This window comes from Amblyomma maculatum, chromosome 3 (genome assembly GCF_055883805.1).
Source record: "Amblyomma maculatum isolate TAMU_Amacu chromosome 3, ASM5588380v1, whole genome shotgun sequence".
In the NCBI taxonomy this organism is placed as follows: domain Eukaryota; kingdom Metazoa; phylum Arthropoda; class Arachnida; order Ixodida; family Ixodidae; genus Amblyomma; species Amblyomma maculatum.
In genome coordinates this window covers 93,775,323-93,847,411 of record NC_139346.1, presented here as the reverse complement: position 1 = coordinate 93,847,411, position 72,089 = coordinate 93,775,323, and the positions used below count along the sequence as shown (strand labels likewise).

At 47.8% G+C, this 72,089-nt stretch overlaps 1 protein-coding gene across 1 annotated transcript; it reads right to left on the bottom strand.

Annotated features, from left to right (window-relative positions):
* Window positions 1-15,999: 15,999 nt before the first annotated feature.
* LOC146195340 (endothelin-converting enzyme-like 1) lies at window positions 16,000-49,017 on the bottom strand. The gene is made up of 11 exons (XM_084596215.1): window positions 48,913-49,017; window positions 45,794-45,847; window positions 42,369-42,472; window positions 41,474-41,529; window positions 40,141-40,192; window positions 31,050-31,117; window positions 25,727-25,842; window positions 24,688-24,753; window positions 20,636-20,740; window positions 18,535-18,611; window positions 16,000-16,324 (listed from the first exon to the last, which is right to left on the bottom strand). The coding sequence occupies exons 1-11, from the start codon at window positions 49,000-49,002 to the stop codon at window positions 16,225-16,227; spliced, it is 888 nt and encodes a 295-aa protein (XP_084452341.1). The 5' UTR covers window positions 49,003-49,017; the 3' UTR covers window positions 16,000-16,224.
* Window positions 49,018-72,089: the final 23,072 nt, after the last annotated feature.

Genomic DNA, 72,089 nt, shown 5'->3' with positions numbered 1-72,089 from the left:
AATTGGAAAGAGAAAGAGGAGCCCTATCGGAGGTGTCCAGAGTAATTTCGACCACCGGGGGATCTTTAAAGTGGCTGACCGAGGGGTGGCTGCTCATGGCCCTACCGGGCTGGGACTGGTAGGTCACTGCCGCTTGCGGCGGGGGCTAGCCTGCCGCCATATTTTGAAGCGAATAGCTTCACTACGCTAGTCAACACCGCGCTAAGAGCACTATATATAGAACACTATAACCACGCTTCGCGTGAGCCGGCGTATGTCGGAGAACGAGTGACGTCACGCACGGCGCAGGTGGCCACCGCTGACTCAGTCGCCAGACCTTTCGCCACTGTTGCACCTGACGTCACGCGCTATGCGTCATCGTTTGACGTTCGCCGCAAGCGCGTGTTTATCGCTTGGGAGAAGTGATACTATAGATACAGAAGCGCTACCACGGGAGCTGGCTGAAAAGGAGCGAAGAAATCAAAGGCTGAAAGCTCAACGAGCGTCTGAGACACCCGAACAACGAGAAGAACAACCAGCTAAACGACGCAGCGAAGCGGTCTGAAACGCCAGAAGTACGAGAGGCACGTCTCGCTAAACGGCGTGAATGGGAAACAGCGACGTTCGGCCGTGTCAGGTGGGAGTAGCAAAGATGTCGACAGCCGTTTAGCACCTCGCTAAACGACGACGACAGGATGCGCAAAAGCGGCTGCTAGCCGCCAGTACCAGCAGAATCACCGAAGCTTGGCGATTCGAGAGCTGAGCTCCAATCCATTTTTTTTTCATAGCAGCAATACCTAAATTCTTTTTTTGGTTGAAATGAGGCCCCACGTCCCGCTCAAACGGGCAGAGCCGACCAAAAATTAGCTTGTAAGGCTTATTTCAGATGCCCCTCCCCACGTCAAACTTCAGCGAAATACGAAAAATGATACATATAACGATGATATTATGACAAGCCGAAGATACATACGTGGGCCCGGGAGGAGGCCTGAGCCGCAACCTACCAGTGTACTGCCGAAGGATAACACCCAAAGCGACCCAGCAAGGAGATCAAGTGAAGAATCCTGTGGTGCGATAAATGTACCGCCGGAAGTATAGCGAATCAACAAGTAACTTCATTTTCTGATCGAAATATGTTTGCAACTACAGTCCTATTAAACAAAGTACGCAATAATTCAATTCTCAGCTTTATTTTTCGCATTTTTTTTTGCTCGAACAGCGCCTGCGAATACCCGTGGCCATAGCACAAGCGTAGTGGCGCGACCAGTGGCGGCCGTGGCGGCTGGCGCCAGCTTGGATGAAACGAGTTGACACTGACGGCCAGCAGGGATGCGCTGCGTCTTTTCCTAGTAATTATCTAGGTAGCAACTAGGCTGCCTGTGATGGTGAAGGGTGGCTGTTCCTGACCATACGGGACTCGGACGGTAGGTCAACGCCGCTTGCGGCGGGGACTAGCCAGCCACCGAAGTGGGGCGCCCGCCACCGCTTAAGTGGTGGACGACGGCTGCTGCGGCGCGCTCTTTCTCTCCTTCGTTTTCTTTTCTCTCTTTTTCTCTTCTGTCCGCACGAGGCAGCGGAGTGACGGCTGCGCCTCGCCGGGGTGGTACAGTGGAAGACGCCCGACTACTCTGCCGGAGTACCCGGGTTCGAACCCGACCTCAGCGGCTGCGTTTCGATGGAGGCGAAACGAAGAAGCGTCCGTGTGCTGTGCGATGTCAGCGCACGTTAAAGATCCCCAGGTGGTCGAAATTACTCCGAAGCCCTCCACTACAGCTTCTCTTTCTCTCCACTTTCACTCCCGCCTTCCCCTTCCTTTACGGCGCGGTTGCGGTGTCCACAAGTGAGACAGTTACTATGCCTTTCCCTTCCTATATATGAATCAGTGATGGCTGCTGCGGCGCGCTCTTTCTCTCCTTCTTCGTTTTCTTTCCTCTCTTTCTCTCCTGTCCGCACGAGGCAGCGGAGGTGGCTCATTGCGCCCCGCCGGGGTGGCACAGTGGTAAGACGTCCGACTACTGTGCCGGAGTACCCGGGTTCGAACCCGACCTCGGCGGCTGCGTTTCGATGGAGGCGAAAAGAAGAGGCGTCGCGTGCTGGGCGATGTCAGCGCACGTTAAAGATCCCCAGGTGGTCGAAATTACTCCGTAGCCCTCCACTACGGCTTCTCTTTCTCTCTTTCCACTTTCACTCCCATCTTCCTCCCTTCCCTTACGGCGCGGTTGCGGTGTCCACAGAAAAAACAAGTGAGACAGTTACCGCGCCTTTCCCTTCCTATAAATAAACCAGTAACCAGTGGCTCATTGCGCCCCGCCGGGGTGGTGCAGTGGTAAGACGCCCGACTACTGCGCCGGATCACCCGGGTTCGAACCCGACCTCGGCGGCTGCGTCTCGATGGAGGCGAAACGAAGAGGCGTCCGTGTGCTGTGCGATGTCAGCGCACGTTGAAGATCCCCAGGTGGTCGAAAACGGCTCCTCTTTCCACTTTCACTCCCACCTTCCTCCCTTCCCTTACGGCGCGGTTGCGGTGTCCACAGCAAACAAGTGAGACATTTACCGCGCCTTTCCCTTCCTATAAAGAAATCAGTCAGGTGGCTCATTGCACCCGCCACCGCTTCGGTGGTGGACGACGGCTGTTGCTGCGGCGCGCGTCTTTCTCTCCCTCTTCCTTTTCTTTATTCTCTATTTTCTCTTCTGTTTGCACGAGGCAGCGGAGGTGGCTCAGCTACAAAGCCAGTAGCAGGCCCGTGCATTTTCTTTTCCTTCTTCCTACAGCCACAACAGGTGGCTCAGCTATGGAGGCGAAACGAAGAGGCGTCCGTGTGCTGTGCGATGTTGTTGTTGTTGTGGCTGTAGGAAGAAGGAAAAGAAAATTTACGGGCCTGCTACTGGCTCTGTAGCTGAGCCACCTCAGCTGCCTCGTGCAGACAGAAGAGAAAATAGGGAAGAATGAAAAGGAAGAGGGAAGAAAGACGCGCGCCGCAGCAACAGCCGTCGTCCACCACCGAAGCGGTGGCGGGTGCAATGACGGCCTACAACAGATAAAAAGTCGGTGGCAGGCTAGCCACCACCGTGGTGGTGGTAACAACGTTTATTGCCACGAAATTAAAGGAATTATTTTGGGCTGGGGTGAGTCTAGGGTGGCCTCCAGTCGGGAGCGACCTCTTGAGCTCGCGTGACGGGGGCCAGTTGCGTAGTTTTTCTTGGGCTGGCCAACAGCTTGTCCCATTCCTCCGCTGAGGGAGCTGGCAAGAGTGTCTTTGGAGGGGGATTGCTGGCGCATTCCCACAGTATATCGTCTTGAGTGGCCTGCGTTCCGTCACCGCAGTGCCGGCATGCAGGGTTGAATTCTCCGTTTGTAATTAACGATAGTCGGTAGGGGCTAAGAATGGCCTTTGTTTGTAGGCGTCTGAGTGTCGTGGCTTGCGCCCGGTCGAGGTCGGGGTGAGGGGCAGGGTACGTGCATCTTAGCTCGCGATAAAAGTTTGTTACTTCCGCGTATGTGCGCGGTGCCTCGACAGGCGCGTCCGTTCCCGATAGATCTCCCGTCTCCCGGATGGTTAAGCCTCGGGCTAGACGGTCGACCCCTTCGTTTCCGGAGTTACCCGCGTGAGCCGGAACCCATACGAGATTGATGTTGTGATTGAGAGATCGGTTGCGCAGAATTCGCGTTGAGAGTGCGCTTACAGAATTTTTGGCGAAATTTTAAACGGCGCTTTTTGAGTCGCTTAGAATAGTTTTGGTGCGGGCATCCGCGATGGCCAGTGCGATAGCTACTTCCTCTGCCTCGCATATGGAGCTAGCATGAAATGTTACGGCGTTAATGAAGGCTGACTTTGGAGTGGCCATACATGCCACGTATGCTCCGTTTTTGATGTGTTGAGCTGCATCCACGTACACTGCTTGTGGATCGTCCTCGTACTGTTTCTCAAGGGTCTGTGCCCTTGTCTTCCTGCGGGCATCATGTCTACCTGGTAGCATGTTTTTGGCTATTGGTTTAACAACTAGTCTACTAGTTATGTCAGCCGATAAATGGGATGTTGCGCACACCTCCTCAGTGGGGTGTATGCGGAGCTTGTCGAGAATTACGCGTCCCGCAAGGCTGCGTGACAAGCGGGTCACTTGTGTTGTCTTATGGGCTTCAATTAGTTCATATAGTGTGAAAAATTCCTAACTGCAGTAGTCGATCTGAGTTAGCGCATACTGGTAAGCTAAGGGCCGCTTTGTATGCTGTTCTAATTATGCTATTAAGTGCATGTTCGTCCCTACGACGCAGATGATAGTACGGGCAAGCGTACATGATTCTGCTTATCATAAAGGCTTGAATGATCCAGCACAGGTCGGCTTCTCTCATACCCCTGAGACGTGTTGCAATGCGTCTCACCAGCCACCACCGCAAGCGGCGGTGACCTACCTGCCCAGTTGTGAACGACTGCGGCCGTGTACATTCAAGGCCAAATCTATAACACACGCTGGAGGTAGCCATTGCACTCGCCGCCTCAGACCACACTTCTAAATATATCATCACCGACTCACGAGGGGCTTGCCGGAACGTCGCCCAAGGGTGGACCACCCCCTTAGCCTAGAGAATATTTCAAAATTGCTGTCGGGACACGGACCCCGCGTGCCGATATCTCGTCTGGGCTCCTAGCCACCCGCGCGCTTTCTCTCCGGGCAGTTTCCTCGGGACTCGAATCGGCTGAGGACATCGATTCCAATCCGGCCTACACATTCAAAGATATTGTAATTTTTTATCAAAACTCGCATCGCAAATACCCTAACCCCTGCAAAGTGTTAGGAAAAGCGAACGATAGGCTGCTCCTGCGCCTCTTCACTAACACAATGCTGTGCCCGGCAGTACTTAAACATTTTGACTCCCAATTCACTGGACAGTGCCAGTACTGTGGGGCTGACACCTACCACATGGTATGGGCCTGCCAACAAAACCCATCCCTTCCCCCCATCCCTAACCCTTCCCGGGAGAACTGGGAGGCGACCCTGCTCGGCTGCTGCGACCTACAAGCCCAAAGGGCTTTAACGCGGCGTGCGCGGGCGGCGGAACCGCCAATGGGGTCCCTGACTAGGGTCTCCACCCAGTATTATAAGGCCGAAGCCCTTAAGGCTCCGCGTCAAACCTCCCAATATGAAATAATAAACGTTTTCACCACCACCCTACCTGCCCCAGCCCCATCAGCGATGTCAGCGCACGTTAAAGATCCCCAGGTGGTGAGGTGGTTGAAATTACTCCGAAGCCCTCCACTACGGCTCCTCTCTCTCTTTCCACTTTCACTCCCACCTTCCTCCCTTGTTTACGGCGCGGTTGAGGGGTCCTCAGAAAAGAGAGACAGTTACCACGCCTTTCCCTTCCTATAAATCAATCAGGTGGCTCAGCTACAGAGCCAGTAGCGGGCCTGTGCATTTTCTTTTCCTTCTTCCTACAGCCACAACAACAACAGCACATGGCAATGCGGTGTGTATTAGCTCGCTTTGCGCGCGCGCTGTCATGCAGTTAATTTCACTTTAGCGTTCGTACCTTGCTGGTAAATAGTGATAGCAGTGAGCAGGAATGAATGAATGAAAAACTTTATTTACACAAAGGGAATTCTCTCGGCGTTGGTGGGGCCCTCAGTCCAGGGCCCCAGTGGCCTTTGCCGTCTTGCGCGCTCTGTCAATCAGCTTGAGCTGGTCGTCAGGCGTCGAGCAGGACAGCGCAGCCTCCCCTGCTCCGGTGTTGGTGTGGTGTTTATTGGTGCTACCTGTGTTTCTTGACAGGCCCATGTAACATGGTAGAGTGTAGGGGGTTCTCCGCATAGTGGGCATTTATTTTCATAAGTAGTGGGGTGGATTTTACTGAGTAGACTCAGATTGGGGTATGTGTTAGTCTGTAGCTGTCTCCAGGCAACCGACTGCTCTCTATTGAGGTCTTCGTGGGGAGGTGGATAGATCCTCCTTAAGGCTCTTTGATGTTCAAGGATGGCTCCATAGCGTCTAGTGACTACGTCCAGTTCCCCGTCGTTGTGCGCCTCCTGGTTGGCGTATGCTCGGGCATTGGCGTCGGCACGTTGGTTACCTTTGACAGTCTCATGGCCTGGTGTCCACGTTATGAAGCATCTCGAAAAGCTGATTTTTCTTGCCTTGAGTATGCGGATGGCCACAGTGGATATGCGTGCGCTGCTATACCTTCTGCATGCTTCTTGCGAGTCCGTAATTATTTTTGTGGTAGCTTCCTCACCCTGGTGGGTGATAGCGAGAGCGATTGCCGCTTCATCAGCCTCGAGAATGTTGTTGCTCTTGATCGAGGCGCAGTTGACTTCTTTAAGTTGGTGATCAACCACACTGGCTACCGCTCCGCGTTGTTCTTTGTATGTGGTCGCGTCGACGTACAATAGGTTTTTTTTTCCCTGCGAGGCTTCTTTCGTGTGCCTCGGATCTTGCCTCTCTTCTGGCCTTGTGTATTTTCGGATGCATGTTTTTCGGAATCGGGTTGACCTTAATGATCTCTCTTATTTCTTTCGGTATGCTGCCCGTGCTGTTTATTTCTCTGCAAGCATCTCTCATGCCCAGTATATTTAGCGTGTTCCTTCCCGTTAGCGTCTGCATGAGTCTTATTTTCTGCGCGAGAAGGTGGGCCTCGATGTGCTCTTGCACTGTGTTGTTTATGCCCAGTTTATTGAATTTTTCGGTCGAGGTGTTGACCGGTAGTCCAAGAGCGCATTTGTAGGCTTTCCTCAGGATTGCCTCCAGTTGTTCTTTTTCCTGTTCTAGCGGAATTTGGTAGGGGACGCCATATACAGTTCGGCTTACAACGAGGGCCTGTACTAGCCTACATATGTTCTCCTCGGACATGCCTCGTCTTCTGTTGGAGATTCTTGCTATCATTCGCGTGATCTGCGCAGTGGCACTTGCTAGCTGCCTGATTGTTTGATCTAAACGGCAGTTGCTTTGTATCCGCATGCCTAGGATTTTTATTTGCGACACTTCCGGGATCTTCTTTTCCCCTATGTAGATGTCTATGGAGTTGTGCAGATCGTACCCTCTTCTGTGGACTCTGAGCACCTCAGATTTCTCCAGAGAACATTCAAGGCCGCAATGTCGAGCGTATGCGTTGACAGCGTCTGCTGCTCTCTGCAGACAGTCTTGCTTTTCTCCTAAGGATCCCCTGGTCTCCCAGATCGTGATGTCATCAGCATAGATAGCATGTCTGGCTCCTTCAATTTCTTCGAGTTTTTTTGCTAAGCCGATCATAACAATGTTAAAGAGCATAGGGGATATCACTGAGCCTTGCGGTGTTCCCTTTTTGAGGGTCGGGAAGGTGTCTGTCCTGATGCCGCCTATTCCAATGGTGGCGGTTCTGTTACTCAAGAAGGCTTTCACGTAGCTGTGTATTCTCTGCCCGCAATCTAAATTGCAGAGCCCGTCTAGCACTGCCCTGTGACTGACATTGTCGAATGCCGCTTTGAGGTCGAGCACAAGCAAGATGTTTTCTCCGTATTTCGGGACCGTGTTAAGCACCTCCTCCTTGATCTGCAGGAGGATGTCCTGTGTTGATAGATGTTTTCGGAATGCGAACATAGTGTGCGGCATGAGGTCATTGTCCCCCAGGTGGGTCTGCAACCTCTGAAGCACAATTCTTTCATGTACCTTTCCCAAACATGACGTCAATGAAATGGGTCGTAGATTTTCCAGGCTGGGAGTTTTTATGGATTTAGGAATCATTACTATTTCCGCATGAGACCAGTCTTTCGGGATGGTCCCCTGCTCCCAGTGTGTGTTGATGAATTCAGTAAATCTGTGGATTGAATTCTCGTCCAAGTTCCTAATCATGGCGTTGGTAATGCCATCCTTGCCTGGGGTGGTGTTTTTTGTGGCAGACATAACAGCGTGTCTGAGTTCTTCTATAGTAATGGGTTCTTCAAGAGTGGGATTTGCTTCTCCCGTGTATGGCGAGCTGTAGCCGGCGCCCGTTTCGTCACCGATGTATCGCTGCGTGATGTTCTCTAGCAGTTCCCGGTCTGTACCTTGGAATTGGTGCGCGATCCTTTGGATTGTCTTATGGTTTTCACATTTGGTCTTAGTTGGGTCTATGAGAGCCCTTAGCAATGCCCACGTCTTGGCCAAACCTAGAGTCCCCTGTAGATCGTTGCATATGCGTCCGCTGCTATACCTTCTGCATGCTTCTTGCGAGTCTGTAATTATTTTTGTGGTAGCCTCCTCACCCTGGTGGGTGATAGCGAGAGCGATTGCCGCTTTCTCAGCCTCGAGAATGTTGTTGCTCTTGATCGAGGCGCAGTTGACTTCTTTAAGCTGGTGATCAACCACACTGGCTACCGCTCCGCGTTGTTCTTTGTATGTGGTCGCGTCGACGTACAATAGGTTTTTTTTTCCCTGCGAGGCTTCTTTCGTGTGCCTCGGATCTTGCGTCTCTTCTGGCCTTGTGTATTTTCGGAATCGGGTTGACCTTAATGATCTCTCTTATTTCTTTCGGTATGCTGCCCGTGCTGTTTATTTCTCTGCAAGCATCTCTGCAAGCATAGAAATCTGGACTTACAGATGAAAATCTGTTATCAGCAGATTCAGCTTGATTAGTGGAAGCCGATGGAGTATCCCACTTTCTGTAGCGTTGATGTTTTCCGGGTAAAATACGGCGTCGAAGCAGGAGGTCATGTGGAGCGCGTCCGCTCCATCTGGCCCCCTAGCGGTGTCTCCTGAGCAAGAACTATGTAGCGCCGATGACAGAGAATTTAATTTAACGAAGCTGTGGCGAAAAGAAGAATTGATTTCCACTGTTTTGCGCCAAGCTGCCGCACCGGCTGTCTGGTCGCGGTTGTTTGCTGCACCATGAGACGACGAGTTGCGAGGGAAGTGGGAGCGAAACATACGAAGGGACGACACGAACCTCACGGAACTATCAGCAGTGTGTGAACACTATATTGAAGTCAGGACTGGGCGAGATACTTCAAAAAAGTATCTTCGATACGATACTCGATATCCTGAAAAATTGTATTTTCCATGCCGATACAAGATACAGAATCGAAATCGAGTTTCGATACAGATACTCGGTACTGTATCGTCAATACTTCGATACATCACTAAAATCCTAACGTAATAAAGGTGGTAATACGATTCGCGGCATTAGTAAATTTAACCGTGCTACTGGAATCTTTATAGTATTTCTATAGCGTAGTTTTTTTCAAAGGGCCTTAACGATCGAATACGCCAGCACGGAGTTATTGACGCTCCTCTATTGATTGACTGATTGATTTATAGGAAGGGAAAAGCGCAGTAACTGTCTCACTTATTTCCTGTGGACACCTCAACAGTGCCGTAGGGGGAAGGGAGGAAGGTGGGAGAGAAAGTGAAAAGAGAGAAAGAGGAGCCGTAGTGGAGGGCTACGGAGTAATTTCGACCAGCTGGGGATCTTTAACGTGCGCTGACATCGCACAGCACACGGACGCCTCTTCGTTTCGCCTCCAAAAAAAAAAAAAAAACGGAGAGGCGTCCGTATCTTCGATACTGCCCATGACTGATTGAAGCCCACCTCATGTTGCGCGACTACGGTTATGTAATCGACGGCATTGGCAGTGAGTATACCCAGAAGCAAGCCGTCGTTAGCTCCCGGTGCCCCACCGACGCTGCTGCCGGAGTGTCCAGCCTACTTCTATGTTAAAACCCCCTAAACAGAGGACCGAAAGGAAAAGTTCTGATATACAATTCCCCGACGAAGCAAGAAGCCGTGTCAGGACGTGAACAGCGCTGACAACGAACATCAAGAAGCCGGGAGAGCTGGCTGCTACAGAATCCTCGTCTTTCTCGTTTCAGGCGCTCCGTGGACTTGCGCCTTCGCCGAGCTGGTCGAGATGATGCCGCTTCGAGGACGAACGTTTCGGCTTAGTTTTTGCGATGTCTTCTTTGAAAATGGAAGCAAGGCTTGTGATTACGCATGAGCGGGCTGTAGTTTTCAAGCCTGTCGGATGCAAAGGTTCTGCTGACATTTAATACCAACGAGTGATGTGCACAGCAAAAACAGTTGCATTTGTTGGCGACGCTGCAGCTGTACTGCAGGATGCTGAAGCAGCTTGTGTTTGCAAGGAATCAATGGCGGATGATAAATATAGGCAAATGTTGCTGAACATTGTAACTGCACTAGACTAATTGTAGGCAATATAAATTAGCATTAATTACATCACTGCGAATAAAAATGGAACTTGCTACAGCATCGTCATATAGTGTTTAACAGCTCGTGCCAAGCATAAATTGCACTAGACAGATTGTGGGTTTTATTTATTTACATTTAATTAGAAATTGTGAATAAAACAATTATCTACTATACAATCAAGTCACATCATTGCATAGCGTATCAAAGTACGATTTCTCTACATTAATTTCAGGTTTAATTTAAATACATTTAATTGATTAATTACGATAGAATACTGAACTTTATGCACAACATCGTCATATATGTTGGATAGCTTGTGTTGAGTACCACTGCTTTGGGCAAATTATTTGTAATTGGATATTGAACTTAATGCTGCTGTTTCAAATCATATATTAATGGATATTGTTACGGACGAAGGAGGAAGAAGAGGGCAGGAGCGCGGCTAGGCCAACACCTCCTAGACGGAACAAGTCTAGGAGGTGTTGGGCTGGGACGGTAGGTCAACGCCGCTTGCGGCGGGGCTAGAGATACTGATTTTTAACTGTTGTAGGCCGTTATTGCACCCGCCACCACTTCGGTGGTGGTGGACGACGGTGCGGCGCGCGTCTTTCTCTCCCTCTTTTTTCTTTCTGCCCCGCCGGGGTGGTGCAGTGGTAAGACGCCCGACTACTGTGCCGGAGTACCCGGGTTCGAACCCGACCTCGGCGGCTGCGTTTCGATGAAGGCGAGGAGGAGGAGGAGGAGGAGGAAAAACTTTATTTAGCCCTATATTATTTGGCGGTTTTGGGACGTCTTCAGAGATGTCTGCTTGTTGAATCCAAAAGATGGAGGCGAAACGGAGTTCCGTGTGCTGTACGATGCCAGTGCACGTTAAAGAACCCCAGGTGGTCGAAATTTCTGTCTGGAGTCCTCCACTACGGCGTCTCCCATAGCCTTAGTCGCTTTGGGACATTAAACCCCACAAACCGAACCCGACCTCGGCGGCTGCGTTTCGATGGAGGCGAAACGAAGAGGCGTCCGTGTGCTGTGCGATGTCAGCGCACGTTAAAGATCCCCAGGTGGTCGAAATTACTCCGTAGCCCTCCACTACGGCTCCTCTTTCCCTCTTTCCTCTTTCACTCCCACCTTCTTCCCTTCCCTTACGGCGCGGTTGCGGTGTCCACAGCAAACAGGTGAGACAGTTACCTCGTCTTTCCCTTCCTATAGAGAAATCAGTAAATCAGTAAACCTCAAAAACCAACCATCTTTTTCTTGTCTGTTTTTCTCTTATGTACGCACGAGGCAGCGGAGGTGGCTCAGCTGCAGAGCTAGTACTGCCAGCTCACGGACAATCGCCCCACTGCTTCCCCGTCGGTATCATCTGCACATCTGCCTGAAGGGTGCATATTATATACCGATGCATCACATTCGGCAGAGCGAGGAGTTACTTCTGTGTATGTCCCTCTCATCCGCATCTGGACACTCACGTGACATATACCGCGGATACGTGCACCCTCTGGCACTTGAACTTCAAGCAATTTACAATGTCATACATTCCCTTCCACCAGTTCCTACATTCAATGCAGTTCATCTTTACACAGACTCTCTCACTGCCCTTAAATAGCTTAAGGCCGTTCGACGCACATTCCAAATAACACAGTCCATACATTTGCTCTGTTCAAAGTACCCATGTCCTGTGCGCATACACTGGATTCGCGGCCATGCTCGCGATCCACATAATATTCAAGGGGATGCTATGACGCATATAAACACATCAGGCGATCCACCACCTTCCCCTCTTCCCCTAGATCCGTTCCTGTCCCACGTTTCCGATTCGCAAGTTCTGCGCCAGCGAACACGCGCTCTCATTCCCCCGTGTTCGCATCCTCTCCCCCGTAGTCTTACTCGGCAGGAGGAGCTGACAGTGCGCCGGATCCGGGCAGGGGCAGCTCTGACCCCATCTGTACGTCACCGTTGGCGGGAAAAAGATTTACCAGTGACTGACAGGTGCCCTTACTGTGACACTCCACCTGACGACTGCGATGTGCGTCACTTGTTGTGGACGTGTCCATCAACGACTGACATTAGGCAACGGATAATCATGAAGGTGGGCCTGCGGTGGAATCGCGATAGTGATTATGAGAAATGGACAATGGACAATCGCTATACTGCCAACCTTCTCGAATACATAAGCGCAACTGGACTTCACTCCCTCTTTTAACTTTCTATCTCCTGCATCCCATTCCCCCTTTCTCAACTTATGCCTTGTGGCAAACTCTTCGAAAAAAAAATTCTTTTCTTCCTACAGCCACAGCAACAACCTCTTCGTTTCACCTCCATATGCAAGCCTCGTTTTCAGTGTGCGCGCTTGATCATGCTGCCTTTGGGGCGGGCGCCGTCCACTGCCACAAAATCATTGGAAGGCATGACGTATATACTCATATAATTGATTTACGGGAAAGTAAAGTCGCAGCATCTGTCACACTTGTTCCGTGGGCACCTGATTGAATGATTTAGATTGATTGATTTATATGAAGGGAAAGGCGCGGTAACTGTCTCACTAGTTTTCTGCGGACACCTCAACCGCGCCGTAAGGGAAGGGAGGAAGGTGGGATCTAAGCCGCTTCGTAAGGGAAGAGGGAAAGAGGAGCCGTAGTGGAGAGCTTCAAAGTAATTCCGACCACCTGGACAGAGATTGATTAACGTGCACTGACGCATATTTGGGTTTGCTCGGTACGGTGGCTCCGCAAGGGACAAAACGACAGAAGAGCCGAAGAAAGCGTGCTGTTCCGACTAGCATCTACCGCCCCCAGGAGCCGAGCAGCCTAGCGATTAGCGGCGCATGCTTTTTCAATGGGCGTCATGCTGGACGCGGCACTAGCTTGTGAAAGCCTCTACTACTACTACTATTGCTACTACTATTATTATTATTAATATTAGTAGTAGTAGTTGTTGTAGTAGCAGTAGTAGTAGTAGTAGTAGTAGTAGTATAGAGGAAGACTCGTTTCACGAGGTTGGCACTGAATTGTCTGTATGTAACGGGCGAATTAACTGGCTAAATATTATCATCACAGTTTTAAATTAATAATAATAATAGTAATTGATTCACAGGAAAGGAAAGGCGCAGTATCTGTCACACTTGGGTCGGTGGACACCTGAACCGCGCCGTAAGAGAAGGGATGAAAGTGGGAGTTAACGTGGAAAGAAAGAGGAGCCGTAGTGGAGGGCTTCGGAGTAGTTCAGGTGTCCACAGACACAAGTGTGACAGATACTGCGCTTTTCCCTTCCTGTGAACCAAATATTATTATTACTATTAATTAAAACTGTGAAGATATTTAGCCAGTTAATTCGGCCGACTACTACTACTACTACTACTACTAATAATAATAATAATCATTAGCAGAGAAATATTACTTTGTGTATTATTATTATTATTTAGTAGTAGTAGTAGTAGTAGTAATAGTAGTAGTAGTAGCAGCAGTAGTAGTAGTAGTAGTAGTAGTAGTAGTAGTATTATAGGCTCTCTCAAGCTAGTGCCGCGTCTAACATGACTCCCATTGAAAAAGCATGCGCCGCTAATCGCTAGGCTGCTCGGCTCCTGGGGGCGGTAGATGCTAGTCGGAACAGCCCGCTTTCTTCGTCTCTTCTGTCGTTTTGTCCCTTGCGGAGCCACCGTACCGAGCAAACCCAAATACGCTGCACTGACATCGCACAGCACACGGACACCACTTCGTTTCACCTCCATCTGCATGCCTCTTTTTTTCAGTTGTTGTGGCTGTAGGAAGAAGGAAAAGAAAATGCGCGGGGGTGCTACTGGCTCTGTAGCTGAGCCACCTCCGCTGCCTAGTGCAGGCAGAAGAGAACTGATTGGTTTATAGGAAGGGAAAGGCGCGATAACTGTCTCACTTGTTTTCTGTGGACACCTCAACAGCGCCGAAAGGAAAGGGAGGAAAGAGGAGCCGTAGTGGAGGGTACGGAGTGATTTCGACCACCTGGGGATATTTAACGTGCGCTGACATCGCACAGCACACGGACGCCTCTTCGTTTCGCCTCCATCGAAACGCAGCCGCCGAGGTTGGGTTCGAACCCGGGTGCTCCGGCACGGTAGTCGGGCGTCCTACCACTGCCCCAACCCGGCGGGGCAGAGAGAAGAGATTTATTGATTTATATTAAGGGAAAGGCGTGGTAACTGTCTCACTTGTTTTCTGCGGACACCTCCACCCAACACCACCTAGTTCGTCTAGGTGGTGTTGCTTCACCGCGCCGCAAGCGAAGGGAGGAAGGTGGGAGTGAAAGTGGAAAGAGAGAAAGAGGAGCCGTAGTGGAGGGCTACGGAGTAATTTAGACCACCTGGGGATCTTTAACGTGCGAAGAGAAAGAAGAGAAAGACGCAGGCCGCAACAGCCGTCGTCCACCACCGCGGTGGCAGGTGCAATGACGGCCTAGTAACAGATTAAAAAATTCGGTTGCAGGCTAGCCGCAGCCGCAAGCGGCGTTGATCTACCAGTCCCAGCCCCGTAGGGCCAGGAACAGCCACCTCTCCCCTCCCTGCATAAAATGTGCCCCGCTTTGCGTGTCCCACTTTGGCGGCGTTCTGATTGGCCGAGGCGGTATGACGTCATAGATGTATCGACCAATCACAGAGCCCCGCCACAGTATGCCCGAATGTGTGCCTTATATGGCCATGTGCAAAGAGGCGTCCGTGTGCTGTGCGATGCCAGCGTGTCAGCGCACGTTAAAGATCCCCAGGAGGGCGAAATTACTCCGTAGCCCTCCACTACGGCTCCTCTTTCTTTCCACTTTCATTCCCACCTTCATCCCTTCCCTTACGGCGCGGTTGCGGTGTCCACAGAAACAAGTGAGACAGTTACCGCGCCTTTCCCTTCCTATAAATAAATCAGTCTCTTCTTAATCAATAACTAATTAATGAATTCATAATATTGAATTATAAATTGATGACAAATTAAGAAATTCATCAATTAATAATTGCTTACCGTATTACTAATTAGTTAAGTATTTTGTTCATCGCTAATTAGTTCCAGTTGCGTAGCAGAATGCGGCATTCAGGCTTTCGCCTTTCACTACTTTAGTCGCTGAAGTCCCTCGTAATTTTATTATTGCAGCTGCACAAGGTACATCGGGCGCCCCTTGTCGAACACACCCAGCTTTCCGTTGAACGCATCGAAGTTCATCAGCGTTCTATAATTGGTTTATAGGAAAATAAATGTGCAGTATTTGTCACACTTGTTTCTGTAGACACTTGAAGTCCCTCGGATAGGTCAAAGGTCAAATCGGCTTCAGACATCGGGTTCTTGCTATAATGCCGGTGATAGTGCTACAGCACTAAAATATTGGAAGTAGATACTGCGCAGTATGATGAAGGTAAGTTCATCATACAGCGAACCGTACTGCGAAGCGGTTCGGAACGATTCCTCCGATTTGTTCCAGTTAGGGATCAGTTCTAAGATGGGGAGACAAATTCGGGTTCGGTTCCTGTTTTTGGTTCGGTTTCGGTTCGACAGCCTGCTTATTAGTGCCATTATCACCCTGCATGATATAATAAAAAGAATATAAAATTAAAATAAACATAAAAGCGGAACAACACCGTTTGTGAACATTTGCTGTCCCGTCATTCTCTTAACAGCGGAGCTTAAATGTGCCCTTAAATTTTCCGTTATGGGCTAATTGCTTGAACACTTCAGTAGATGCTGCATGTCCTTCCTAGTGGCCTAATATAGGGGGATGCTTGGCTAGGGTGTTCATTCATACACGATATTTGCTTTCCCCATCCTTTCTATGTAAACGTTGTCTTATTTCGCTCTGTTTCACCAACAAAGTTCCCTTCATCCACTTAAACAAGAAGTCAGTGTTACAGAGGTCCTCGGACAAAATGGGTACTGAAGACGTAAGCACTGTATATAAACGCAGATGAAAGCTTGCAGTTACACAAAGGAAACACCGCCAAGCTTCTCTTCATTACTCTTATTTACATTTAAATGCTGTATGAGTTTTCTGTTAGATGTATTTGCGGTTTTTCCATAGCGGTGAATATGGCAATAGCAAGACATGGCCCAACACCATATCGTTAATAAAATAACAAGCGCCGCTGTCGCTCATATGATGCTACACTTCTTGTCTTGATAAATGATGAGATTGTCATTGCAGGCGAAGTACTTCCCGAACTTGTCAAAGTGGGCGAGCGCAATTTCCACCCTGCAAAATGACAAGAGAAACGGTACGCAATTAGTGCTCGGAAGAAATAAATCATCTTTTTCAGCGGTCTTCGCAATACAACGAACTGGTTTCGTAATTTCATCCGCACATTACGGGAAGCTTGGGTAAAAATTTCAGCGTTCTCAGTTTCTTTACGCCGGACTCAATTTTGCTCTCTAACTGCTGTCGTTCTGGAAGTGGCGTTTCACCGCGGCAGCGCTAAAATCACCATTATCTGGAATATCTAGCATCGACATTGTGAGTGAAAAAGAATTAAGGGAAAATTTAACACACGGCCGCCGAGCAAGAAACCATCTAGGAGGTGAAACTCCCGTCAGCGCGAGCGAGCGCGGGCGACCAGATAAGGTCACAATTGTAGCGCCGACGTCACGGAGCATGAGGCGGCCGTATGCAGTGGCGGCGGCATGCGACGCATCGTATTTGGATTGGAAAACATTTATGTCGTCAAAATGCAGACGGTCCGCTATACATGGCCTTCAGTCTATGGCTGGCGGCGACCTTAGTGGCCCACTCGTGGCCAAGGCTTGAATAGCCCGGTTCGACCTGACCAGAACGGCCTCCCATCGCTCAAGAGAAGGAATTTGTACTAGATCTTCCGGTGGAGGTTCTTCTTTGTCGAAGCAGCAGTGGCTAAAAAGAAACCTGGACTGGTTGCCTTGGCAACCAAAACGGTGATAATTTCTACGCCGACAGGCACCGTTAGCATGGTAGTGGCGCCGCGGGCTTGTGACCTTTTCTGGTCGCCGCAAACAGTGTATTTCCACTTCTAAAGGTTTATTGCTCCGTGCACACGGCTAAACCTAAGTGGACAGAGCGAAAGCACGCCATTCCTGCGTGGATCGCTGCGAACCTCAAGTACACCACAGCCGGGTCTAGACAACGCGAAGGTGTCGAGGGTATTTTGAAGGGGGAGGTCCCAAGAAGCGTGCCAGATGGGCACATCTGGCGGAAAAGGGTACGCAGGGGACTAGAAGGCTGTGTGGTTTTGTTCAGGTAATGCATGTTTGTGGAGGTATACACCGGTGCGAATGAAGTTTTCTGACGTGTGAAGAGGCAGCAGCAGATGTGCGATGTGGAAGAAGCGAGCACCGCTGGCTCCGTGCGCCATACGTGCGAATAAGAAGCGGGCGGCGTGAAGGCCGCGCGCTACTATACAGGTTTCAGGCCATATGAAGCCCAAGAATTCATTGCGTGCTATGGTGCATATACAATTTCATAGCTTAACCAACTATTTCATCATTTTTGAAACATTTAATTGGCATATGCCGACCATGCTGTTCACGGGTACACATTTTAGGTTGACACTTTCGGCGGGAACTCCCTGTTTACACCATCTTATGAGCGAAGAAAAGCTTTCGCCTTAAAAGCGTGCCGTCTGCTCTACGCGAGGAGGAAGCCACAGGCGCGGAGTAGATACTCTAAGAAACTCATGACGACAGAGGCATCTGTCGTAATGACAGAAGAGCTCTGTTGCGATGCCAGCAGCATACAAAGTCGTCCGTTATGATTGGACGACAGAAAAGTTCTGTCGTAGTCTAATTATATCCGGTTTTGCTACAATTCCTACCTTGAAGATGAACGTACGCAATGTGCCAAATGGTGAAACGATTAAAAATGATGTAGGCGAGGACAAGACGACAGCAAAAAGAGAAGAACGAGTACATCACAAGCTGTTTGCGTACAAGGAGCACATCGAACAGTTATGGAAACTTCGTTTCCGTATTCGTCATGGTATGGGCATAAATTCAACTAAAACATCCACGCCTTTGATTCTTATTTGATGCATGGATAATATTCATGGGGGTGAATATCAAAACCTTGTTCATCAGGGTTTTGTTCTTATGCGTGAAATAAGAGTTTCGTTCGCGATACACGGACAATACTCTACCGTATAATGTACATGCACAATCTATTTGAATCGTTACTCCTGTATCGCTTCACTGCTGAGCAGGAAGCAAGGAGGGGGAAGGCCTCGGCTTACATAATTGGAAGCTCTCGATAATGGCATTCGAGAGGCACTCTGGTGCAAATATGGTGAGTTGAAAACTATTGAAAAAGATAGCTCTCCTTAATTACACAAACGTCTGTATAATTGCGAAGATTATGGCTGATCGTATCTCACAAGAAAGATTGCGCACTAATATTGATGTGAATCTGCGAATCGTGCGGGAGTGCTTGAGGCCGCCTACCTGTATTGTGGGTCCGGAAACGATGTGACCAGGTTAACGATCTCCCGCAGCCGGGTGGGCACGCTCTCACACCACGTCTGCAAAAGTAAATTTTAGAGCACAAGTTCAACTTCTCCCATGGTAGACCATCAAGGTCATCCAGACTCCAACATTTGACCTTGAAGGAACAAAATAAACAAATTTAAACAAAATTGCCACGATTGTTTTTCGAACACTCGCCAGAAAAGACTGATCAGCTCCGCTGGCCAAGGCACGAAAGCCCTATGCTGCCGCCGCTTTTTTGACAGCAATATACATTTACACAAGAACCCTCAGCCGTATTTGAATAAGGTAACATGACAAACTTTATCAATGTTTCTCGTCTTTCAATGTACGGAAGCCAGTCAGTGGCTCGATCCACAAGTTTGGTAATTTCACAATACCTTCCAATGGCTTCCTTAAAATATTCTCACTCTGGCGATGCGTCAAGATCTGCATGATGCACCGCCACCTTACTTTTCCATATAGTGAACAGGCCCAACGCCATTACAAGATCATCAGATCAAGATCATCAGATCATCAGATCATCATCATCGTTTTCAATCTGGAGTTACTTGATAGCGTGAGAGTTAAGTACTAGTATGTGGTTATTTTATTATACATACAAAAGAAAGGAAAATATGTTTGCCAGCCCCGGTATCTGCTATCTGATATCTGAAGCACCTGAACTGGTGGAAATAAAGGGACAGCGAGGAAGCGGTAGAGGAAATCAACGAGGTGAGCGGAAAATTATTTTTACGAGTCCTTTGGAGGACGTTCCAGAAGAAAACTGCATCCCAGCAGTGCAAGAAGACATGCTCAGTGGTTTCATTCTTTTGCATAGTAAACGGTGGACTCCCCAAGGCACAGAAGTTCATCTGTTTTGAAACCACGCTTTATCCGGCAAAGTCCCTCTATGTATTCTGAAAAAAGATTGTTTGACTGCAAGAGTAATACGCATATTTAACTTGTTTTATAACATCTAGTCCTGGACCTGCACTGTACTTGGCCATATACAATGGTGGAGGGAACGGCGAGTCACAAATATCGCTTTTAAGTTTTGTCTGAGTCACATGACTAAGGTAATCCAATGAAAACCGTATATGAAGCAAACGACAAGCTTTTACAACTTCTCTCAAATACCAACGAATATCGTGCATTGGCATATGCTGATGATGGTGCTGTTTTCTGCTCCATTTATGAAAACATTTTGGAAATTGATGGAAAAGGTAAAGCGTACTGCGAAGCAAGTGGTAGTGCGGTCAATTGGGCAAAGTGCTTGGGATATTGGTATGGTGAATGGCCTGCCTCGGACTCAGAGTGTCTTCGCCAATATATCGTGAACAAAAACTACACCTAAGTACTTAGGTGTCCCTCTTGAATTTTACGATAATAGTGAACCTTATAGGCGAAATAAGGGCGCAAAATTGAGAGAAAACACCGCAGGATTTGGCGGATTGAATCTCTCGATTTTATGACATGCCATAATATGCAATCTTTCAGCAACCATGGTCGTCTTCATCAAGCTCCAACAGCAACCCACTCTCGCATTATGCATTGAATAATCTCATCTTCACGCAGCTCTATCTACGCCGTTCTTCCCTTTAATCTGGTACATATGCCATATACATACGTCATCTGGGCGGGTGCGGTCGAGGCCGGCGAGCATAGTGTCGGGGGATTCTAGCAGGCGGCGTTGCGTACAGTAAGCAACTTTCTCTATGGACACAGACCGCAGTCGTGCCAGACAGGCTGCCGAGACCATGCAGCGAACAACTAGAAGCCAGACAATATCCGATTCCGGAGAAGCTTCAAGCTCGGAAGCGTACCAATCAAGAACGAAGCGGCAGCAGCGACTGCGGCGGCGGCCGATGGCAAACGCTCATGAAACTCGGTTCAAGAATATTTGAACCTCTAAGGTTTTTTTTTTTTTTTTTTTTCTGGTTATTACAGCCCTCTACCTCACTCGTGTATCAGTTTGGAAGGCAGTGCAGCGCGCACTTCGTAAACAGGTAAACGAAGACGCGTAACATTGCAAAGTGTTTTGAGAACACGGACGGAAGAAAGAATGCGAGGTACAAACCATTGCAAACGAAATAAAAAACAGTTGGTTCTGCGTGAGGTCCAAGTTTTTGAGGCCACTGTGCTCAAATTCTTCCTCGAATTTTCTCATGAAGAGACGAAATCCCTGTAAACAGACATGAGGAAGTCAGCATTTAGTTGTATTAATGCGACTCTGATACGAGTGAAAGCATATTACGCGCTATTTCACGTGTCAATTGAGTCAAGGCCTTTAACTAAAGCGGCAGAGAAGAGCCAGATGAAACCAGCGAGTTATTGTTTGCAGTCAAGTTGGCGTTCTTTAGTGGAATGCTTTATATCCCCCGTAGTTAATTAACTAAGTTTAAGTGCATAAACAATTTAGGATTCTCTTTAGGGCCGAGCGTGATTCAATAAGAAGGGGTGGGAGGCTCTCGGAAACAAATTTCATTTTTTTGGTGACGTACTTCGTACATTTTCCGTTGCGCGTGATAAGAAAGCCCGCGAAATATAAACATAATACTCATTCCGTTCACTGCCATATTAACCCCGGTACTCTTCAATTTTGCAATGAAAGATCTCTCGTCTCATTTTAATAAGATAAAAGGCATCAAACATAGCATCTATGCAGACGATATAACAATCTGGACCGATGGAGGCACCAGCGCCGATATATCGCATAGGCTGCAGGAAGCGGCGTAGTTGAAAATTACGCCTTAGATAGAGGACTATCTTGCTCTCCTCACAAATCTGAACTTTTCTCAACGTGCAGCAAATCACAACTAACCAGAGAATCCCACCTACCGCACTTACACAAACCAGTGGAGGTATACGCGGGAGGGAGCAAGGTACCGAGAGTCAGCACCATTAGGATCCTGGGGTATTTCCTACAGCAAAATAGGAAAAACACCACCATCCTGAAAAAGCTACTGACGTATGTCGGCCAGGTAACATGGATATTCAGGCGAATCTCTCTCAGGAACAAAGGCCTCAGAGAACACTGCCTCATAAAACTGCTTTGTAATCAGCAGGATAGCTTATGCCACCCCCTTTCTCAATCTCAATCCTTGTGAAGTAGAGAAGTTAGAGAAAATGATCAGACCGTCATTCAAAAGGGCTTTAGGCATCCCCCCCAATTCGTCGACAGAGAACCGTCTAGCTATGGGAATGCATAATACCTGGGAAGAGATTGCTAAAGCGGTCAGGGAGGCCGAGATTTTGCGGCTCAACTCTACTGTAGCTTCAGTCAGGTGAGCCACCCTATGTCACTGAACTCCTGGAGCTTGAGACGCGGAAACTATTCAAAACTGCACTGATCCCTAAGAATATGCATCCGATTCATGACAAGGAACGAAGACAGCATAGAGCAAAATTTATTCAAAGCAAACTAATAAACGACCCTCATGAAGAATCAGCCTATTGCGATGCTGCCTGTGGGCTAGAAGGGGCCGCGGTCATAGCAGTGGTAGATGGGAACCACTCCCAGAAAGTAAATGGATCTATTAATACGCGTAACGCTTTAATAGCGCTAGCATGTACAGGCACTAAAGCCAGAACTATCCTTCCAGATAATAAGGCGGCTGTTAGGAACTTCGGCAAAGGCCTAATTTCCACGCAGGCGGTCAGTCTACTGAGAAAGCACCCGCTAAACCGGGAGGTTTCAGTCATCTGGGTTCCAGCTCACGAGGGTCTACCAGGCAATGAGGCCCATCGCCTCGCTCGAGATGTATACACCCGAGCGGCCATAGAGACCCCGCTACCCGGAGACAAAGACTCCCTCATCACCTACAAGGAGCTCTCTGAGACTCCCAGACTAAACCGAAGGATCTATTCACCACCAGATAGGCCCCTAATACCCTCAATATGCAGGGCCTGGCGAAAAATTCAGGCCAATCGTTTCTTTCCTCATGTTACTCTGCATAATGAGTTGACAGGGGGCCCAGAGGCTTGCAATCTCTGAAACGTGCCTCTCAGTCAAAATCACCTAATCTGGCAATGCCCTGATTCTCCGGGAGCTAAAGAAACTGATCCCCTTGATCAAATTACCTGGGAGTCCTACATCCGCAGCCAAAATGTGGATGAACAAAAGATCGTCCTACGCCTGGCGGAGGAGGCTTACTCCAAGACCTTCTCGGCGGCCACGGCGCAGGAGAGCCGGCAAGGAGACCCTCCCCCTGGCTGAGCCCCTGCCCCGAGGTCCATGTCGGTGTAAATAAAGTATTCTCACTCACTCACTGACTGCCATATTAAGGCCAACCCAATCCAATCCTGTTTTGAAAAAACGAGACATTCACACTGACCTACAGGTGGTCCGCAGATATGATTACTGTCAAATCGACTGCGTTTCGACAGAGGCCACCATATCTTTACTGCAGCTTGTCTTACAGCGTCGAGTTATAGTATAGCTTTGTGAATTAATCATTTGCGCGATAGCGAAAGGCGCCAGTCTGCAGAAAATTCGGCGTTATCAGCATTGTGAGCGAAACATCAGGAGCGTGGTTCTGGAAGGTGTTGGTTGACAGGTGACATGGCCGAGCACTACTTCGTCGATGAGTTGTTTGTGGGACGGTCAGATATATGATCGGAGGAATTGGGATAGGAATTATCCTTACGTGGTTCCTAGATGCCGAGTCAGAGATGCTAATTCTAGGTCATGCAGGCATCTTGCTTAGGATTAGGTTAAAGACGTTAATCTATGATGGGTCGCACTTATGACCTGCAGCTGAATAACGTGGCAGCGTTTAGGGCTGTAATCTAATAAGAACGCATGAGTCGTTAGAAGCACGTTTAGATATTGGTAATTAGTCGAGCTGTATACACACATACGCGAAGTCCACAGAAGGAGTCGCAAACCATCAAACCATATCACGTATACCTTCAAATGCAGAGCTTTAGTCCCCCCCCTCCCCCCCCACCCACCCACAAGTTTTGGTCCCATTATTTACTTTGTTTAACTACACTACAGGCAACATTAAAGTCAAAGTTTGTCTGCAGTCTCCACCTAATAATAAGCTCGGTGCAAAACCAATTCCACTGCGAGTCTTGCTGAGCACGGCCCAGATGCTGGAGATGGAGACTCGCTAATGCGTCAACTGTCGCTGGCTTGGGCAAAACGGATGAGTGACGGTGGGTTGGCGTGAAATTGTAGTTGCGCCACTGCGTCAAGCTTGACGACGTCCTGATATATAAAAGAATGTGCGCCTGATTGATAATTATGAGCATGTCCGTAAGGCACCTAGCAGTAGCGCAGTGCGTGGAACGACACGTACATAAGGAGACTACACGTCACTATGGAACAAACTGCAACGAACTGCACGCGTTCAGCTTTAGAAATGCTTGCGAAAATGCACAGCGAACGGCGAAGATAACATAAACGAGCTGGGAGGAACCCCTGCACTTTTCTTTTCAATCCTTAGAAAGAAGAATACATGGTGATCGACAAACCACCAGAGCAACATACAATATCGGTCGGGAGCTCGTTCTATCGAATGCAACTGTCTAGTTGACTTTCTCGTCGGCGAGAAAGCTAAATGCGGAGGCTAGGATGATATATGCCGGCCGCGACGATGGTGTTGTCTACTACGATGAAAAGAGGAATTTACGAAGAAAGGACGGGCCCTTAAAGTGAGAATTTGCGGTTGGCTAACATTTTAGAGGTCTAGCTATGCCCTACACAGACCTCGGCTCGATCGCGGTATTTTTCATTCAGCTCTTCTAGACAAACTCTGCAGCTGTGCAGCTTATCGTAGAATATACTCCATAAGAGGCAAGCAGGGTCAGGGAACAAGCGCGAGTTGATGATCGTCTAATTGGAATCAAGGTCCATGCAAAGTAAGATGGGCGGATGAGATCAGGTAGTTAGCGAGAAACAGGCAACTGCATCTGGCATAGGACAGGGTGGAAATATATCGAAGGCGCATTTTCCCGGCTGCTAATGAGCATAGTGAGGATGACGATGATTATGGTGCGGATGATGGTATTCTATCTTAGATACGTGGCGATAGCTCTTTTCACAGCCGGCGCCTTCGTCAATTAGGCGGGCATGTTTTTTCGCCCATATATACGAGGAAATACAAAGACTGCTTTGAGACTCACCTTGTAGGCGAGGCCGACGGCAGCCATGCTTGTGACCACCTCTTTGCGGAATGTGTTGATTTCCGTCTGAGGGAAAACAAGATGCGCTGTCAAACTACTGCACAGGACAAACTTTCTACTTAATATTTACTGAAACGGTAAGCCGAAGTTTTGTTTTATTTTACATTCTTCAATGCGACTCACTGAACAGAAAGGAACAGCGTGACGTAGCGGAGTTAAATGTGCTCGTTTGTAAAAAAGAAAAAAAAAATTATCTCGTTGCTGCGGGCCACAGCCTGAATGCGATCATCTCTAGCTTTTCAACGATGTTTCATACGGGACCACATTGCACACAATACGCTGCTAACTATGGGTTAAGGCCAATAAAGGAAAGCCTCCACCCGCGATGCGGATGTACCGCATTCATGTTATATAGACCTATGCTACAGGACTATGCATGGCTATCATAAATTACTTCCCAGTTTTTGTGGACGCCACACTCGAGTGACACGGTGGTGATGAGCTTTTATGGCACAGGGACTACAGTAGCCGAAGTGCATCGAATGAGATTGCCATGACTTAACCACATTTCAGCAGACTTTAATAGCTGAACGAAAGAAAAACGAGGTAAAATGCTCGACCCGTGCTCCAATTTATTGTTACTCCTTTACAAAAAGTTATTTTTTTTATTTGGATTTGAATACGTGGCTTCCCCTTTGTAACGGGTGGTCCTTAGGAAAAAAACTATCGAAAATGTTCTAGCCGAATTACCTACCTACAGTTCATTAGTGTTCATGATGATCTTTCTTCGCAATGTAGGTCGTCGCTTTGTTGTTTTCATGGTTGCTTCCGCACCCCCAACCAAGTTATGGAAAATATGTGATGTTTAATATATGTTTTCATTAACAATGAATTGACAGATAAAATTTTCTCTGTCATGAAAGGGTTTTGAGTGTTTCTTGGGGGTGTAGATGCGAACACGTGACCGTCTGAGCGTCGGCTCTCTTTCCGAGCCGCCCTCAATACCTTCCTCTTGGCCGAGCGTGCGTTCTAAGCTTACCTTGTTCACGGGTTTGAAGAGGCTGTTGTAGCACGCTTCAACTGTTTCGCTGTAATTACGTATGGTGGCGGAGTCCCACCAGCACATGTAGGCGCCGTTCTGGTCGAAGCAGCGACCTACGTTTGAGGAAGAACAAAATAGCAAAAGAGGCAAAAGGATACACATGAAACGCTTTGAATGCTGTCTTTGGGAAACTAGGATGCAGTGGTGGATGCAGCTTTTGGAAGGGCAAAAGAGACTGGCAGAAGAAAGGAGAAAGCGTTTCTACGAGTCCCGTGTAAATTCCACAACGAGATAATGTCCAACTGTCGACGCTTGGAAGCCCACAGGAGCAAGTGACAAGTATACAGGTTTTTCCAGCTACACTGGAACGAGATTTAAAAAGCCCTAAGCGTTTTTCCCAACTGAAAAGAAGTGAGCGTTGTTAGGACTTATGTAAAGTGCCAACTGGTGTATTTGTTGTTCCGTCTACACGAATAAGTATTCAACGTAAATAAATTGGTCTACTACAAAGCAAATGTGCAATATCCGTCATCTATTTTTTTTCTGTGGACACCTGAGCCTTGGCGTAAGGGAAGGAGGGAGTGAAAAAAGAAAGAGAGAAGGAGGAGCCGTAGTGCGATGCTATGCAGCAATTTCGCCCACCTGGGGTTCTTTAACGTGCGCTCACATCGCACAACACACGGACGTCTCTTCGTTTCGCCTCCATTGAAACGCAGCCGCCAGCGGTTGCGTTCGAACTAGCAGCCGACATCTACTGATTCTTAAGGCGAAAGCCTTTTATGGCTCATGACTCGCCGGTGTGTGCGTGCGTGCGTCCGTGCGTCCGCAGCAGCTCTCAATCATCTTCAGAAGAATTTGGATGGTTTCAATTTTGATAGATCATCAATAATTTACTAGTACGTGCATAAACATTAGATAACATTTAGTCAGTGATAATCAGTTAATTAGACCACGCTAATTAGTTAATTAGCCAGGAGTAGTTAGTTAATTAGTCAATGATTAGTTACTTAATTTTTTACAGTTAACTATAATGCTTTTAGACATCTTAAACGCAGGCACTGGGAGTACATCTCCAGCCACTTCTCGGACTATAAAGAAATGGTTGCAGAGGTTGACCCCAAACGCTGTCTTCTGATAGATACAATTGTCAATAAAGTTGCAGTCTCGAAACAGACCTCAATACAATCTAAGCGCGACACGGGGCCGTCTAGAATGTGGCAGCATCAGCAGCAAGAGTCACCAAACGAAACCAAGCAGTGGCCAAATAGACGGAAGCGACTTTGATGGCTTTCACCAGTGCGCACTTAAGATCGTCAAAGTGCCCCTGAATTTTTTTTCCTAAATATCACCCTATTTGCCAAGGTGTGAATAGGAAAATTGTCGAGCCCCGCGAAAATAATCCAACCTAAGTGTTTTCGACACAGTAACCTTACCGTAATTCTTTTTATTCTATTTATTAAGCCCATGACATACCACGTGATAGCGCGCTCCGTGCGCCCGAATGCACCGCAGCTGTATACGGCTCTCACATACGCGACTCAGTAATGCGCTGCTAAATTTTCGCACTCTGTGAAGCCCTCAACAGAGCTTTGCTCGGCTCTGGCTTGGGGATAACCGCCAGCGGCATTAGCCGATATGCTGAAAAAGTGCGCTGTCAGCAGAGACGTTAAAGGGGTCATGTAATGCCTAAAACGGGGTAAAGCAAATCGGTAGAGAGATAGGTACTCCCTCACAGGTCAATTCACCGCAAGAATGTTTTAGCTAGCTTCATTAACACCAGAGATATCGGCGATTAAAAATGGCGCTCCTCCTTGCTCCCCTCAACCATACCTCAACTCAACACTCCGAGACACCAGAAAAAAAAACAAAGAAAACAGCTCGGGAACTCCGCCCCGCTAGCCCCGCCCACGAAGCGTCATCGGGTGACGCTCGGTTCTCAGACTTCCGGTCGCCGCGCCTGTTTTCCCCCGAGCGTCGCCCATGCATTCATGGTCCCTGCCTTTCCCGTCCCGTCTGCGTTTGTATAGCTTTCAACCTTGTCTGCTGTTTACCTCAGCCGCCAGTGTCTTCAGTTTCTTGACCTCTCGGAATTGTGTGCGACAGCAGCCCGAACGACTCGGGTCGTTCGCGAGCGCATACCTGCAGGTGGGAGTCCACACATACCGGCGGCCGCCGCAGATGGAGCACTTTTTTTCATATCCCTGTCCCATTCAGCGCAAATTAGCGTGCACTCCTGCCGAGCACGGCTTTCTACAAGACCGCTTTCTTCTCTCGCGCTGCCTGGGTCAGTCTCTTTGGTACCGTCTTCTGCGGTTTCACCAACGGCGGCCGGTGACCCCTCGCGGAGTTGACGCGATAGCATCGACTCTGCATGGATGCTGGCAGACGATCGAGCGTGCGAGTTGCCCGTGTGCAAACATATGTCGTCGTCGCTTTTAGTCCGGAGCTACTTTCATTATGGTCGGCGAGAGGCATCTCTTGTGCATAACGAATGGAATGTATACGCGTACGTATCACCGACGAGAGCACGGACTGATGATCGCTACAGAGTTTGGATATCGGATGACAGGTGAGCACGAATTATTCGTCCGCGAATCTTAAAATTGAGATTAACAAAAAGGATAGTGTAGTGTTTTTTTTTTTTTTTTTGACGTCCTTTCGCACATCGTTTAGGAAGTGCCAATGCGCAACGTGCACGCGTGTTTATCTCATGTGTACGCATCGTCCGAGCCAGAATCGACGGCGCAAAACATCAGCAAAGCAGCTCGGCACATTCAGTTCGGCAGCGCAGGTTGTCACTGATTTTCGCACCGACACGCAAGAATCGCGCACATGAGCATGCGAGCGGCTACGCTAGAGACGAAGCGAAGCGGGTGATTCCAAAACGCCGCCCGCCGTGGCTTCGACGCAAATAAGGCCAAGCGACGACCAGGGTGCAGCGCACGATCGGAGTGCCGTCGGTCGCAGCGCCCGCGGGCGGCATCTCTGCGGTAACCTGGCGACATCCGGTGCTGCACATAAGCGGTGCGAATTTGTGTACTTTCGCGATGAAGCTGAGGACAGACCTTTTTTGACGCACGTTTCATTTACACGAAGGTTGATGCTGCCTTTTTAATCGATACGGTGTTGAATCGGGCCTGCGTGCTCTTTTCGCACTGCTGCACCGACGCGCACTTTCAGTCGGACGCACGTAGTTTAGGAAGTGCCGATGCGTAACGTGCACGCGTGTTTTATCTAATGTGTACGCATCAGCCGGTCCAGAAACAACGGCTCAAAACATGAGCAAAGCAGCTCGCCACATGCAGTTCGGCAACGCAGGTTGTCACTGTTTTCCGAAGCTACACGCAAGAATCGTGCGCAGGAGCACGCGAGCGACTACATTAGAGACGCAGCGAAGCGGACGATTCTGAAATGCCGTCCGCCGTGGCTGCGATGCAAAAGAAACAAGGCCTAGCGACGAGCAGGGAGCAGCGCACGACCGGAGTGCCGTCGGCCGCAGCGCCCGCGCCTGGCGGCATCGGGTGCTGCACTTAAACGGTGCGAATTTGTGTACTTTCGCGATGAAGCTGAGGGTACACCTTTTTTTGACGCACGTTCCATTTAATTATTAACACGCCGCACAAATGGTCGAAGCGGCAAAGACGAGACGGGACTACAGTACGCTGCTGCGCCGTCGGTCGGTACATAAAGGTTGATGCTGCCTATTTAATTGGTACGGTGTTAAATCGGACCAGCTGTTGCTCTTTTCGTACTCCTGAACCGACGCGCACTGTCAGTCGGACGCCACCACCTTTTCGGTTAACATCGCGAACCGAAGCGCCAAGCTCGGGTTCACACATGCATGCAGCACTCGAGCAGACGACTTTCGCATCTACCGGAAGTGTGTCAGTGACGTAGAGGGCGTCGCGGCTGCAGCCAATGGCAGCCTGTCGTGGCCTGTCACTCTGTGACTGGTGACGTAGGTAATCACGGCAGAATAGTCCCAAATCTCGCCGCCACGCGGAAATGGCACAGCCCGCGAATTTCAAAAAACGCTGTTTTTAAAAATTAATAATAAATCGCTGGATTTTTTCCGATGAGTTTTACTTTGAACGAATGCTCGGAAGCATTTGTTCTACACATTGAAAACGTTTGTCAGTGACCTTTCTAGCCGTTTCATGCCCCCTTTAACCTCGCGAACAACATGAGCAGCGCCAGAGGGGTTGAATTCTGCAAGGTTTAGCAAGACGTGGATAGGGAGCGCTATAATCGCGGCGCATGCCGGCGTATACATACGGAGCCCACTATCGCGTGGTATTTTTCTTTCCTTTTTAATTCACCGGCTTTCAGGTTTCTACAAAGGTATACGCAGGACTACTTCCTCCAAGCTACCTCAGTAGACTATTTTCGCGCCGCTCGACAACTTCCATATTCACATTTGAACGTCTAGAGCGATATTTATCAAGTGATTCAGGTTATTTCCAAGAATGTGAAAGCGACAGCGTAGTTGAATGTTTTGTTAATCTTTTTTCATCTTTTATTCACGCTGTATGACGTCCAACTCTCCCAGAACACACTTCAATCACCGCAGCATATAGATTTCACATACACTTCCCGACGGCAGTTACGAATAGCGGCATTTTGAGCCTATTCTGCCGTAGAGTACTCTCTGGGTCACCCCCGCCCTTGTTTAGCACCTGGCGCATTGTCTCCCATAGCGACGCGGAATGAATCTGTGAGCCCACGTGGCGAGCGCGCTGTAAGCGTGTTGCCGCCGTTGACATATCCGTTTATTCACTCCCCCTCCCCAATGCTGCTGTTGTCCTTTCTCTCACCTCACTCCGGCTTCCTTAAACCGACAATTATCGATTCTTACTGAGGAAGTCTGAGCATTGTAGTGGTTAACGCGCTCAGCTAGGGGGCGGAAAAAAGGTGGTTCTAGTTCTGGCGTGGACAGGATTCTGTTATTTTCTGTAGCTCACGATGCGGCCTTGAAGCATAGCGATTTAAGGATTTAGCCTTAATATACTAGTTGGCAATTTACATCACAGCTAAAAACACTCACTCTATTTCAGCAGGGAAGGGCGCTTAGGTTTTTCTTTTCTTTTTATTCTTGGTTCATTTTATCTGGGACGTGCTCTTAACATTCATTCGAACCACGGTTAGTTGCATACAGCTGATCAGTTTCTTGGGTTAGGAGGACATTCATGCAGCTATTTTTTTCGGATGCCTTTTTTAACTGTGTAATCTCCTGGAGTTTCAGATGGATAAGCGCAAGTATCTCAAATTTCCTCTTAACGTCCCAGATATCTGTATGGAAGATGACAAGGCCGTCACTTGCCTTCAAAAATCAGGGAGCTCATCATCTTCGAGGCGATGAGAAACCCGAGAGAGCCGAAGTTCAGCGCCCTGCGTGAAAATAACGAAGAAATAAAAAAGAAGTGACGAAAAAGGGCGACTTTGTGAGCGCGAATGTAGAGCCGCAAATAGTTTTTTTTTTTCAGTCAGGCTTTCATGTTCAACAGAGCTATCCACCCATACGACAGTATTAGTGGACGAGTGGTAATAGTATGTATGGTCACTGATTACAATGCGATAGACTAGGCATCACGAAAAAGGAACTCATTTCTTTGTGCAAAGAAATTTATGAATTTAAAAAAAACTCTGTAAAGAAGACAAAGAACAGAAAAACGCTGCGGCATCGCCATCACCATCGCTTGTCTCCGGCGCCCATCTCGCTCGCGCTGAAGCTGTGCCCTGCGGCTGGTAATTCGACCCTGCTGTGCCCGAAGTACTGCCAGTGCTAGACGTTCCAGCCAACCATTAAATCCACATTTCACTTGGTGGAGGTCAATCTGAGGTTCCCTGTACCAATCTCGCCCTGGAACTTCGCAGCAGAACATTGACTACCCCAATGACGGAGCCGACTTCATTGCACCTACCTCCGCCAGTCACCTGCACAGGTGCCGTTCGTCAACGGGACCCGGCTACCTTCAGTGGAAGCAGCAATGACGACGTCGACGATTGGCTGACCACTTACGAACGGGTCAGCCGTCACAATAACTGGGACGACAGCCGTAAGCTCAACAATGTCATCTTTTACTTGAGCGACGTCGCTAATCTGTGGTTTCGAAACCACGAGTCGGACTTTGGCACCTGGGCGAATTTCAAGACGAAATTTTCTGATGTCTTTGGCCGCCCCGCCGTCCGAAAACTCCGCGCGGAACAGCGTCTTCGGTCGCGACTGCAGCTGCCCGGTGAAACGTTCACCAGTTACATTGAGGACATTGTTGATATGTGTCGTCGCGTTGACCCGACCATGACCGAGGCCGCTAAAATACGTCATGTCCTCACAGGAATTGATGACGGCGCTTTTCACATGCTCATCGCGAAAGGCCCCACTACGGTCAAGGAAATATATGACCTCTGTCAAAGCTACGACGAGCTCCGGAGGGAGCGTGCTTTGATTCGCCAGCCTCATACATCGCTTGCTGGGCTAGCCGCGGAGAGGGAGTCATCTAGCCTCTCTGAAGACATCAAGGCTTTTTTGTACGCCAGGAAGTCGCGCGACAACTGTCCCTGCAGCCCTATGTTAAGGAGTCGTCAACAACTGGCCTTGTTCCGGAGCTTCGCCATGCAATCCAACAGCATGTATCTGAAGTCCTCCCTAATCCTGTTCCTCAACCAGCTCCGGTCGCACATTCAATGCCGTTACTCACGCCCACAGTTTCATCGTCCGGCGTTGCGCCACTGAGCTACGCTCCAGCATTCGCGCCGGCTCCTCCTCAAGTATTGCGCCGCACGTATGCCGAAGTCACTTCAAGTCCACCGCCTGAGCCAGCATATGCCTATGCTTCGCCCCCCATGCGGTCGGCACCAACAGCTTTTGCTCCCCCCTTGCTTCCGACACGATCTCCATGGCGCACATCAGACAACAGGCCTATTTGCTACCACTGCGGCATCCCTGGGCACACTACACGCTACTCCAGGCGCCGAATAAATATGGCCTTTGCTGCACGGCCTGCGCCACCTTATTTGGCCCCCCAGTTCCCAGTCCCATCGGGTCCTCCAACAGCACCCCCTGAACCTCCAACACTCAAGGCTATCGCAAAGATCAGCATGATACCGATACCCCTGCTCCCACGTTCCTGCTCGACAGCTTCGTTTGGCTATGCGTTCCTGCCACGAACAAACTAGACACCAAATACCACGGACCTTATCGCGTCTTGGAACGCACATCCCCTGTGAACTACGTCATCGAGCCAGTCACCCCTTCTTCCGACCACCGCCGTCGCGGCCGCGAGGTTGTCCACGTTAGCCGCCTCAAGCCATATTACAACCCTCTGGTCGTCTCTTCTCCCTGAGTCGCCAGGATGGCGACTTCTTCACGCGGGGGAAATGTAAAGAAGACAAAGAACAGAAAAACGCTGCGGCATCGCCATCACCATCGCTTGTCTCCGGCGCCCATCTCGCTCGCGCTGAAGCTGTGCCCTGCGGCTGGTAATTCGACCCTGCTGTGCCCGAAGTACTGCCAGTGCTAGACGTTCCAGCCAACCATTAAATCCACATTTCACTCGTACATCACTCGCGAAAGACATGGCGAAGCAGTGTTTCGAGTGTCAGTGTACACCGCTCTTCGTTGACATGGAAGTCAAGTTTGTTCACAATGATCACCGCACAAGAGAAATAGCAGAGGTGTTTTGTATTCCGAGGAAAAAAACAAATGCGTCAGTCAGCCTTCAGCTGCCTTCTCTTCTAAGGAAATGGGCTTCTTATGCAGTTATTCATGCGCACTAGTACATGTGTATATGAGGCGATTTTGTTAGGTGACAAGTGTATTTGAACGAAGCGCATGCGTGTACGCTTGACGCTTTGCTTTACAAAGCAAGCACGTTCTTTCGAACAAACAATGTGTGTCTTTTAATCATATATTCTGTTCTTAGTGCTGTTTTAAGTGAACAAAACTAGAGGTCTTTATAGCTGCCTCCGTTGCGTCAGAGGTCTGACCTCCCCCCCACCTCCCCCCCCCCCTTCCTGGAACGATCGTTCTGCAGCCGCTGGGGGTAGCCAATGGTTAACTGGTGTACTTAATAGGTGGCGGTGGTCAATGTGAAGAAAATTTATCGAAATACATGAAAACAGCTAAACACACTGTGACAACAATGTTACTGTAAAACAGCACACAATACCAACATACAATGCAGTGGTAACAAATACGATGCTGAAACAAACTCATTCGTGAACTCTGACCACATATTTACTTCCAGACAGTCAGTGCTCATTTGGGGTTCTACACCACGGTGGTCGAATCCTGTTTTTGGTGAGGGAGTGCGTATTCCGGCTGTGGTCATCAAGCCGGACACTTGACCAGGGTATCAAATTCTATCTACAAATTATCTTTTTTTATTCGATGGAAAACAGCGCGGCACCGCAATCTAAAATCATGTGCTCTCTATACATGAGGGGATGTTCTCCCTCTATGCCACTGCTCTAGAGCTGGATAAGCGTTTACCACGCTTGATGGTAGTGGCTAGGAGCGCTACGACATATTTAGCGAACAGTGATAACACAGAGAAGGGAGCACATCTGAAATACTCAGTTCAAGCTCGCATGTATCCTGCAGAATACTGCACTCATTACTCTGGAAAACTGCATACTAGTCATGTAGTAAGCGCTGACCTGTGAGTACACGCTCGCTACATTTGCAATGAGCGGTTGTATTAGATCCCTTCCTCAATGGAAAGCATGCTGCAAAGCCTCAACGCAATTTTAAGAGTGTATCAATCATTCCTGAATTTAGTTTTCTCTAGGAGGTATGCACGTGACGTCGCCCACAAGGGGTGCTAGCGGCCGGCGCGACATTCGCCATATGCGTGGTCGTGTGTGCGGGCACCTCAATCGGCCGCAGTATTCAACTCGTGATTCGGGGTGCGCCTTTCTTGTCTTGGAATTTTGGCGTGCGCCAGCGAAAACCATACGAGTGAGTGGATACACCAGTGGACTTTGTGGAACAAGAAAAACGTCGGTCTCGATAAAATGTTCGACTTTGTGAAAACATCAGCTCGCACGACTGCTGTAACGTCGTCGTGGTGTGCGGTGTACTACAAGACACTGCTTCGCGTTGAATTTCCGGACATCGGGCGTGGTTGTTGTTGTGGGCGCCACTGACGACAGCGCCCCAAGCGGCAAGTTAACCAGGCGGACCGCCGGGAGACCCCGGCATGGGCGACTGCGCCAGGAAGAGCGAAAACGGGCGTCATTACCTGATGTATAAATAAACAGTTTTGCTTGTTATACCGGCTATGTCTACCACATGGTGGCAGCGGCAGGGTAACCAACACAGCGTGACACCCAGAAAGACAGCGAGCCTAACGTAAGCGGCCACAGCGTCTTGCCAGACACTCACGGTGCGAACGAAGAGCGCGCGAGCGGCACTCCGAGAATGACGTTCAATCCGCTCGCCGTGGAACTGCCGAAAAAGCTCGATTTCCGCAAGCTCGAAGATTGGATACGATGGCACCGCAGGTGGGAACGCTACCGACTCATCTCCGGTCTGACAGGACAGGACGAGACGACGCAAATCAACACATTACTCTACGCCATGGGCGAAAAAGCGGAGGACGTGCTCGCTGCTTTCAAACTGACAGACGAACAAATGGCATCAAACTCCGCCGTGGTGAGTGCTTTTCAAAAGCATTTCCTACCTCGAAAGAATGTCATCTATGAGAGAGCACGATTTAACTCTCGGAAACAAGAGCAGCATGAAAACGTCGACGCATTTGCGACTGAACTGTTCAAGATGGCCGAAAGATGCGATTACAGAACTCTCAAAGACGAAATTATTCGGGATAGGCGCGTGGTCGGCTTGCGAGACATAAAACTCAGCGAGAGCCTGCAGCTTGACGCAGAACTCACTCTCGAAAAAGCAATCACAGCTGCCCGCAATTCAGAGAGCGCGAAACTTCAACACAGGGAAATTCGCTCCATCGAACAGCCACCTCTCGACATGGGAGAAGTTCGCGGCCAGACAAACGTCAAAGCTCGCCGGAACGAAGCGAAGGTGCCTTTCAAGTCGCGTCCTCAACGTACACACAAGACGAGAGACGAACGCTGCAAGTGGTGTGGTGGTGTGCGTGACCACACGAAGACACAGTGTCCTGCGATAGACAAAACGTGCAACCAGTGTGGGAAAAAGGCCACTACACCTGCGTCTGCGTGTCTAAGCCGAAGGACGAGACCTCGAGTATCCGACAATGACCAAAAGATCTCGGAGAGCTATATCTAGGCAAAATCAAAGTGCGAGTGAACACGCCGTGGAGAATCACTGCTACCGTGAACAACTTGCCTTTTACCTTCAAGGTCGACGCCGGCGCGGATGTGACTGCAATCGCACACAACCAGTACGACAGAACCGTCATGGGACCCATCAAGTCAACGCAACAGCTGTTGATAGGTCCAGGCCAGACAGCGATAGCCACTGTTGGCTACATCGATGCAACAGTTACCTGGCGCAACACTGAAGTCCAAGAAGCAGTCCTCATCATCAAAGGATTAAAAAAACCGCTGCTCAGTCGACCAGCTATAGAATCACTTGGGATTCTACAGCGCCCTCTTGAGCTAGACGAAACCCTCGCACAATCAACTGATGTCCCCAACTTCTTGGCGTCATACCCAAAGCTAACGTCTGGGCTTGGAGTCGAAGACTGAGTACCGCATCAAAGTCAAAAAGGATGCTGAGCCATGCGTAGTCAGTTATCCTAGGCGCGTGCCTCTTCCACTGCTTCCACTTGTGAAGAAAGAATTAGAAAGGATGGAAGACTTGGGAGTCATCCAGAAGATCGAGCGAGCAACCGAGTGGTGTTTTCGACTGGTCGCACGAAAAAAGAACAATGAGCTGCGCATCTGCGTGGACTATGGTAAACTCAACCAACAAATAATAAGCGAACGTGTGCTCATGCCTACGGTGGACGAGTGTCTTGCAAAATTAGCAGGCGCAACAGTTTTTAGCCGCCTAGATGCACGAGCAGGGTACTGGCAGGTGCCACTGTCCAAGGACTCTCGCGAATACACAACCTTCATCACACCAGTTGGCAGGTTCCAGTTCCTGAGGCTTCTCTTCGGAATCTCCACAGCGCCAGAGTTCTACCAACGAGAAATGCTCCGTGTGCTCGAAGGACTAGATGGTGTGAGTTGTCTACAAGATGACATTATTTTCTCAGGGAAGACAACTGAGGAACACGACACCAACCTACTGCTGGTGCTGAGGAAACTGGAAGATGCAGGTGTTACCCTCAACATCGACAAGTGCTCCTTTCGTCAAACAGAAGTAGCATTCTTATGACACGTCGTAAACTCAACAGGAGTCAGCGCCGACCCGGAAAATGTCAGGGCCATAGTCCAGCTCGACCCACCATGTGATGTGCCAGAAGTCAGGTCTTTGTTGGGCCCTGCAAACCACCTAGCGAAATCAGGGCAAGCATCCAGTCAGACGAAACACTTTCCAGGGTGGCTACCTTCTGCCCTACATCATGGCCAACTGTGCATGGGCTGTCACCTAGCTGACCTGAAAAGGTACGTCGAGGTGGCTAGTGAGATTTCGCTTGTTGATGGTCTGCTATTCAAAGGCGACAGAATAATCATCCCGCCAGACATCAGAGTAGAGGTTCTGGAAAAATACCATGCAGGCCACTTGGGCACAACGAGGTGCCGAGCGAGGGCAAGAGAGTGCATATTGTGGCCAGGCATAGGCAAGCACATTAAAGTCTACGTGGAAAAGTGTCCAACTTGCAGAGAGCCCAGAAAGCCAGAAACAGAACCCCTGCTTCTAACCCAATTGCCAGCACACCCTTGGGACACAGTCGGCATGGATCTCTTCACGCTGGAGGGGAAAGAGTATGTTGTAGTAGTAGACTACTACTCCCGATTTTTTGAGCTAGAACAGCTGCCGATGACAGCTACAAAAAACATGGCCCCAGTCTTGGAGCCAATGTTTGCACGGTACGGTGTTCCACGGACAATACGCACAGACAACGGGCCGCAGTTCACTTCCACAGACTTCAAAGAACTAGTGCATCACTGGGGAGCCTCACACACAACCTCAAGCCCTTACTATCCACAGAGCAACAGTATGGCAGAGAGGGCTGTGCAGACAGCAAAGCAGCTTTTGAGGAAGTGTTTCAACATACACGAAGCGCTGCTTGCCTACAGGGCCACACCCTGCGTGGAAGGGTTTTCACCAGGAGAACTCTTAATGGGTCGTCGTCTGAACACCACTGTACCAACCAGTTCGAAGCTGCTAGCCCCGAAGTGGGACGACAGCGAATTCAGACAAAATAATGAAGCCTACAGAGCTCGTGCAAAACGATCATACGACACCCGGCACAAGGTACGGAGCCGAGAGCGCTTACCACCAGGCACAGCGGTGCGCATCCTCGCGGGAGCTGCATCACACTGCGTGGTAACACAGCCAACATCAGAACCAATGTCCTACGTTGTACAAACCGACAGAGGAGAAGCAAGACGTACAGCAAGACACCTGCAACCGTTGCAGGACACGAGCACCACAAGAAGTGGACGTGTTTGTAAGCGACCAGAATGCCTGGACCTGTGAGATCAAACCTTTCAAGAAAGGGGGGTGTTGTGGGCGCCACTGACGACAGCGCCCCAAGCGGCAAGCTAACCAGGCGGACCGCCAGGAGACCCCGGCATGGGTGACCGCGCCAGGCAGAGCGAAAACGGGCACCATTACCTGATGTATAAATAAACAGTTTTGCTTGTTATACTGGCTACGTCTACCACAGTTGTGAAGTGCGGTCCTAAGTTTCGCGACAAGGGAAGAAATTAAAACGTACAAATCCATGAAAGCATTTAAATTTTTTTTGGCAAGCGAGCGAAGCCGAGAGCCATCGTGCGTGAGGGCGTCGATGGCCGGCGTGCCGTTTTTAAAGGTGAGTAAATTACGACATGTCCATTCTTTTAGCTGGCGCTAACTGTCACCTCTGCCGACTTGCAAGTGACGCGTTACAACTGTATCAAGGGTTATCGCTGCACATCGCGTTGTTGCGAACCTATAGGTTTTATGGGTTAGCGCATTTCAAGCAGAGCTACGACACCGACACTGAATTTATGAAACATGCTCGCTGGGTGTGCCGTTTATGCAGCGAGCGCGTGACAGTATTTAATCGACCTTCTGCCACCCAAGTTAAGCAACTGCATTGCTTCGCTTTATTGCTAGAACAGCGCCTGTGCAAGCTTCGATCGACAGTTTGTCGACCCACTAGAAATGTGCCTTTCGCGACCGTGATCGAGGTCACTAATGCGCTCTCTCTTCAAGATGTGTTCTGCCCCAGTGGCCACTAACAATGGATTTAATGAGCTGCAAGTCGTGTTGCGCACAATGGGGAACCGGCCACTTTTGCTGTCGACCTGTTGCACGGGTAAATGCCTACAGTTGCAACACCGAACCGGCAGTGTTATGTCCCGGAGCACGAAAATACTACTGCAGACTCCACGCGCTTAAAGGTCTCTGCAACGAAAAGGGGATGTGGAGGTATTTAACAACTTGATGAAACTGCACGGATCCCTTCCAATACGCAACGGGCACCTGACAGCGAACCTGATATTGCGCGTGCCGATGCCACTGATGACCTCCGACATGGCGGACGAGGCGTGACGATGCTGGCGCTATCTGAGTAATACGACGTCAGGGAATACCTCCTATAGCTGTCCTGGAAATATGCACATTGCCAGCATCTTGACTGACCCCGCCGGGGTGGCGCAGTGGATAGGCCGCTTGGCTACTGTTCCCAAGGATGCGGGATCGAATCCCGGCCCCCCGGCGGCCGCTTTTCGATGGAGGCGAAAAGCAAGGCGCCCGTGTGCTGTGCGATGTCAGTGCACGGTAAAGAACTTCAGGTGGTCGAAATTTCCGGAGTCCTCCACTACGGCGTCTCTCATAGCCCGAGTCGCTTTGGGACGTTAAGCCCCACAAAACAAAACAAACAAGCATCTTGACTGTTTTTGGCTGCCCCTCCAGGACTCTGACGACGTTTTTCAATGACAATGACCGCAACTATATCTCGAGTTCTTTTTCGTTTTGAAGCTCATGGTGTTTCATTTCTATGCGAGCTTTCTCGACGCAACCTATGAAAGACGCCCACATCATGACCGCTGCTTCTTCGGGGAATCACGTTGGTTCCTCTGGGCCACAGAAGTGCTTTTATTTCGCTCAAATGCTACCGAGAATAGTTTTATGTCAGTTGCAGTTTCAGCTCAACCCATAATTTTACAGCTTATCATCTCGCAGGAAATGTTGCTTTGACTTTGGAATTTTAGCAGAACGCTGTAAAGCCTCATAGACCTGACGACATCGGTTGGCAGTTCCAACTGGCCTTATTTTTGCGATATGCACGCGATATACAGATTATACTTACGGACTTAGGCCATCAGTGTAGAGGGGTGGCTCCAGCATCCCTCCTGGGACAACTAGACAGTGACAAGAAGGAGAAACAAGTGCCATTCTATAAAGCTACGCAGAGTAAATTAATATCACTGTTTCTTTTTTAACCGTACTATGCGGCTAAAATGCACGTACTCTGAATTTCTGATGGCGTAATTGTTATTTCACAAATTTCAGTACTGTCGCGACAGTATAAAACAACTGAAGGTTGTCGGCGACTATGTCACCTAAATGTGTGAAACCTTTGAAATGAGTTCGCAGTGCTATCGTGCACTGATTTGACATGGCTTAGTTGATTGCCAATGTAACTTAGTGATGGGTTTCTGTCTCGTTACTAGACGATGGAAGTCTCGGAGCGATACAAAAGTATCTGTAAAACTTTCCCTATACTGCATCCATAATATAGCGCTTTAAGGTATGGACAAGGTCCCGTAAGGGTTCCTTGTTTGCTACTTATAGCAAATGTATTACAGGAGGCTCCTATGTAACCCCTAGACAATACCTATTACTCAAAGGAACCATTTTCAAGCCTGACTGTCACACTCCTCGATCTTAACTCAGGATGCTTTTGGGTAACAATCCCATTCAAAAGCTTTTAGCGCGTTCACCATATTTCTGGCAATCATGCTCACTCGTTAAATTTTGCCTCATGGAAAGCGTGATCCAGATCGACCGACGAATCTGATGGAAATCTGTCAGTCGCTGTTATCTAAGACAAAGAGCGCCTATATATTTCATTCCATCAGCAAGAGACTGGCTAGTAATTGAGTAAGCCGCTAGAGTAGAATGCTACTGATATAAGATTGATACTGAAAACATTGAACGCTTTTATTATCATGATCATAGCTTGCGAATTTTTTTTAACACACGCAATGTCTTAGATTGTAAGGCCGACCAAGCGCAGCAAATTTCGAGCCCATAATCACACGCAGAACTAACTGCGCTGGTGGAGCCGACGGTCATCATTTTTTTTACACACGCAAAGACTTCATAAATCTTTAAAATTATGCGAAGCATTTCTTAGTTTCAATGGTGGTTGTTTTAGTTATTGTGGCAGGCTGATATGTACGGTAGGTATCATGCAGCGTTTACCACGACTTTGATCAAATGAATTAAACGTGCTATTTCTTCCTTGAAGCCCGTGGTATTAAGCGTACTGCCTGAAGTCGCTTACCAATGCCGCACAAAAAAGAATGAAATGCTTTAACACCAGCAAGAATAAGCTATGCAAGAGAGAGGCTCCAAAACATGGACTGATGACTCGACGCAATGCGGCAGTGCATGAAAATGGCAACTCGTGCACTTACCCACTGTGTTGTATATCGGGTCATAATGGACTTGGAGTGAAGAATATGAAACATCACTGAAATAAAGGACATGTCAAAACATTTGCATTTATTCACGCTCTATACGTTCATTTAATAAACCGAAATTATCTAAGTTGGGCTTACAAAAGTCACTGCTGAGTTCTGATAGAATTAGAAAAGGTTGACAAAACTCGCGTTCTGTGCTGTGAGAGCAACTAAAATGCTGTCAGATGTTTGAAGTGAAAAAATCACGCCGACTGCGTGATATTTTTGCTAACCATTTTATGACGAGAGCAAGCAGGATTACCCAATAGAAGTTGCTCTAATTTATTGGAGCAGTTAAAAGCAGGCTGCCCTAAGGTAACATGAACAATAACTCTGCAGATGACGCTGAAGCATAGAGATGATGTGAAGTATATTCACTCCAAATACCTTGCTAGTCATATCACGACACAACTGGGCACGGCGCTACCATATTGATTCAGACCAGCATTTGCCACTTTAAGACAAAATCTTACCACGATCACGAGTTCTACTCTCCATATTGCTAGCATGGGGTATAATCTACAAATATATTGTGGCGCATCTTCATGGCACTATTGCTGCACTCGCCTCTCACTCAACAGTGAGTATTCAGTGACACGTTACTGAGACCTAAAATGGTCTCAGTAACCATAACCAGTACAAAAAATGTCAATTCCATTGCTAACCTTTCGCGCAGATTGTCGAATATCATCCACAGGTCAAAAACGATGTTCAAGCTCTTAACTTTTCCTCACGGTTGTTGTTCACAACGTGCGCGCTTCAAAACGGTCCAGCCGCCTCAACATTCCCGAGCGGCGCCTTTACTTTTCCGTGAAGCACAAAGAAGTGTTGTCTTCGACTGAGCACTCACTTGATGAATTCGGGCCGATTCCACGTGAGCTTTTGCCATTCGCGCTCTGCCTCAGAAACCATGAGCTTGACGACGAGGATGACGTACGTGTCCTGGTATTCGGTCTGCAGAAAGAAGTATGCCGCTTAGCCACAATGCAGCACGTCAGCCCGATGCCGTTTTCTACCAATGTCACCTGAACGCTGAATGTATAGTTCTTATTGGTGGACTCTGTTTAGCAGTCATTACGAGCTGCTGCGGCAGGCCGATGACGGCAATAATAACATTGTATTTTACAAGGCGGCGAACGATAAAAAAAATGGCTGAGGCTTAGCTTGGTTAAGCCTGGTCAGATGCGAAGCATATTGATTGCTAAACTCGGCTTTCCATGGTCTCCCCTTTATATATAAACCTGCGATATACCACGTGGTCCGCACAGCGTGCAACCGCAGCCGACGGCGCGAGCCGGTCCCCGTCTCTCCTCTGTCGTGACGTAAGCGTATCACGTGGTGTGACGTCACCATACCACGTGGTCCGCACGGCGTGCAACCGCAGCCGACGGCGCGAGCCGGTCCCCCGTCTCTCCTCTGTCGTGACGTCAGCTTATCACGTGGTGTGGCGTCACCATACCACGTGGTCCTCACGGCGTGCAACCGCAGCCGACGGCGCGAGCCGGACCCCCGTTGTTGTTGTTGAAAACCTTTATTTCCGCCGAGAAGAAGCTCCTCGGTGGAAATAAAGGTTTTCAACAACAACAACAACGGGGGTCCAGCTCGCGCCGTCGGCTGCGGTTGCACGCCGTGCAGACCGCGTGGTATTCTGACGTCACACCACGTGATGCGCTGACGTCATGACAGAGGAGGGACGGGGGACCGGCTCGCGCCGTCAGCTGCGGTTGCACGCGTCTCTCCTCTGTCGTGAGGTCAGCGTATCACGTGGTGTGACGTAGTATTCCACATTCTTTGCACGGCGTGTAACCGTCACGAAGGGCTGTGGTTTACCTCTAGCAATATGCTTCGCATAAAAAAAAAATCAAGAACTAGGATCCTTCTATTATATTGGCCCAGCCGCTATGAGCTGCGCGCACTGTCTGAATGCCGCAGCCTTGTCTGCGTGTCTTGTAGGCCTGATTAGGTATTGTGGGTTAAGAGGCATGGCGTTTGAGGCCTCTGGGCTTTTGAAAGGAACGAAGCGAAGCATTTCGGGCATACCAGCTTCTACATTCGTTCTTCTGATGCTGCACAAACGCCTGTGATATCGCCAGCTACGGTGTCAAATGCAGGATCAACCAACAGTCAAGAAATAAGTTCTAAAAATTAATCGCGAAAAAATTAGCCACGGTTTAACTCTGCTCAAATTCAGACCTGCGAAAGCGCTGTTTGGCATGGTTGTGCTTACCGGTTAATAATCGAGAAACTGACAGAGCGATGGCAGTGCACGTAAAATTCCCTACGTAGCCTTCAACTGCGGTACCTCCTTCTCTCTTTCACCCCCTTCTTCTCTTCTCATGACACAGGCGTTCACGAAGTTTGCAAGGCACTCGTGTGCTGTGCGATGTCAGTGCAACTCCATGCGGTCGAAATTTCCGGAGCCCTCCACTGCGCCGTTCTCCATAGCCTGAGTCATTTTGGGACGTTAAACCCTAAAAGGCTAACTAAAGTTAGCAAGAAGTATTCGTTTTTGGCTAAGGATAAGCGCAGTATCTGCCTCACTCCTCGGCAGACACCTACACGAAGCGGAGACACAAACGTTAGACGTTTTTTTTTTTTTTTTTTTTTTTTTGGCTCTGAGTTTCCGGATACTGATTTCGCACTAAGAAATTCTGTGGTGGTGATGCTCAAAAGAGAGTTTCGGAGTCTGAAGACCCCGCTACACGGTCAGTAGCTTTAGTCCGGGACACCTCACGATGAGGCCCAGTCTTGCGCCCGCTTTACCAGAGCCTTTTGGGCCTCCAGTGTGGAGCAGTTGAGGAGGGCTGTCTCCTATGCCTCTCGGGTAGGGTTAGGGGAAGGGAGAAGGTGAGGATTCTGTGCACGTACCCACACCATGTGGAAGATACACAGTACGGGCAAAGCTGAGATCGATGTGTTTGAGTACGACAGAACAGAGAAGCTTTTGGCTTCTTGGCCCGCGCATGACCCACGATATATTTGTACATCTAAAACATGATCAGAGGGTCATCGGTCGAGCTTAACTTCTCTGGCATTTAAGACATGATGGCTAATTTACCTAGGTTATTTTTTCTCAAGCAGCTCTACCTAATCAACAAGGACGGTGGGAAATCTTTTTGTGATATAACGCTCAAGTAATGTCAACAAACAGCTCGGCGAAAAGATCGCTACATGTAAAATAATAATAATGTTAATTGGTTCGCAGGAAAGTAAAGGCGCAGTATCTGTCACACTTGCACTGTGGACACCTAACCGCATCGTAAGGGAAGGAAGGAACGTGGCAGTGAAAGCGGCTAGAGAGAAAATGGTGCCGTTGTGGAGGGCTCCGGAGCAATTTTGACCAACTGGGGATTGTTAACGTTCACACGCAAGATCCCTTATTCACATTCCGCTTGCCCTGTGTTGAAAGCAATATTTCGGTATGAATGTTGATGAACCCACATACAGAAGTGTGAGTACGTTGTTACGGTTTGCAACTTGCCAAGTGCGTATCTTTTTATTTACAGTAAGAATTTATGTGATTGTAAAGGGAAGAGAAGGTGTTCACGCTAATATAATCTCTGTCCAAGAAAACACTGGCGCTCATACTTACGAACGGTAGCTCAATCGACATTACCTACAGCAGAGAGACAATGATTTTGGTTAGAATACGCCCACAAATGAATTATCAAAGATCAACGCCTGATACTGCTGTAGAGAAAGGATTACTGATTCTCCAAACGTCCTTCTTTCCAGAATGTGGAAAAGGCTCCAATTATAAAGCACGGCTAGATATAAAATTTGTGTAGCGAAAGTAGCCTTCCCTCTCCCTCGGCATCTGTGACTTCTCTGACGCACCGCGGCGGCGGCCGAACTGATCCCAAGGACGCGGGATGAAATCCCGGTTGGGGCGGCCACCTTTCGATGGAAGCTAAAAGTAAGGAGCCCGTGAACCCCAGTTATCTAACTTTCCTCAGCTCTTCACAACGGCGTATCTCACAGCCTGAGTCGCTTTGGGACGTTAAATCACATAAATCAGTCAAACCAACTTCTCCGAGAGGTAAGTTTTATTCGAGGGACCAAACTGGCCTTACATTCTTACGACATAAAGAAGATTGAACAAATACCATAAAAATAGTCTGCCCACTGCCATGAACCGCGCACCCATTTACTCTCTAGAAGAATCATAACGATCCGGAGTTAGAGTAGATAATGCTGCTTTTACCAGATAAAGTTGCGTATGCATCATCACAAAACATTTAAAAATAATGAAAACAGCTACTGAAAAGGACTCACGTCTTCCACTAGCGCTTCGTTCTGTTCGCCGACAACGAACTTCATGCGCTGCACCTGCGCATAAAGGAATGTGAAGTTAGGCGCAAACCGATTTTCTACCGATAAACTTTAGCATATCCTCCATCTAAACGCACCCTTGTTGAGATGAATACAGCAATAGAGGTGCGTCGGTCAGCCGACTCTTCCGCGATAAAGGTATCGGTGTGTGTTATCCAGCTTTGCACAGGGTGCAAGCATCGCGCTGACGAGGCATGCGTATATAAAAGGCAAACTTGTGCGTGAAGCAGATATTGTATACATTTCTGTGTCGCGCAGAGCGGACGGTTTGTAAGTCATGTAACCGTTGTTGTTTTTTTTTTTAAACATCAGTTGAAACGATGTGACTGCATGACTCGTATCTTCGATTTGATTAAATTCATATAAGCTAGATTTAGCCATATCATCAGCTCCTTCCGCTCGATGGCCATCAAGAGAGGTATTACAAGTTCGTTGTTTTTGAGGTGACAGGATACTTGAAAAGGATTGATTGACATTCGTCGGGGGTTTTAGGTTTCTTTTATTTTTTTTTCTGGGAAGGAGGTGTCGGCTTGCCAAGATCATTGGGGGTTGAAGGCCTTACAAATTGCAACAATACTGCCGAAAACAAGAAGAATAGGAACGGGTAAAAAGTTACAAGTATTGTATGCCGAAATAGATGCTTACTCCAAGCGATCCACCCCTCGGAGTAGTCAGCTTTAACACGCCATCTCATGCAACGCATAGTTTTAGCCGGTACGCGTTGCAACGTATGTAGCCTCGTGGACTCCCTCACCGCCCCACTCCTCTGCATGAAGGCAAAGATTTAAGCAATGCAATGAAATACGAAGCCTAGTGCGAGAAAAACGCAACATGCATAATGGATAGCCGTGATCAACAGGTTGGAATATGAATTTAAGCGCTGGTTTCGTTAACAGCAATGATTTTCGCAACATATTGAAGGCACATCGCAATTTGTATCTACTGCAGTTCTATCCATCGTAATTACTATTATGCAAAACGCATTAGTTTTAGTCATGTAGCAGTGCGTATAAAAAAATAAGACTAAATTTTAACAAATGCTGTTTAGTGATAATGGCATTAAAGTTTTCACGTGGCAGAAGTAATGCTGCTGTGGGATAATAATCTTTCTCCCGGCGATGAGGCTTTTGGTTTGGTATTGAGGCAAGAATGGGAATTAGGACTAGAAATAACGGTAGCCCTCATGTATGCCGGCCACTTACATCAGGGTGTGTAAGTTCATAAATGGCTTTAAAGAAAATCTAGGAAATGCTGCGGCAGTAATTAGCCCCATTCAAGATCGCTCGGGAACTTCTTAACCTCATCCGCCCACCTAACTTTCTGCCGCCCCCTGTTACGCTTTCCTTCCCTTGGAATCCAGTTTGTTACTCTCAGCGACCATCGGTTATCCTCTCTTCGCACTACATGTCCTGCCCATGTCCATTTCTTCTTCTTGATTTCCACTAGAATGTCAGTAACTTGAGATACTTCTCTGACCCACTCTGCACGCTTCCTATCTCTTAATGTTACCCCTACCATTTTTCGTTTTATAGCCCTCTGAGTTGTCCTCAACTTAAGCAGAACCCTCTTGGTTAGCCTCCACGTTTCAGCCCCATAGGTGAGTACAGGTAAGATGCAACTGTTTTATACTTTCCTCTTGAGCGATACCGGTAAGCTGCTAGTCATAATCTGCGAGTGCTTGCCAAATGCGCTCCATCCCAATCTTATTCATCTTGTTATTTCCTTTTCATGGTCTAGATCTGCGGTTACTACCTGTCCTAAGTAGACATATTCGCCTGCTACTTCCAGTGCTTCGCTACTTAACGTAAACTGCTGCTCCTTCCCGAAGCTGTTGAACATTACCTTAGTCTTCTGCTTATTGATTTTCAAGCCTACCTTTCTACTTTTCCTCTCTAGGTCACCAATCATTATTTGCAGTTCATCCGCCGAGTTACTTAGCAAGGCAATGTCATCAGCAAATCGCAGATTACTGAGGTATTCTCCATTTACCCTAATCCCTAACTGCTCCCATTCCAATTCTCTGAATACTTCCTCTAAGCAAGCTGTGAATAGTATTGGGAAGATCGCGTCTCCTTGCCTTGCAGGGGTCGAGTGGATGCAGCTAGCACAGAACCGGGTTAATTAGAGAAATATGGGAGAGGCCTTCGCCCTGCAGTGGGTATAGTCAGGCTGATGATGATGATGATGAAAAAATCGCTCGCTCGTTGTGCAATCATTGGCCATCGTTGTGTCATCGTTGGCCATGCAGTACTGTCTATTTTTTATTTTTTGTTTTACTGACGAGTCCTTACTGTTAATGCCCGATGTCATCGAGGACGACTCATCGACATCAAATAGCACTTTCGATATGGTGGCGTACGTGGCAGCGACTGACATTCGCACATCTCGACAGAACGGCAGGGGGTGCTTACGGCTCGGCTGCACGCCAGTGTTGTCACGCAAAGCACTGCTCTCGGGGCCCGCGCGGGGGTTTCAGCTTTGATCCATGTTTTTTGCTTATTTAAAATTATTGCTTGCAAGTTGTAAAAAAATGAAATCGCGTACTGTGATGACCAAGACTTATAAATCAACCATTAACTCAGTACGGTTGGGAAATCGCAGAGTTGCCCTTTTAGAAATTGGCCGGCTGTACATTTGGAAATGTTAGAATACAAAACAATTATGCACCCGAGCCCCAAATCCTAGCCACTGCCAAACGCCTGAACAAGCAGCCGCAGTACCCCGGTGGACCTTCGTGGTTGACAACTTAAATTACAGAACGTCCAGTTGCAGATTTTCCCCGCTCTTTAGAACTGGACTTTAGCCTGTCCACGCATCGAAGTGTACACCCCTCACGAGGAACGCTTTCTCTTTTTATTACTGCGGTACTAAAAATATTGAAGTCACGAAGGTTTTGTACAAGAGAACAATATAATTTACACAAGTCAGCCGTAAGTAAAACGAACCAAAAGTGTATATCTGTTTGCATGCTACGGTGAAAATGACGGGGATGTTTGCATACAGGCAGCAGACACGTGTGTTTACGTCATCTGAGCAGCACCGTACACAGTATGAGAGCGCACCTTGAATATGGCGTGCTGCCTGGTGGAGAGAGTCATCCACTCGTTGTAGTCCAGGTTGTGGGCCATGGTGGCCTTCAGTTCCTCGCACATGCGCTCGACCTGTTTCTGGGAAAATAAAATGAAGGACGATTTAGTCAAACGAAGTACGGACTAGATGCACTGCCACTTTGGTCTTCACTTCAGTTTCGTTTCGAGACTCGTTTTTCATTGTCAAGTAAGCTTTAGACAAATATCTACGAAATGAGTGTGTGATGGTCTTAGTGCTGGCGCACTATAAGAACTGTGACCGCTGAACGCACCTTGAGAGCGCACGCGATAAGTGTCGATTGTGCACAGATAGACGTTGAATAAGACTAGATGGAACGCACAGCGCTATAAACTGGCAGTCAGACAAGAGGTATCTTCGGTTCCAGTGGTGGTTCAGTGCTCTGGTGCAGTGTCCAGTGAAGCTGTTGTCCATGAAATAAGCTGAACGAGGTTGATGCTTTGACGACCGCTTGGACGCCCTGTATATGCACGTGATTTCGTAAAGCCACCTGGGGGCTTGAGCGAGAACAGACCTGGGCGCTGCGCAGCGATGTGGAATCGTTTCGCAGCAGCCATCCGACCGCGTGAGGCAGCGTGGTGAACAGGTCGTGCAAGCAGTGCTCGGCGCGGGGAGCGTTCGAGGCGAGCCCGATGCGGCGAAGGAACTCCTGCCGGATGTCCAGGAACAGCTGACTGGTGTACGGACCCAGCTCGAGTATGACGCGCCATGTCATGTAGTTTATTAGGTGGCGCCTGCGTCGCGGACAGCAAGAAGACTTTAACAACAAGGGTGATAACTGAGGATTTTGAACTGATTCACATTTAGGCGTACGTTTCGATACGTTGTCGCGTTGATATCCACATGGCCACTGCACGAAGACAGGACAGCGAGAATTTCATACCCGAAGCTATTGTCATCTGAACGTGGTCTTGACATTCGACAGAACAGCCGCCGTACCCAGCTCCTCCTCCTCGTGTCCCCCTTTTTTTTTTTTTGCGAGAACCGCTTAATTTCTGTCTTAGTGGAGAAATAGGAGCAGTCTGCGAGAACCGAACTTCACTTGCCCGTAAAGCACTGCGCATTCGCATAGGGAAAAGTATGGGATGGGGGAAAGGGGAGAGGGAGGGGGGGGGGGCAAGGCCATAGCGGAGTCAGTCATCGCACTGAGTGGAAAATCGGAGCGCAACACGTTGGCCGCAACTGTCCAATAGGAATGCCGCAGGCATCCTGCCCGGTCAGATGTCTTCAAGATGACTGTTAGGTTCGGCGCCTCGGACTGCGCGTTGATATTTTTTGTTGTTGCTGAATTTAAGCCAATCTAAATTTATTTAATGTACACCATAACCATAGCTCGGCTGGTATTTTCTTTTTAATTTGCACCTAATGGGGCACTGGCAAAATAAAAGACTATTTAAATCCAGCTCAAATCATACCAATATCTACAGTGTATTCTATTTTTTTAAGAACTTCGCATGAGTCAGCGCTCACGGTTTTGCGGTTCCGTGAAAGCTTTTTTGCGGCTTCATCCCATTTTTGGCAGCCGCAGTGGCCCGTAACAGGCGCAAATGTTGGACCGTGTTGGCATAATGAGCAGATAATCTCAGATTCTCACCGAATGACCGGCTGGTGGAACAGGTGCGACAGGTACTGCAAGTACTCTTTGCTCCAGAGCACCACCTCTGGAGCGGCCCGGTGTGCGCCAGTCACACGTTCTGTCACCTTGGCTATGATCTCGGTGAACGGTGTCTGTAAATTCACAAGTCGCGAAGGGTTAGATGACGCGTAAATAAGCGCGAATTGTTTAAGAACCAGTCTGGCAACGTGCTCGGGCACTTCCGGTACGGCGCCAATAAACGTCAGTCGTTCCTCAGTCACTGAACGTGTCGGTCTCGTTTAATGCACTCGTTCCTTTCCTTTCTTCCTTCATTGCATCTAGCTTCCCCAATCTTCCAGCTGAAAAGCTTAAATTGTCGCTTCGGCGCGCCGAATACACATTGAGTCTTGTAATTGTTCATCAGTCAATGAGTATCATGTGCAATTTACGAACGTTCTTGTCAGACCAAAGCGAAAGTTTCCCCTTCTTAGCGTTGATACAAACGGTTCCCATGAATGTGCAGAAAAATATTTCCAAGCCGTAGATTAGATGTTTCTATGTTGTCGCATATGGGCCTCTGAGCACGCAGGACCATGTAAGAGTGTCTCGTACGATGCATGTTTATTTCAATAAAGGCGTGAAAGAATGATCAATTAGGTAAAAATTACAAGTAATCACATGGTAATGCACGAGTAACAAAGGCCTGTTTAGCCTCTGGTAACAGAAACTTGGATTAGGCAAACTTAGAAACCGAACTTAGAAAACATCCCTGTTGCTGCACTCTTCATGAAAAGCAACGTGGGATCTCAACAGGATCTTCCTATAGCATGTAGGCATTTGAAGTGATGCGCTAAAATTCATGCCAAAAACCGACACGGAAATATATTTATGGTTGTTACCAAACAAACTGGCACTGTGGCCGTACTTTTACCCCTACCATCAAACTTTGTAAATAAAGCGCCCTTTTACAGCATAAATAATCATTTTAGCGATATTTTACTGACTAAATAGAAAGACGTGTCAGCCAAAAGCTCGCGCAAACACTTGTGGTGAAAGAAAATGTATCTAGGAAAATCACAGACGTCAGCCGGTTGTTGCTTTTTTTTTTTTTTTTTCTTTTCGGAGAACTCATTTGCTGACATAATCCAAGAAAAAAACATGCTTGCTCCCCCCCCCCCCTTTATTTTTTTTTATATACACGCATTTCATCCTATCGCATGATGAATGAGGAATCGTTAAACCAATGTATATATATCTCACCATGACTGTCTCGTTTAAGGCCGCGTGTTCGGTCACGACTCCGCTCCAAAGAAAGGATTTCTCGCTGTAGACTGCCTCGACAGTCTGCAAGACAAACGTGGAGCTGTTTAGTGACTTACATATGAAACAGCGTAGTTGTTTGTGCGTTATAACTGCCTGCAAGTCAAGGAAGGACGGAAAAACTTTATTTGGCGATACGTTACTTTTTAAAAGTGTTGGGGCGTTTTCAGAGGTGACTCCTTGTTCAGGCTTTCATTTGACCAACCGTTTGCTGCATGACACTAAAAATGATAACGCCAGCCAAAAAGTCTTGTATTTTCACAATTGAAAATTCAAAGTGGCAGACACGTGGGTGCGCAATAATATTGTTTTTAACACTGAACTTTCTTCGACTAACATATTTCTTCGACTAATTTTCGCAGCATCCGCTCTCTGAGCGTCAGCGCCCCGAGGATAGAGGTAGTACGTATCGAGAGACAGCGACTATCTAAAAACGTTGACAGCAACATGGCGTGGACGCACCATGGCCAGGTTCTCCTCGAACTCGACGATCTCCCTGGCGACGGTGGAGAGGCGCACGTCGGTGCGGAAGAAGCGCGCCACGAGCACGATGAAGTCGTGGTAGTGATCCAGCACCGACGCCTTGGCCGCGTACTCGAAGCGCAGCAGGCCCTGGGGCAGCCCGAACCGGGGGCTGTCGATCTGCGATCAGACGGCCATACCTTCGCTGCATGTGCTTCCTTCGTACCAGCTGGGCGCAATATAGCTATATTAAGCGATAGGGTAACTGGCCTTAGTGACAGCCTAATGACCTGAGAGAAATCATGTAATTTGTTTCAGGTTACCAGGGGGTTGCGGACCGCTGTGGGTGCAAAGGTCAGGGAGGAAGGGGTGGGATGCGACTCTAGGGCGCAGGAGGAGGGGCGATTCCTTCGTGTTTAGAATAATGCATATGGCGAAGAAATTCGTTCGGTCGCCAACATTCGTACCGTTTACAAACAATTCGTCCTTGCACGTCTATATACATGCAATTCAGGTAGCTGGCATTCTTCATAGAACAGTTTGAATTTTTGACACATCATTTTTCGTGTTACGTTCACCGGAGTGTTAAAAATTTGGGCCATATGTGCCGGGTGTCCCTCGAACGTGAGTGTCTAGCTCTGACACTCTTATGATTCCGCATGATCACAGCACTCCGGAAATCGGCCAACATTGTGCCACGTAAGGCAGCTTGGCAGCAATTTTCAAGAACTCGGCGCTAAACGTCTGCCCAGCTTCACTCTCCTTGGCTTGTTCGCCAATCGGCCTGCGCGAAGGCGAGTGCATCAGGAAGTGCATTTCCAAATCCTACCACGTGCAGACGGCAACAGATGAAAACTAGGAGTGCGAACACGCGGCATTACTTTGGCGTGAAAACGTGTCAGATGCAAATATAGCGTGCATGCAGGGGCGCTGTAAAGATTTCATTCTGATATTCGATAATTTAAAAACTAGCAGATATATTCTATCAGAGCATGCAATTTAAACGGTGTAATGTTGGCTTGTAAGAAGTATGAGAACACAACCTGAAAAGAAACATATCACTAGTACAAAGGATAAATTATTTCCTATTACTTCTTCGCTGATACGTTCAAAGGGTACTGTCAAAGCCACGCGCATTAAATATTAGCAGTGCAGCCCCCCTCCGGACTTTGTACTGGAGGGCGGTTGAACTGCCATTGAGGGCATTGTCACCCTATGTCTCTTCGCGCCCTCGCTCAGCGGCATCCAACCGGAAACGCGCATCGAATATACAATGGCACACTTGATCATCATCATCAGCCTGACTATACCCACTGCCGGGCGAAGGCCTCTCCTCGCCAGAGAGATAGACACACGTGCAACTCTAAACAGTGCACTTCAGCGTACAGAAATATATCCTCCAAAGAACGCGACACTCACGTTGAGCACGAAGTGTGAGCGGTTGCGCAGGCTTCGCTGCACGCGCAGCGAGACGAACACGTCAAGGCGCAGGCGCAGCAGCAGCCTGAGCAGGATGCGCGGCGCGTTGTACTCCTCGCCGTACACGTCCAGCAGGGGCCAGTAGCGCACCGACAGGTTGCTCAGCACGTCACGCAAGGGCTCCAGACCCACCGAGTTGCGCAGCGCTGCGCGAAAGAACGATGCCCCGTCACGTGCACACAAATTGTCGCCCGCACTACCGGCAATGAGAGTGGGCTCGCACTATACCTGCCTGCACTACCAGCAATGAGCCGTGTATAGACTCGCGAGAACACTTTTAGTACAGCTAAATGTGCTCCTATTCGCCCAATGGAAACCGGTTTTATATAAGGTTCAACTTGGCATACTGCTCGGTCCTCACATGTGACCTGCTCGGAATGATGAGGCAGTATTATCTTAACCACAATTGATGAAATAAGCTCAGTTAGACGAATAAAAACAGGCAACGTGTACAAACACAGTCACTAAAATAAGTGGTTCTCGATCGAACATGAAACTCTAGTGGTGTTTGGCAAATGAAATGTAAATAAACCACTTAAAACATCTACAGCAAATCGAACCGCTGTGAAAGACGTGTGGCTGTTCGTATGCACTGGGGCACGGGTACCGTAAATCACAGGGTTGCAGGGTAGAACAGGGTAAAACGAGAGAACGACAGCTAAACACTATGAAATCGCTGAACGAGGGTTGAGGGGGAGCCTCACTTTGCAAGCGGAGCCTACGTTTACACAAGGAGACTTAATTGTCTTCTTTTGCGCCACACATAGTCGGGAGGTCGGTTATTTTTCCAGGGTGTGTGAGAAAAGAGTTTAGGTGACGTTTCTGTGAAAGCTAACAAGTCATTTCGAGAAGAAACCGTGGACTAATATAATAGCAGGCCTAATTACTACACAGCTTAAAGTCTGCACAATACCCACCACTCAATGATATACCGAAAGATTACAGTAATACATATTTTTGTTGTTGCCAAATGCGCTTATGGTGGGGGCAGGCCATATGGGCCATTTGTCGACGTTCCAACTGCTCACTGGCCTGACGTAACGGAAAAAGGAAAGTTTGCTGCTTTTACGCTCAAAGCGCGTACAGCGCATTTCCTTGAACGAGTTGGTTTGGTTTGATTTGAGGAGTTTAACGTCCCAAAGCGACAGAACTATGAGAGACACCGCAGCAGAGGTCTCCGGAAATTTCGACCACTTGGGGTTCTTTAACGTGCACTGTCATCGCACACCACACGGGCGCCTTGCTTTTCGCCTCCACAGAAATGCGGCCGCCGAGGCCGGAACTCGATCCTGCATCCGTGGGAACAGTAGTCGAGCGCCCTAGCTACTGCACCACCCCGACGGGGCCCTTGGACGAGTATCAAATACATATTCATTTTTGTGCATTAGAGAAGAGTCTGTGTCAAGGCATGTGTGAAATAAATAATCCGAAAGCAACTACCCTGAGTAAAGCTGCTGCTTTATCTGTTGTCATTCTGACAATATATTTAAGGACAAGCTGCTGTTGTAGTCGCATATAATAAAAATTACCAGGACGTTTAAACATCGCAATAAGAAATGTGATAGCGTCTTAATCGCCGCCTTTTCAATCTGAGATTTTTTATTTCAATTTTTTAATGTGGGGTGCTTCAAATTCGAGCGCGATGTCATGTGGATGTGTCGTAATGACCGTCTCAACAAATCAGGACTGTTTCCGACCACTGTCTATGGCGATGGCAGCGGCATTTCGGTGGAATGGGTTTGATACGCTATCGTGTATAAACTTCGAATTAGCAATTTTGCTGAGAGGTTTCCAGCTCTTTATGTCACCCCTAGCACAGTTCAGTATGTCACTGTAGCCACCGTCTAGGTGAAGAAATCAAATTGAATATGAGAAGAAATTCTTCTTTAAACTGTACACGAACAATAAGGGAATTTACCCGCTAGATTAGGCCTTATTAATGTTCATCCACCCTTGCAAAAAAAAAAAAAGAAGGCACACCCAATCAAGAGATGTCGTATTTCTAGTCATTTGAAGGGAACACAAGGATGGCAACTGGACTCGCGCTGACTCACTCCAGTTGGTGCACGACTCGTAGAACTGAACCACCGTCTCCTGCACTGCAGTCAGCCTGGCGCCTTCATTACGCTCCTTCACCAGGTTGTTCACGGTACCTAAAGAACAACAGAACAATAAAAGCATGCAGTGACTGGAGCGGTGTGAAGGCACATGATTGAAAGGCAGCGTCGAACATTCGTAACACACTCATCTGCATTTGACAACTGAGCGGCCATCCGTATACTTTGCGCAGTTCAATAGGAACTATAGTTTTCCATTATTTGCATCCTACTCTTCCCCGTTTGATCAAGCACACAGTATATGGAAATCAACCTGTCGTTCATTCTTTGTACTGGACGAACGCTAGAAGTGGAACGTGGTGAATCTATGCATTAGAACGCTGCTAAGTTCAATTGGAAGTGTCGCTCACTCTCTAGTTCGGCGATGGCGTTCCTCCTGAGCAGCGTCCACACGTTGCTGGTGTTCTCGGTGAGGCCCGCGGCGACAGTGCGGGGCCACCGGTGGCACGCGTACTCGTAGAAGTGACCGCACGGCTCGGCCGAACGGTTCAGCGTCGACTCGAGCAGGCGCGCTGTACAGGAAATGTCATCACACGCCGATGTGAAAAGAGGACGGGAAGACATGTCGAGGAGGCCGTCAGGCAGATAGTGCCGAGACATGTTAGGCACACAGGGAGGATGGGGATGTCTGAGAGCGCCAACGTGAAAGGCAGACGCGAATTTCACCGCAATAGAGAGGCAGTGAATGTCACCTCAGTAAGCGTCACCTGAGATGACATTCAGGTGTCCATCTCCGAGATTGAAATAGCCATCTCAGGAATGCGATCTCAATAACGCGTTACTCTTATCGATCGCAATGCTACATCGAGCAGCAACTGAGTGTGCTCTGTGTATAGCTATGCCCCTTCGCATATCAGTGTCGTGACTGGCTGCTAATAATTTGCGTTTAGATTCGGGGCATGTAACAAAAAATTCAAGGAAGCTGTTGAGAGTAGAGAATTACCGAAGAGAGACAACTAAATGGTTTCGCTATGCGTGGCACTAATTGCAGATGTGGTCGCCTGGTATACACTTACTCTGAATGGTCGATGTGTCCGCTTGATTTACTGTTGTCACTAAAGTGCATATATAGAGAAGGGTTTTTTTGTGCACAGGGAAAGAGGCTGGCTATCAGTACGTGTATAACTTATTGTTGCTGATGAATTCACACTAGCCCTACCATCTATTCTGCTGACCGTCACTGATGAATTCACTCTAGCCCTATCATCTGTTCTTCTGGTCTTCCTGGTTAGCTCAGTTGGTAGAGCGACTTCCCCGGAAAGGCGGTGACTCTAGGTTCAATCCCCGGATCAGGATTAATAACTACGAAGCTTCTCTGTGTAGCTGTGTAGCTTTCCTCTGTAGCTATATGGCTGAGCTTGGGTGGATGTCAATGATTAATTACTCCCTTATTACAAATCTACTCCACCTTGGGGGATTCCCCTAAATATTCGGCCAATTGCAATATCAAATTCTCTGTCGCCTTGTGCAAGAATTGTGCGTGCGTGTACGTAGTTCACGCCATGCTTGTGTATAATAATACTTTTACCACCAGGCCATATGTGAAGGAAGGGAGCGGGGAAAAAGCTGCTCGCGGGCAGATTCACCAGCCTACACCCCTGCTTATTTTGTTGCTAAAACAGGAAAGCAAAATATATATATACACATAATCGGAACAGTAGGTGAAATATTGCAAATGTCGTTTTGATCATGCCTTGATCAATATGAAAACAAAACATGTACGACATTTAAGGCCGCGGGAGAGCATAAAATCCGACCAATATGAAGCAAAGAATTATGAGCGACATCGAGAAAATGGGATTAGTTGACGTAAGTGTAACTGACAGCCTGCTTTCATTAGAAACGAAGTGACGTTTCTTCAATTAGAATGGTCGTTTCTTTATTTTCCTCGGTAGAAGAATCAATTCATTTATTGGGTATCGAGCCGAGTAGCGGGCCCTGATAGCCGCGTACCGTGCTCGACGCAGACCTCCTTGGTGCAGACGTCGAACTCCATGCCAAAGACGTGGCGTCGGCTAGGCAGGTTGTACGTTTGCGAGAAGTAGGCCAGGTACGTGGTGCTGATCATGAGCAAGAACAACCCGAAGCATAGGCCCGTCAGCAGCAACTGTTCCAGCGGGCTGCGATCGTCCCACAGCGAGTCGCTGAAGTCCATGCTGCGCATAAGAGGAAAAAACTTATTCAATCGCTTGCCTTACGCCCAGGATAAGGTGAGAGGAACTTTTAAGGCAACGTCCGCAGCAGAGTCTTGCTGGCCGAGTATGTATGAACAGCACTCACGGATTGAAATAGGACACTCGGAGCGCGTGGCCGTCGCTGCATGCAAGGCATTGTGGTAAACAACAGGCCGGCTTATTGGCGACCGGAAGGAGCAGTTCTGCTTTTTAGATGTTCTCCCCCTCGCGCTATACCGCAACGCAGCACCTTGGTTCCATGAGCATCCACGGGCGGCGCTGCATGCAGCGACGGCCACGCGCTCCGAGTGTCCTATTTCAATCCGTGAGTACTACATGAAATACCGCTTGAGCTTAGGATGACACAGGATGGCGGGACTGGCATAGTCAAACCTAAACCGCCATATCACGGCGATGCACCTATCTTCGCAGAATGTAGGCGTCGAGCGTGTAGGCCTAAAACGCTGATCAGCTATGAACATGTTATAATGCAGAGCTGAAGGTGACACCTGGTCATGACATATATGGACGTACGACAAATTGGGGGGACCTTTACGACTTTGATATCCCCCGTGACGTGCTGCTCCTCGTCGGTAGGCTACAAGCTCCGCTTATGACGCGATATCATTGTGGCTCCCGTCTGAGCCACTTTTTGTGGATTCTCGTTCGGCCCTTCGATATTCGCCTAATCACTATGTTCTGTGCATCTATGACATCCCCCATATTGATTAGCATACGGTCCTAAGCTACACCATGAACGATGACTCGAAGATGTCTACGAAGCTCAACATTAGACAGGCCTAGCAGAGGGGCATGCGAGGCGTAAACGTTGCGTGTCTTACTCGGCGCCCAAGTGTCCAGGACGGTTGGACTGCCATCCCAATAACCTTCTAAAATGAGATGCCCTTGTCGCAGAGCCTGTCATTCGACCATGTAAAGGGCTCTTGTGATTTCGTACAACCTGAAAGTCGGTGAGTAGACGGCTATGTAACCTGCCGACTACCACCTGCTAGAGCCAGGCCACGCCCGCGATTTGTCGTTTTCAGGGAAAGGGGGGAGGGGGCGATGTCTTTAACGTCATCGCGTTAAAACCCAAAACATGCATTCTCTCTAAGTTACACGCAGCCGTAATGAGAGGGCATAGTTTTCTTCTGATTTTCTCTGCACCTTTAAACCTATTGGCATAGCCCTGTTGTGACTCGTCTACGTCTGGATATGTTTTGAAGAAAACTGAAGAATGCTGTTTTCTTCGAAAGTGCTCAATTTCCCTCGTCGGACGGGTTTCCGTCCAGCCCTCAACTATGTCATCCACTCGTATACTCTACTCGTCGCAAACCAGAAAACCCCATCGAGGTACCACGCGAGGCTTGGCCTTGAGCTTAACGCAGATGCCTATATTTCTTGCCTTGGGTACAGGGCGGAGAAAGTGGTGTGGAAGTCCCCGCCGGACTTTCGGCGGGGGTTTGTCCGTGGCTTCATGATGGTCGACATTGACTCTAGGCGGCGCCCGTAGCCGGCGAGCGATGACGTCAGCTTGTGACCCCACGACCGGCTCTCTGCCCACGAAACGTGAGAGAAAACTGCGCATGCAGCACCTGCTGGCAATAATGAGCCCCAGTTATTTGAAATATAGAAAGGTATAATTAGCACAAATCTGTGAGCAGAAAAACATGAAGATATCTAGCCACAAAAATTTTCTATTTAGGATTTCTGGCCAAGAACTTTCAGCAACAGCACAAATCTTATCGTGAAAAAAGGATTTTATGAATTTACTACAGAAAAATACAGTGTACGCAAAGGCACGGCCACTTTCACACCTTCCCTTGACGATCTATGCGATTGTGTCATTCTTTTTTCGGTACACCAAACTAGTTTCTCTTTTACAACTCCGACAAGGTCACGCCCATGCGAAACCCGCCTGCATAGCCATACAATGCTCACGCATTAAAAAGGCAACACGGCACGAGCAGTGCATGTGTTGTGTGTGCGTATTCGAACGCGGTGTGTTACCTGCGTCCTTCGGAGTTAGCCGTTGACGGCGTCCGCCGGGCCATAACGCTTCTCGGCAAAATCCACACCGAACATGCTTGTAACAGAAACGTGCTGTTCTTCATTAAGAGGACTCACGAGGCAACGCTTGGAACGGAGTTAATATAGCGGGGATATGGACAATGGTTAATGAGTGCTGCCTTTCTAGTTATGAGCCCCCGACTTCCGCTCAGACTGCTGCCCGATAAGCACGCGACATCAACTACCGGCGCGTACGTTTAGAGGAACTACAGAATGTACGAATAGGGGAAAACGCAGACAGGAATGTACAGGTGGACGCAGTGGCGAGACACCGACGCCGAATGCACCCGCGATATTGACTCACGGGGCTTGCGGGGCATCTTGAGAGCAGTGCCAGACATGGGCGAGTAGAACACGTCCGCCGTCTTCCGCGATTCTTCTTCGACTTCTCGTGTCACGGGATCTCAGCAGCACGAGACTGCAATGCGAGCTTCGTCTTCCTTTGCCTCTTCGTGCGTTTTCTTTCATCGCTAGGCTGTGGGCGTTAAAGTGGCAAATCAATGTTCACATAAGCGGGCCTCAGGACAGGATTGTGGGAAATCACTTTGCATCGTCACAACCGTCATCAATGCACAAAGCGAATTTCCTGCTTTTACGGGCCGCAGAGGTTTGACATGCGACTCCAGCTATCGCAGAAAAATGGTGCTCCAAAAGGGTCCCAGAAAATAATTTCCAAAATCAATAAATCGCGACAGATGACATGAGGTTTTTCAGAAGTAATGATCAGTGATGAATATATACTTTGTAGTAATTTAAAAATTTCAGCGTCTCACGAACCGCGGCGACAAATACGCAATAAGGGACGCCGAAAAGGAAGACTCCGCTCTGATTTAGGGAAACTAGAATTCTGCACTGCCAAGTGGTCTGATCACTGATTTTCTTTGTTGCCTCGCAATATGGCGGCTATAAAAGAGTAGTACCACGAACGTTATGTAGTAAAACCGGTGATTGACAAACCTGAAGAATGCGCCTCGTGCTCTTGGGCCTCGGTGCGAGCGCGGGCCTGAAGGGGGTATTTGTTCATAGAAACGATGGGAGATGCTCTACAGCCAGGACCTACAGGTGCAAGTTATGCTCATTGCATGGCCGTGTCTGCACTTCAATCCAATGGTCTCATGAATTAAAGAATTCAATAAAGCTCTCTGTAAAGTATGTTCATGCTAAACGAAGAGCATGGGTATTCTTTACAGCGACGCCTCTACACGGGCACTTCTTGCACGATGTAACACATTGTTATGTTTATTATAACCATTAGCACAGGCGGATAAACGAAATGCTGCGCCACGTATAGGGCCTCTGTACCTCTTAATCTCCTCCCGCCATATTGGCTCTTTGCCACATCTGCAATTACATTCCCTGCATTGCTACGGCCGTTATTCTCCTTATCGTTTATAAGACATCGCCATCGTAGATATCGTGCAGCCAGACTCACGTTCACGACCTGGCTAGTGGTAGTTTTGTTCATTCAGGCCTTCCAGTAAAATTTCAATAATACTTTCAACCTCACTTCAAAGGTGATGTCTTTCCGTGATGTAAACAATAGTGAAGAGATACTATAACTGTTTGTTACATTGCTACGAGTCGCATGGCTAGTTTGCTTATTATAACGGCAGCGATAGATAAAGAAATTTCCTGTGTGTACTTAAGTCCGTTTAAGTGCAGTAATGTGAAACCATTTCTCTGAATGCTGTCGAGCGAGGGACTCGAACCCGCGAACCTCATTGGGAAACGAACCTATGAATTAATTGGAACTCAATTCCTTGACCATACATACATGTATCCACGGCCTCTTTCGGGTCACGAACCTAAGATGACGCTCTTTGGGGCTCGAGCCCGCGACCTTCGTGGTGACTCAAACCGAATGCGTTCTTTGGAACTGAGTCCAGGACATTTGCTGGCATTCAAACCCATGACTTTACTGTAACTCAAACCCTGGGCCATACTTGAATCTACGACCTTTTTGGGGCGCTAACCGAGGACCTTCTTTGATCGCGCGCATGCGCTCCTATGACACGCTCTGACTACACCCTCTGTCGACACACTCTGTTGACGCCACTCGAGATACGAGAAATGCTTTCGCAATAATACTTTATTTGTCCCAAAAGGGAAAGAGAGAGAGAGAGAGAGAAAACTTCTAATTAATAATCAGTAAGAATTCGCAGGAGCTGGGTGGTCGGTACCCCTAGTCCAGGGCTCCGCTGGCAGCAGCTGACTTGCGGACTAGCTGGATAATCCAGGCTTGCTGGTCCAGGTTGTCGCTGGTCAGGGCCGCCTCCCACTGCTCGTGTGTCGGGCATGGCACTAGTAACGTTGGGTCAGGTTTGTCCTGGCATTCCCAAGAGATGTGATAGAGTGTGGGGCTTGCACCGCACCAAGGACAGTAACTCGTGTATTTTGTTGGGCTTATCTTATTTAAAATGTGAAGATTGGGGAATGTGTTTGTTTGTATTTTTCTCCAGTCTATAGCGTCCGAGGAAGGAAGTTGTTTGTGTGGTGGTGTGAAAATTCTTCTTTCTAACCGTAGGTGTTCCAGCCTGTCGCCGTAGGGTCCTAGGAGAGGGGTGGGGTAGGGATGGGGATCCGCCCGGTTTGTGAGAGCTCGGGCTAGATCATTCGCTACCTCATTTCCTTCTAGGCCTTCGTGTCCATGTGTCCATGTAATTGTGTGCGTCTGGGAGATGGAACGTAATATTGCACACGCTCTTCTGTGAGGTTTTCCGGCCAGGTAGTCCCTGCAGGCTGGTTGGGAGTCGGTCACTACATGTGATGATTTCTTTTGGTTGTCTTGTGTTTTAATGGTGACGGCTATTGCCAGTGATTCCGCTTCCGCAGGATCCTTGGCATAGATCGAAGCCTGAATAATTGGCCTCTTCTGGTGGTCAACTGCAGCTATTGTGAACTTGCCAGGCTCGCCGTAAGCCCCTATGTCCACGTAGACAACTTCCGCGTCTTTAGACAATTGTTTTTCCAATGATTTGACTCCGGCTTTCCTTCGACCCTTCTGTAACTCACGGTGCATGTGCTTGGGTATCGGGTTCACATAGATGTTGTTTCTTGTGGATGTCGGAATTTGTGATTTGATCTCGGAAGTTCTTAGTGCCTGCCATAGCCCTAGTTTTGACAGGATTTCCCTACCCGCCTGCGTTGTTGTTAGGCGTTGTTTCTGACTCTCTAGAACCGCATCCTTGAGCACTCCGAGTGCCCAAAGACGTTCCGTTGATGTTGTTGGCGGGAGGTTTAGGGCCGTTTTATAGGCTCCTCTTATGATAGTGTCAATGGCCCTTTTATCAGTGAATGTAATTTCGTGATATGGGAGCCCGTAGGTAATCCTGCTAACGACTAGGGCTTGTACAAGGCGGAGGGTGTCCTCCTCCCTCATCCCTTTCCGGTGCCAGGTCACCCTTCTAATCATTCTGGAAATTTGGTTGACTGTGGTTTTGAGTGTTTTGATTGTATAATCCACTCTCAAATTGCTTTGCAACCACAGCCCCAAAACTCTGATCTTGTCCTTCTCTTGAATTATCTAGTCTCCTAGAGAGAGCTGAATTTCTCCTGGGGACTTGTAATTTCTTCTGTGTAGCCTGATAAGTTCGGATTTTTCTGGGGAGCATTGAAGACCGCTCTTCCCGGCAAATTCCTCGACTAGGTCTATAGCGGCTTGCAGAGCTTCTTCTTTTTGCGCCAAGGATCCCTGAGTAGCCCAGATGGTGATGTCGTCCGCGTATAAAGTGAAGCCAATATCAGTGCGGGTCAACAGTTTTTTTGCTAAATTTATCATTGCTATGTAAATAGCATTGGAGAGATTATAGAACCCTGCGGTGTACCTTTGTTCGGCATGGGTACTTTTGGTGATCGGATCTCTCCAAAGATGGTGCTCGTTATTACAAGCATCTGCTCCCACTGCTCTGTAGTAGTCGGCTATAGATAATAATGTTTCCATACGTAGATGGGGAGATACAATAACAACGGAGCCAGAGAACACGACTTGGAAGCGAAAAACCATTCTGACAGTTAATTGGCACGCCACTGTAAGCAGTGTGGTTGTAAGCCATCTTGCATTCCGTAAAGAACTGGGGCAAGCATTTCCTTTTGTCACAGACGTGGGGGAGCCACAATTCATTTCAGGACATTGTCTATCCGGGCGGAAACCGGTATTGTAGAAAGGAGGTTTCACGCCTTTTTTTTTTACTTTTTTGCAGGACTCGGATCTGGAATACGAATGATGACCGAAGTAGTGACTATTATCTACTACGTGGGATTATGTGTGACTGACTTGTGAACACTATTTATTATTTACGTGCCTCTACGGTGACGCAATTGTCGGCAAAACCCGCAAGGCTAATCCCACCTTTAGTCAGCAACAACCTCAACCTCTCAGCTCACCCTCGGCTTCGCCCCATGATGAAACGCTACGATTTCTGGATACACACATGTAGATTGTTACTGTTTTGTAGATGATGATTTGGGCTCTTTTGTGCGGTGTTAAGGATATTTATACGCTTGATTGGAGTTACCTTTTGGTTTTGGACACTGCTTGCTACTATACGAAATGCTTTAATTGCTGCACAGGCCACCTTGTTTTGGCTTTTTTTTTTTTGACAGATTTAATTGTTATAGGCCATTTGTATAGCTTGTTCTAGGTTTAGACCGGGATATATATTCTTTTTTTTTTCTTTGCTGGGTCAATCTGTGGAGTGTACCGCTAATAAGTAGTGACAGTACTGAAATAGAACTTTGTTTTATCGCTTACTCATGTGATAAATGTCGGGCACAGGTGAGGGTTATACCCTATAAAATATGCCCCTCTTTGGCTGAATAAAGAAGCTGTAAGTCAGCGCCCGCCCTCTCTGTAAGCCTTCCTTTTTGACATCCACTTCTTTTATCGCCCAGTGTCTAATAGCTTTAAATAGAGGGCACTTGTTTCTTTAGAAAAGACGAAATCATTCATTTGTACAGTCATCACGTAAATAATCACGAGGGACCTCCTGATCGCGTCAGCCATCGGGGTCTTGGACTGAGGGTTTCACTCATCACGGACGGATATAACGGATTTACCATCAACAGCTGTAAGAGCTAAATAATATATGTGCTTCTATACTAGTACTTTAGCGCACGCAGTATTTTCACCGGGCCGCGAGATCGTACCGGCTAGTAGGCCTCGTGCGCATGCTCTGAAGGAGAAGAAGAAGAGGAAGAAGCAGGGTAGGAGAAAAAGGCTGCAGTTCTTGGTGAGTGTTCTTTCCGAATTTTGTTGTTCGGCTTCCAGATTATTTCTCCCTGCGATGTTTTATCGTGAGTTACATGCACGCAGCTAGACGTTACGAAAACAAAGCGCGTACTTATAACCAAAAGCTGTATTTGTCTCTAGTCGTGAATGGCGACGGACTGCCCTATTCAGGACCGCTGGTACCGTAAAGGAGTGATGCCGCCACTCGACTGTTTATGACACTGAAGGGTTTAAGCTTTCCTGCCTGTTTTGACTGCCTCCCATCTGAGTTGGCAGGACTGACGCGATGCAGTATCAGTGCAGGGTGGGTATTAAAGCGTGGAGTCGCTGCAACAAACGATACTGCTTGTACGAGGTGCAAGAAACAGTTGTTCACACAAACATCCTGAGCTTCGGCCATTACAATAGTAATACGGGGTCACAGTGTTTCGAATAAAGCAGATATGTAGCCGCAGGCAAGTATCTCGAGTAATAGGCCAGATGGTTGAAATTTCCGGAGTCCTCCACTACGGCGTCTCTCATAGCCTGAGTCGCTTTGGGACGTTAAACCCCACAAACCAAACCAAACCAAACTTCACCTTGTACAACATGGTCGGCCCCCACATTAGGAAACAGCGTTCTGGCGCGTGGCAGTTGCTTGTTAGGACGCCTTTTTTTATATACGATGCTTATCGAAAAGCTGCATCTTGCTTGACGGAAGCTGGGCTGAAACAGATTTTATTTCGCACTTTTTTTTTAGATAAGTTTCACGGAAAGCTTCTTCGCTGTTCACGAAAGGCCCGTAAAAGTGATGTCGTCATCAAAGTCGTAAGTCTGTACTTCTAATATTCTCCGCTGGTCCCGCACCGATGTATTCGGTTTCACGAAACGTTTTGGACAGATTAAACGGTTTCTGTGCTTATAAGCATTCCTAGTTAGGTGGTACTTTCGACGTAGTATGCCTTGGGGGTTCATGGCGGCCGAAATTCAGGGGCGACAAACGCCACCTAAACCTTTACTTCAGTGGCAAGTAACTGTTCCCCACCACGTTGCTATAGTAATTCTTTTTATCAAAGCGTGAACCATAAATGACAAGTTTGTTCATACCGTTCTTAATCATTAATCACGTAATTGTGTTCACACGAGTTAGTTTAAATAATTAAAGTGTAATTAAAAAAAATTAAACAACGTGACTCTAAGACGACGTCAGAAGACGCTCGAATTACTTTCGAACACGGGAAGAAAGGACTCGAACTCACGCATATGCAGCCTCATCGCAAACATCATTTGCAAGCACGGAAGCTCAGAATTTTCCTAAATATCCTGCGCGAATCAAAATGACTGCAGTCGGAGTAACCTTGAGAGCAAAAATACAACCATTACCGCACATTGTTGGTGCTTCCTTGATTTTCCTTTCAAAACAGAGCCACTGAATGCTTAGCGTTTTATGCGATGTGTTATTTGCTTGTTTTTTTTTTTTTTCTGATGCACGGTCTTTGTTCACTTATTTCTTCCCACTGCGGCTTCAAAGCTCAGTGCCACAGAAATATAACCCAAACCTAGAGGACGCTGTATCCTCATCCTCAAAGCTCACATAATAACACATTTACTATTACGTTAGCGCCATTTGCAATGTGCTCCTATAAAATATGCACTGTATCTTTTATAATCTTTCTCTCATGGCCCCGCGACGGTGCCAGATGATCGAAGAGTACTTGAACCTGTGGTGCACTGCCTATGCTTCAGGCAGCGCCACCACAGGTTGAAGCATTCTTCGGCTATCCGATACCATTCTGAAGCAGCAGTGCGAGAAGGGTAATAAAAGTGTTGAACTCCGCGCTTGTGGTGTTGTGTTAGTCTTTCCCTAGTTGTTGTCCTTTAGCGCAGCTTTTCCTTTTCCCGAACATAAACCAACTAGCCCGCAAGAATGTTCTTCTGAAGAGTATTTAGGCTGCGGATGCCATTTTCAGGCTACTTTTACAAGTTTTTATTTTGTTAGCATCCATTCTTTTGTGTTTTTCTCTTATTTTGGCCAGAGGCTTGCTGTTTGCGCATTAGGTATTTCTAGCACCTCACAATAAACACCCTTACTGTTTGCTACTGTTATTTAACAGAGTTATCAATAAAGTGTTTTTATTGTTTTTAGTATCGATCATCTTGATCTTATTGTGCTCTCCTGTAATATTCCTAATTCCGGTTACCTGTATGTCACATATATAAATAACATAAATGCAGTTTATGAAACAGCAACTCAGGCAGAGCTCTCATCACATTTTCCCGATATCTTGACGCCCCACTTTTTCTTTTTTTATTATTATTATTATTATTATTTTTTTTTTTGCTGGGTACCTTTGAATTATTCGAATAGCGCCTGCATGCTTCTCTTCCCTTCCATTGGGTGGAATTGATTATTTGAGCTAAATAGTTAACATCTAATTTTCTTTACTTCACAGGCCACCCCCGGCGAAGCAAAAGGAAGAGTAAGTAAACCAATCGCTATTCACGAAAATACTTTCTACATCAATTCATTCTTGAGCCAAATTTTGGAAACATATAGATTTGCATTGACTTCAATTAGACTAGCAGCAGGCATAGAACCTGCATTTTTAAGCAGGGAATATACATACATATGCGCTCAAGCAGCTTACTATCTTTCGTTCATAAAAAAATATATTAACTGCACACCTAGGCACATATTTCGCAATTAAGTGGATGGAAAGACCCAGGATATTCGTATAAAATGCTATTCGTCCTGTGCATGCCCAGGTTACACTGTTGTGAGGCCATAAGTTAAAGTTGCCAACTGATTAATCCGTGGCCAGCCGTAGATGGCTTTCTCTCGCGTATTATCGTTAAACGTACGAACAGCATCGCTGTTCTTGCCTCATCAATAGCCTCAGCAAGCAAAACTATTAAGCGAAGCGTGCACAGTCCTTTTGCTCGAAAGCCCCTCGACGTACCACATACCTCAGTTTCGGCTACGGGGTTGCATGAGTTCGGAACGTGAGGTGGGACTAGAGGCTAATACTAAAGCCAAAGTTGAATAATTAATTAAAATAAATTGAATGAATAAATGACATTAAATAAGCAATAATAATTATTATCCATGAGATATTCAAATAGACATAAAGTAAAATTAAAGATGAGATATAAACAAATGAACAAAAATATTAACTGAAGCGTACTCAGCCATTGTATCCTATTCCATCGTAGCTAGCTAAAACGCTAGTGGCTAAAAAAGTAGGTGAATTAAACGTACACACGCAGCGCGTCTACGTCTGAGGTGAACCTTAAGCTCCCTTCTATTTTTTCCTACAAGAGTTACGCATAAATAAGGAATAGAAGAAATGTCCTGAAATTTTGCCTTGATGCTCTTTTCTCACCTACAAGGTTGACTTGCAGACTTTTTGCTTTTTTCTTTACTGCGGATATAAGCGTTGGATAACCTTGCTTATTGTCTCTCAGTGACGTTCTCCTAAATTTCACTCACATGCATAGACATTTTAAATTAAACTGTAATTAATAGAAAATTTGTTCCTTCACTTAACTTAAGCCTGTGTTCGTTTCTTTTCCAGTAAAGAGAAACTTATCGAAAAGGCAAAGGAAGTGTAAGTGTGTCATGAATGTATAAACGCATTATAGCGCGCTTCATATGCTCTACGCACAGCCTTCGTCAAAAGTCCACAAGCCAAATGGCTTCTATTTGTGCCGTGTTGTGATACACAGCGACCTAATGGTAAATACCGGCATGATGCGAGCAACCCTCCTCTCCACCCTTCCCGACCTCTGGTTGTTCAGGGTAATTGTAAATGACGTGCTGAGTATCTCAGCAGCGGTCTTTGAGATCCTCAGACCTTAGACCAAGGCAGTATATTGCAAATAGTTCAATTTCATATTGTGTCATTTATTATTGCTCGTTCTATTTTCTTATCACACTACTTTTTTTATAACACCGTTGCTTGCGTAGCGCAAGCTTTGTTTCGAACAAAGTTTATATCAAGAGTTTTGTTCTTGCTGTGGATTTCTACCGAAAATTTCACCATTGATTTCAATGTAGTATTCGGCATCATGGCAGGACGGTAACACTTTTTATTGTCATCGTTTTCAGTAGTGGGGGGTTAGTGGGATTGTTCGCCGTGCCATATGATCGTCAATTGTGTCGTGGGGGCGTTCTCTTCGGCTCACTCGATAACTGGGCATGATCGTCCCGATCCGAGCAGCGCAGCATGGCCTCCCATTCAGTCCTGCAGAGATGGCGCCGACATTAAATCAGAGAGTGGTAGGTAAGCCACACATCCCAATGTCATGTAATCGGAAGTGTCGTTGACGACACACTTTTTCATCTCGGGTCGTTCCTTTGAATATACCTTGGGGAAGGGGAAGTAGCGGATTTGTAGCTGGCGCTAAAATGTCTCACGGCCCTTCCCTAATGATTCTGCGCAATTTCGTCGCAAAGAGAGAGAGAGAGAGAGAGAGAGAGAGAGTAACATAATGAAAGCAGAGGTGGCTGCTGGTCGCCTGGTGGCACGGTGACCTTGGCTTGCTACCCTACACTGGGGCAAGGGGAAGTAAAAGGAGAGATAGGGTTCGAATGGAGACTGGCGATGTCATAGTACTATAAATTGCTTGGACTGGTCCTAGTTATAGAGAAGGCCACGCATACACTGGGTGGCACTCGTCTCACGAATTCAGCTGCGCAACTTCGCGATTTCTTCGCAATTTCGCAAAGGCCGTCTAAACAAGCCAAGTACTTGAATTAGAAATATTTCGTTTTAAAACGCCTTTAAAGCTGCGATTCATTTCCAAACTTTTCAGAAGCGTCAAGAGAACACAACCCTGCTATGAAAATTCAGCACATATGTGTTCAAGACTGCTTGCATGTGATAATCCAAAAGCATAACGTTACTATGTAAACAGCTGAGTCATGCTGCGGCCGAGAAATCCAGGACCGTGATGTAGTCTACCCAAGTTGCCAGGAGCAGCAGAGGTTTCTAGCCCCGCTTTAAGTAAGCCATAGGAACATGTCAGCATGACCTAGAAGAAGAGTGCCCTATTAGGGTACCAAAGGTCGGTGTGTTCGATTCCCACCCGAAATGTGCTTCGGAAGATGGGTAGTTTCTGCGAATTCGGCTATGGCATGTGGTCTAGTGACGTCACACAAACCACCGACGAATTAGTGCATGGCCACGCCACCTGACCAACTACTACCACCTGCCAGAGGAATTCTCTTGATTGTCTTGACGCACACTTTGGCTTTTTTGCTAATTGGGCATATAATGCTTTCGCATTAAACCGTGCTCGAATTATCTGTCATTTCAAGCAGTTATTGACTTCGTTACGCTAGAACAGTGGAGTAAATTTCACCAACCATGCAAATGCAGACATTTTAGGGTTGACAGTGCAGGTTAGTAAGGACATGCTATAAGTGTAAATCTTCTTTTAAAACATAGTGAAGAGAGCGTTACTGCCCCGCAATGCAAAACTGCACCTATAGAATAGAAAACTGTCGATGCATTAGAGCGTGGATGGGAGTTTTCTTGCGTGAAATCACAACAAATTCAAAATTTGTCTTGCAGTGTGCTGTAGACACTCCGTTGGCAGACCTCTGACACGTATTTAAAGTCCACAGGTACCCCACAATGGTCACTAACCGGTATACGACGCACAATTAATATGTCCCATCATATTCTTCCCGAGACGCGCGATTGAACCCAGTCATAGCGGCACCAAATAAACTCGCGATATCTTCGTTACAGGCGTTGCTTAGCTAAAGTCGTTGGTAAATTTTGCCGCAACTGTCGATTGCGATTCTTTTTATATGCTACCGTGTAGAGCGAGGATAATACAAAGGTCGTTCAGTGGAGGGGATTATGTGTTTCGGAACCTGAAAGGCCCCTAAAACACGCACGGCGCATCGCCAACGATCCCGCCGGGGTGGCGCAGTAGTTACGGCGCTTGACTACTGTTCCCAAGGATGTGGGATCGAATCCCGGCCTCGGCGGCCGCTTTTCGGTAGAGGCGAAACGCAAGGCGTCCGTATGCTGTGCGATGTCAGTGCACGTTAAAGAACCCCAGGTGGTCGAAAGTTCTGGAGCCCTCCACTACGGCGTCTCTCATAGCCCGAGTCGCTTTGGGACGTTAATCCCCACAAACCAAACCAGCATCGCCAACGCGGCCGAACATATACATGACCCAATGGGGTATCTCATCTGTACCAACACGCGAACATTTTACCACTCCCGCATTGTATCCAGCTCAAAACGGTACTTGGAAGAGTTGTTATGCCGGCGATATGAACACACCTATCCAAAATATTTTAATATCTGTCATATCCCTTATAACGTTATCGATCCTGGGACCTTTGTTGTTCATTTTGTATATTAATGATATGTGCTATTTGCCTCTTTCACCGAAACTGGTCATGTACGCTGATGATACAAATTTTTTTTCTCCGCAAAAACCGTAACCCAATTGAACACTGTCATAAATAGTTATTTGATCAAACTTGAAGAGTGGTTGCATAAAAACAGATTAACCTTGTATGTTAAAAAGACTAAATATATTATTTTCAAGCCTTATAACAAAGCCTGTGACACTGAGCTAGTCCTAAATTTTCAAGGTACAGCGTTGCAGCGTGCAACCTCAGAAAATTTTTTAGGCGTCTGGTTTGAAGAAACCATGTCATGGAACACACGTGTTAGCAAGTTGGCGATAGAATTAAGCAAAA

Bases quoted from the DNA above. Each gene is read 5' to 3' on its own strand.
- LOC146195340 (XM_084596215.1), bottom strand. From the start codon at position 49,002: ATGTGCGAGGAACTGAAGGCCACCATGGCCCACAACCTGGACTACAAC. The intron at 45,848-48,912 runs GTGCGCTCTCAT...CTTTATGCGCAG, and splicing joins GGCAGCACGCCATATTCAAG to GTGCAGCGCATGAAGTTCGT. The intron at 42,473-45,793 runs GTGAGTCCTTTT...TTCTTTCTGCAG, and splicing joins ACGAAGCGCTAGTGGAAGAC to ACCGAATACCAGGACACGTA.